Raw genomic sequence first — 62,570 nt, 5'->3', positions numbered from 1 at the left:
TAAAATACTGGTTACTAAGGGTTAGTGGAAATCAGAAATATTGAGGTAGTGAGTCCATGTATCCACCAGATGGCAGGAACCAGCTGAGGCCCAGGCCTCTGCCAGCTCTGTTAATGCAAAAATGTGGGACCACAGTGTTCACAAGGATGTGTATACTGTTTGCCAAAGAACTGGGAAACTCTACTGTCTAAAAGTCACCGTAAAAACATTTAAAGATTACTCTGATTTTGAAATTATCATTTTAGTAAAAGGAGAAGGTTTGATTGGGATGAATGAGGAAGAATAAAATACAATACTTGTTACCAGTGATTAATTTGATCTTTTGGTTTTCTGAACACCACTAAGCGTATATCCATTAAAAGCATATTTTAGAAAAATACCTGATTTAACTTAAAAAATAATATTTAACAGAGCTATTGAAGATAAAGGAGTAAGTAATTTCAAGTCTGCGTTTGAAAACCAGGCATCTTTTCAATGTCCTAGGGAACTAGGCACTTGCTAAGGCTTCCCAGTGCCATAGTTATTATCCAGACAAACCATTCTTGTTCTTACTCCTGAGTTCTCAGTGTAGCTGAATCGGCATGAGTTCCTTCCATGTTACTGTACAACATGCATGCTCATAAACCTCTGCCTCATGTTTCTTTTCCAGAGATCAAACATTTGTCCATTTTAAACCCTTCAGTTAAATGGAGGTAATGTTCACTCTATTACATGATATGCTAGCAAGCAGAGCAGTTATCACGAACATACAAGACAGGTTCAGTTCCCCTGCTGGAGGCAATTTGGGCCCATTGCTGTGAAAATATTGCCCAGAAGTAGCTACTCCTCTCAGAAGGTTCTTATAAACAGGCTCCTGACGTATGAAACTGTCATTAGATAAAAATCATCAATAACACTGCCCAAAAAATATTCTGGCTACTAGAAAACAAGAATGTGCCCCCTCTTTATAGTTGAAATAATCCTGAAAAATCTTTTCAGGTGCCAAATTTTTGTAGAAGAACACAGAACGTTCCCTACTACTCCACTCAAAACCCAGTGGTCATCTCCTAGGCTTAACCCTGCTTCCCTAAGTCTTGCAGCATTCCAAGGACCCTACCTGATCACCACTGACCACCGAACACTCTTCTCCAAATCCCTAGTTCCAGTGCTGCTTCAATGAAGGCACACTCATATTTCCTCTCTGGGAACATTAAAAAATGCGTCAGGGAATTAGGTAACTGGTAGGGCTTCTGAGTGCCACGCTGCTGAGTAGAGCTGTTTTTTGGTGACCATTCAAACCAGATCAAAGTCAAAGGCAAATAAAGGTATTTACACACAGCTCCCAAACCAGACAGTACTAGTAAACAGGCAACCACACTAAAAATATATGTACCCTAAGATAAAAGTGGAAAAGTTCCTTTTTTCCTCCAGCTGATTTGCTCTGGCCTTTTTATCAACTGTGACCATTGGGATTCTGTTTTCTGTCTGTATTACACTTGAAGTTGCATCTATTAGCATCTGTTATTCACTCGTCTCTCACTGAACTATGATAGCTTTTAACCTCTCCTTCGAAATCTTCGGATGAGACAAATCAGTTTCAGAGCGAAAGGCTACATTTATTTGAGAGACAGTCGTGCCATTTTTCTACACTGAAACATATAATGTTTTACATGATACTTATATAAATTCATAATTCTTTTTTTTTTTTTGGCTCAAGTTTTATATTCTGTACCTGCCTCCTTGCCGCAACAAGCAGTAATGTTCTCACTCTTTGGTGACTCAGTGTGTATGTTTGAGTAATGAAGAATCTCTTTAACCAACAATTCCATTTAATTTCACTCTGTACATGAACATACATACTTGGTACAAATGTCTAAATAGCATGAATATATGTAGGTTGCTGTGCACAATAATAATTAACCACTTCTGAATGACAAGAAGTTGGTGTTGATTAATGTCCAACAACTCTCATCCAAGTCTTTTAAAAGAGCTCCTATTATTAGAACACTTCAACATGATGCAGGAGATGTGATCTGCCTCCTCCAAGCAAAGGAAGGAATTGAACTTCAGCTTCATACATCCAGATGAATGCTTCAGCAATTTATTGAGTTTTTAAAAGTTTTAAAACCCTCCCTTGAAAACAAGATGCTAGAATGCATGTAAAAATGGGGGGAAATACACCTCTGTAGCTCTGAACAGCTAGATTTACAGCAGACCAGTGCTCTATTACTTTCCATTGATTATAAAATATTCCCCACTCAAGAGAGACAGACAAGGCTTTTCAGCATTACTTAACATGGGATTCCAGATTCACCTTAAACCTTAACTACTGCAATATCAGTTTTTAGGTTTTTACCTCCTGCTTTTGATCCAGTTCAAAACAACTCCTCTTGTCTAAATCTCATTTCTAAAGAGGGTTTTTAGCTGTGAAGACATTCAGCCACTTACTTTGATCAACTGGTACAATGAACTACCCAAGGTTATCGGAACTTTTTGACTCTGCTAACAAGAGAAAGCAAACTAAAGGAAGAAGAAATCAGTGCTGCAGAAGACTAGAAGTACTCCCATAACACGTGTGGCAATCTGATACAGCAGTGAAACAAGACCCTTTGTCATCAAAAGCCTCAGCTGTGAGTTCCCCACCACTAGCAAGCCCTGTTGTTATAACATCTCTATTATATGCACCCCAGAATAGAATAATCTGGATGCCTGCAGAATTTGTAGATCTTTTTTGAGTCATTTTTAAGGCAGACTAATGAAAAACTAATAAATGAAACATTTGGGAATGAGGAAATATTACATTGTCACTGTTACCTGTTACTCCCCTTCTCTCTGCCATCAGCCATTCCATTTCACCTTGAGTATCCACCCTAATCACATATTGGGTTCTAACTTGGTATGCCTGTGTAATGTTGCTGGTGACTCTAAAATTTACATGTGACTGTCAGCATTATATGAAGCCCGTGAGATATTGTAATTGTACCTTAGGATCTGATCTGGCTTGCAAAACCTGTGGCCACACACACACAAAAAGCCTGACACTGTATGGCCCTGAAGGGTTTGTGGTAAAAACCAATTAAAAAAAAAAAGACTGTAACTGATGAAAGAAGTAGTGAATATTATGAAGGAAGAAGCTCTGTTATATTACTATCAGCTTCCCAAGCTAGTTTTTCTATTAGAAGTTAATAGCTGGTTTAAGATCATGTTTTTGTCTATCTTCCTTTCATTCTTCATTGACTTTCCTCATCATGCTAAAACTTGCTGTTTCCCAAATGATTTATCCATATTGATTTCACCCAGGTCTATGTTACAAAACAGATGCCAGTGTAATTAGGACCATATCCTCATGAGTGCCAGCACCTAGCACAACTGCATTTAATTAAGGCAGAATGGGTTATTTGCTAAGCACTTTCATCAATTCACTTCAGCTTACCTATATAAGGGACTCATACTGCAGAAATTATGTCAGTTTTTAAATGAGTTAGGGTTACATGGGAAAAATAATGTATTTGTTTTAGTCTAACAGAGGGAGAAACTCTTTTATTTTCAGCTATGCTATTTGCTGTGTTAAAATGGGAAATATTCAGTGTTCATAGTATATATTACTAGTTAATTCAGTATGGAGTTATATTAACTTCTGTGTTATATGGAACTTGTGGTCTGTTTGAGAAGCTTAATAGTACACAGGAACCTTAAATATTAACAAGCAATTTTGAGAACTGCATTGAAACTTGCTGTAGAGATCCAGCTGTTTTGCACAGAAGAACATGAATGTGATAGGGGAAAGATAAAAAAGGGGAAATGGAAAGCAACGTTTATACCACAAAAACAAAATGTAGAGGTACACAAGTGGCAGTTTAACAGCTTTTCTCTCCCGAGTTTCAACCCACTTCCTACTACCAAAGTGTTCAGGGAGTTGCTAGAGGTCAGGAGCAGCTGTGATGACAGGTGGCACCAAGTAGGCCAGCCAGCTCTGCCCAGCTGCACCGGCCCAGAGCCAAGGCCGCACCTCATCCCCAACTCGCGGTTAGGAGCTCACCTACCGCAGCCTAGGAGAAGTAATAAATCTGCGGTCTAGGCCAAACTCAGCAGTCAGCTGAAGAGGTAGAGAATGTGAGAGGCAGAAAGTTCATGCTCTGGCCTGCCTGCCATGCCCTGCCCTGCTAAGGGGACGTTCGGAGAGGAGCGGTTTGGGAACGGCTCATACAGAAGATGGTAGGCTCCCTGCCCGCACAACCCGCTGGCCTAACCGCCCTGGGGCAGTCCCCACAGCCGCCATCCGGCTACGCAGCCAGGGCTGGGTCTTTGGCTGAGGAGAAGGGCGACTGTCTCCCCGCGGCAGTTGGTGAAACAGGCCTGAGCCAGCGCCGCCGCTCAGGGAACGGCAGCTCCTCGCGCGGCCTCCAGGCTGCGCCACGCCGCCGCGGGGGGGGACCGGGGGCGGGAATCCTTGGTGTTTTATGCTAAAGAAAAAGTACGTGCCTTCTACGCGTACGCGGCTGCTGAGGGACCTCTCCAGAGTGCGGGCTATACAGCGCCCGGAACCATTGCACTTTTCCACCCTGGGGGTTTTTACCTCGGGAGCGCTTGGAACCGCCCCGGGTACACCTCGGCCCTGCCTCAGCGCCAGGGGATACCATCTCACGGGGGGGGAGGAGTGAGGGGAGGTAGCCTCGTTCCTTTCTGGCGCAACGGCAGAAAGGGGGTTGCTGGAGGATGGTACGCTCCTTGTCAGACTAGGTGCCTAAGGACTCCGCCTCGTGTTTGTCCACTTCCTCTGCTTCCCCCCCGCTCCTCCGCGGTAAGTGGGAGAGGCGAGGCGCCACCCCAGCGCCTGCGCGCTGCGCGCGGACGATCAGTGTCAGAGGGGATGGAGGAGACGGCGGAGCCCGGCGCGGGCCGGGCTGATGCTGAGGCGGCAGCGATGGCGGAGGGCGACAGCGAGAGAAGTGACAGTGTCGCCGAAGGGGAGGCCGCCGCCCCTGCTGCATCGTCAGCGCCGTGCTCCCCTCTGGCAGCCACTGGGGGCGAGGGCGGCGGGGCGAAACCGCTGAGCGCGGCGGAGTACGCGCGGCGTGTACACCAATGGCTCTGGGACTCGTACTGCGGGTACCTCAGCTGGCAGGGCTGCCTGCCCGCCCTCCTCGCCGCCGCCTCCGCCGCGCCGCCCTGCGCCGCCGTCCCCCCTCGCGTCCCCGCGCCGCCGCCACCGGTCTCCCCACCGCCGGGGGCGGCCGCCGCTGCCGCCTACTACAACCCCTTTTACTTCTTCGCTCCGGCGCCGGCGCACACAGCCACCGCCGGGCCGGGGCCCCACGCCGCCGCAGCCGTCCCCACCCCGGCTTGGCCGGCAGCGGCGGGCAGGTTGGCCCCCGTGCCGAGGGCGGCCTCCGGCAGCCCCACCGGGACCAGCGGCAGCGGCGCCCCCAGGGAGACGGGGCGGCCGGCAGGTGAGTGGGGGCGGGCGGGGACTGGTCTCGGTCGCTTCGCGTGGGGACGGAAGGGGGCGGCCGGCCTGGCCCTTGTCACCCGTGGGGAGGCGAGTGGCGGCCGCGCGGGGTGCGCGGGGAGCGGGGGCGTCGCCCCCGCCGGATGCCCCCTTCGGCCTCCACGGGCCCCTCCAGCTCCGTTCTAGGCAACGCTATCGGGAGAAGGAAGTTTGGGAGAGGGGGTTGCGACGTTGGGGGTCGCTGCGCCTTTGTGGGCTGCAGAGCCGGGCGTGTAGCCGTGCGTTGTGAAAGCTGACAGCCCAAACACCAGTCTGTAAAACCAGAACTCTGATCCGTAAGCGGGTTTGAGAGGATTGACATGTACGTGCTTCTTACAAGTTTAGTGTTTGTGGCGTGTTTTCGTAGATATGAAGTTTATTTTTTTTGTTCCTGTGAGGCTTACTGTTCTGGTGACAGGCTTGTAATACATCTAGCTTTATAAGTAGCCTGTTTCAGTGGTGAAATATAAACTCATTTTGTCAGTTTTAGTGGACTCTTTGTGCTCAAATAAAATTATTTTATGAAACAGAAGTAGAGAAGTAAAAACATGCTTACATTCAACAAGCTGGTGGCAGGACCTGAAATAAACAGAAGTCTGATAGGGCTACAAATATTGAATAGTGTACATAGCAGTGCTTCTGTTTATGTTTGTTTGGAGATAAGACAGACTTGCTCTGATCACATCATAGAGAGAACCTGGAGCACAAACGTTTCTTGACAGGTTGAGGGGCACCTAGTTGAGATTCCCTGAAGGTAGGACCTTGGATAATGGTAGAAAACTGTTGAGCAAAACACTGATGCACTTCGGAGAAAAGCCAGATCTTCTTTCTTTCTGGAGGGCAGAGTACAGCGTTACTGATCTGTGATGTTATTTATAAGCTCAGTGGCTGGGTGTGAGGTGAGGATGTTTTTAGTTGCTTTTTCTTTCTTTAGAAGGGAATCTAGCTTCTGAACTCACTTCTTTCTTGTGTTTTTGAGCACATGCTGTTTAAATAAGGTTGTAACACAAAGCAGTATTTTCTTTAATTGTGCCCTGATTCTGGGTTACAGATTGGTTTTAAATAGATATTGCCAGTCATTGAAAAAGGGGATATGTACAAAGGCTAGACTGAAATTCTTAGAATATTACCTTTTTTAAACCTAGTTCTTCAGGAACTAATGCCCTGTGTTAAAGGTAATTTGGGGCAGGAATAGCATTTCGTGCTGCTGAACATAGTTCTGCTGAATGTTAAATACTGCTGCAACGCCAGGCCTTCTTAAGGGAACTCGGTGTGATATATGATACAATTACAAACAGAGACTGTCCTACTGGTGCTTTGGCTCCAGGTTGCACATGGATGTATGTGGAGTAGCTAAAGCAATTATGGCTCCTTTTCTGCTGCAGATTATTGCCCACGCAGCAGCCTTGATAGGGCGGGTCATGTGTCTGTTCCTGCGTCACTGCAGTTCATGGCCAGTGTGTTTACTTAAACTGAAATAAGTGACAGCTTGTGTTAATGTGACAGATTTTAAACTGGGATGTCAAAAAGTGGAATGGGTAACTGCCTCTTCCAGTTCAATCTGCCTGCAGGTGGGTGTCAAAGCACCAGAATTAACAGCACTCTGGGCAGTAGCAGGCTTTTTGTGGAAGATCATCGTGATTTAAGAACATCCTCCTTGCCTTACTGGAGGGGATTACTGCTCTTCTGCTGGAAACAGTGGAACAGAATGTGTGCTCAAGCCTCACCTGCTCTGCCTGGTGCGAACCCATCTTTATTGCTAGATTAATGCCTAGTCTTTGAGCTGAGATGGATGCATGTTGCATTTGGCTGTCCCTGCTATACACATAGTAGCTCGTGGCAAAATAATGGGTTTCTGATACAAGGAACATCTCAGATCACTGCAATGGAAATCTGCCAGTCTGAGGCTTACCAAGGGTTGTTGATGTAACGGAGTTTAATGTAGTTTTAATACTTATTTTCTTCCCCAGGTAGCTTCTTCCTTATTCAGTTGTTGAGTCTAATATATTCAAATGAAACTGGGCCACTAACTTCAGTGAATGTGTTCCTTTTAACAGAGCAAATTAATGGTTTCATCTGGTGCTGTATGCTCAAGTCAGGACTGGGGAAACTGGCTGTGTTCCCTTCTGCCTTAGTTGAAGAGTCTTTAATTAGAATTTAGTTGCCAACTTGGAAATACTTTGACAATGAGAATTTAATCCAGTTTGGTATTATTTACATAACAGTGACGCTACTCTATGGTATCAATGCAGAGTTATCAGTGAAACAGGTATGAAAGAAAGATCTATAAACTGAAGTATGTTAAATAAGAACTTGCTCTTGCCTAATCATTGCTCGATTATACTTAACCCATTTAAAAAGCACCCAAGTGCTGTGGGCTTTCAGCTTCACTTGCGTAACTTGTGAGGCTAGCGGCTGGCATTATCGGTCTCAGCAGTTGAACTCTGGAGGCTTATTCTGAGTGAAATTTGATGATTTTTTTGAGATTAGAGAGAGGAACTATTTTCTTTTCTTTCCTTTTCCCCTTTCCCTGTGCATAGGGGTTCATGTTCTGAGGAACACTAACAAACACGGTCACTACTCTACAAGTTACATTTAGTAGCACTTCGCTATTTCTTAATGAAATTTTCATGTGAGTCTTTGCTAGTTTGATATGAGTAGTCGTATTTGGGAAATACAGAGGAGTAGATGGGTTCAGATGAAAATTATTTTGCAAGACTATTCCTTGGAAACCTTCTAAGATACTCTTTAGTATTTTCATTGCTTTAATCAGTCTGAGTTAGCGTTAGCTTGTAACTGTGACTGCTTATTTTGCTCCCATTTGCACTTGGCCAATTAAATAGGAGAAATGTGTTAGATTTTTCTGGTTTGTGGTAGGGCAGCATGCTGCGCTTTATTATAATAAAATGTCTATAGGAATATTTATGCCAGGTATGACTAGTATTTTCATTCATTCCTGTTTGAGTTTGATTTGAGGCAAAATAGGCTGTGTGTTACTTTTAGAGAGCTGGTACTTGGTGCATACAGAAGCCTTTCTGCTAAGCAAGAGAAAGTTGTGCTAGATGTAAGATCTAATTTTCCTTTCTCTGAACTCTCAGATTTACTGAAATCTGTCTCTGTGAAAGCTGTTCTAAATGAAAGAACATAAACATTGATGCATTTGCAGTGTACTTTGGTTCTTTAGCGGGGTGGGATTTTGTCTGTGATCCTGATTGCGAGGAGACTCAGAGTTCTGAAAGAGTTTCATTTAATTGATGAAGGTTGTAAATGTAAATAATTCAGATCATTTTCTATTCATACACTTTTAGAAGTTTTCTCGAAGATGATGTGAGCTGAGATCAAGATCTTGATAACGTTCTTGCAGTGAGGTTAATGTGAAATGTTCTTTAGGTGATAGTGTTAACTTTGTGTAAGCGCAGTAAAATCTGAGTAATGTTAACTCTTCTGTTGCAGGTCGGGAGTTCATTATCCCTTCGCTGGCACACAGGTTCATAGCAGAGATGGTGGATTTTTTTATTCTCTTCTTTATAAAGGCAACCATTGTTTTAAGTATTATGCACCTCAGTGGAATAAAGTAAGTTGAACAGTTTAAAGCTTTATTATGTACAGATTTAAGCTCTTCATGCTCTTTGAAGTGTCATGATGTGCATATATGTATGGTATGCTTACACATATGGTGGCACTTAGTAGCTGTCAAAAGTGGAGGAAAAAGCACCCCTGGGTTAACCTCATTTTAAATGCTTTCTGATTTTGGGGTTAGGTGATAGAAACAACAAATTTGTACAGATGTCTTCGTAGGCTCACAAACTCCCTACTAAGGACAAATTAGACTTGCAGTCTTTATTTTTGGGAGGCAATTGCAAGATTTTTTTAAAGTCCTCTAAAAAATTCAAAGAAAAAGCATTGATTGATTGTTTTTTAAACAGCCTTTAAAAATGTACTAGGTCTGGCTGGGGTGGAGTTGATTTTCTTCATAGCATTTCCTGTGGTGCTGTGTTTTTGATTTGTGACCAAAGCAACACAAACAACAAAAAATTACTTCAGATTCTGCATGTCAGATATGTATGTACTTTTAAAATACAGCCAGATTGCTAGGAGTGCTACCATGCTGCAGCCTTTACTGGGCATAAGTTAGGTTTCTTACAAAGTACAATTAAGCATCATGTTTATCAGCTCTACACTAGATTGAAGGATTCTTCATTTCACATTTTATACTCAGATGTGATAGTTTACCTCAAAGACTGTTTTTTTATCTGCTTCTGTAACTGCATATATTTTAGTCTGTAGTTCATGTAGCTTTTCTGCTTTGGGTTGGTATAATCAAATACGTTGTTCTGATTAGCAGATAAGAACTTGGTACAGTCAGTAATTCTGTTACTGTACAAACACATTTCAGAATCGAAGTTTTCTGCCAAAGAACCTTCCAAATGTTGACTGACTGTAAACTGATACTGTACAGATAACATCTTTCAGACACCTTAAACTGCTGCTTGGAAGGTGTGTGGAAGAGGGTAAAATCCAAAACAATAAATATGTCGATGTAAATGATCAGTGTTTTTTGTTCAGATAAGCATTCAATTGAAATGCCAAACTCTCAGTTCTGTTTAGTCACCAAAGCCTCCAACTGTCGCCTGACAGTTTGTATTCCCATCTTGGTTTTAGTAGGCTGAGAAGAATAAAAATGAAGTACTGGAACAGTGGGGAAGAACTATGTGTATACTGCTTCTCTAAAGCAGTGAAGGTGATTGAAAGGGAATTCTTTTTCAATTCATTTACAGTATATTCAATATTACTGCTTTTGTAAGAGCCAATAAGTTGCTTACAAGTTGCTTCAGAGAAACATTCTGGGTTTTTTTTGCTCGTGAGGTGTGTTGTCCTTGGGGCTGGGATCAGGAGTTGTCCTGAAAAACAAACATCCTCACAGGCTCCAGATAGAGACTTCAGGCCAAGGCTGTATTGAAGAGAAATACAGGTTGTGCTACACTTTTTTTTTTTTTTCCTTAATTCCTAATATTTTTTGATCTTAAAGTCTGAATAAAGAGAAGGGCAAGTAGTACAAATATAGATGGACTGTTTTGAAGTTAGACTGCACATTTCTGTGAGTAGTAATTATTGCTTATGAGGTGAGTGAAAGGTCACTGCCTAAATTCATGTTACAGGTATGCCCATTCCAGCTATCAGATGAGAATGTTAAATCTGTAGTTTATCCTGTGGAAATACTCATTTGACCCCAAACTGATGCTTTGCTAACTTTATTAAGCCAAACAGCTGAAGGTTTCAGTTGTTTTAAGTTAAGTTTTAAGTTAAAAATTTCTTCCTGCACGCCAGGACATCTGCCTCTAGAAGAGTGTGGTGAGCAGTTAAGAGTATCGAGAATAAGGAGCCCTGGTCATGCAAAGGGAGGCTGAGTTGCGAGACTTACAACTTCTCCCTTGCTTTTATGGAGAGGAGTGCCACCTTCTCCTTGAGAGTTCCTGTAAGGAAGAGACTTGGATGCCTTCCATTTATACAGTTAGGTGATCACATGCAGAATCTCTTGATGATCTTTCAAGAAGTGTGAGAATTTTCAGAATGCTTCTGCAGCTCATTGCCCAGGGACACCATTGTGCAAAAGGGGTAATAAAGAATGTTTTGTTTCTTGATGAAAAAGACAAAACAAACTAGGCAGCAACTCAGAAGGAAATCCAGTGTTCTAAATTTTAATGGCTTATTTAGTGTCAGAGTAATCAAGAAGCTTTTGTTCTTTTACTAATAGCAGAACTGAAGGAGTGAATTCTAGTATTAAAGGGGTTACATTGGTATTGGGAGAAAGATGGTTTTAAAGTTCAATCTTATTTTGTACAGGGACATCTCTAAATTTGCCATGCATTACATCATAGAAGAAATAGATGAAGATACGTCCATGGAAGATTTGCAGAAAATGATGATAGTAGCTCTCATCTACAGGTTATTAGTCTGCTTCTATGAGGTACCTACTCATAAACATTAACATCTGTTGATACTTGTCAGTTGTTGAATAAATGTTTTTAAAAATCTATCACCATTGGCCTATAAAGTAAATCCTGTTTATATAGTATTTTGGATTATGTTGAAGCTTATGACATTCACATAGTTTTGAGGAAAACCAGGTTTGCTAGACCAGTCGAAAACATGGTGATGTGTGAAATTGAAATAACTTTTCTTTTACAGATAATCTGTATTTGGGGAGCAGGTGGAGCAACCCCAGGGAAGTTCTTGCTTGGGCTGCGAGTTGTGACATGTGATACATCTGTACTAATTGCACCCAGCCGTGTGTTAGTCATTCCATCCTCTAATGTCAGTATGACAACGTAAGTTCTCTTAGATCAGTCACATTGCTTGCAGGTTAGTAGTGTGGAAAGCATGTGGTTTGGAAGGAAATACACAATTTCTTTGTTATTGGCCTTTGCAATAATTGGATTGCAAGAGCTATTGTTAGATTCTCTGATCTACGAAAAAACCAGCAGTTATTCAGTCCTGTGAATATTTTTCAGGTTAGGCGGTAGAATCATCTGTGAACTCTGGAGATCGATTTTTGTGCTGTGCAAAACTGAGGCACTAAACTTGAAAGTACAACTACCTACTGATATAAGCAGAAAGGTGAAAATAAGGCACTGAATGTTTTACTCTCTTTTCAGGTCCACAATACGAGCTTTGATCAAGAATTTTTCTATTGCTTCATTTTTTCCTGCATTCATTACACTGCTGTTTTTCCAGCATAACAGAACAGCCTATGATATTGTAGCAGGAACTATTGTGGTAAGAAGAAATGCAGTGAGATGATACCAAAAGATGAGATTTCCAGACTGGTTTTTAACATCCCCTCCCACCCCCAGTGAACAAAGAACTACCCCAAAACTGAAATTGAGGTGTCTATCAGAATCTTTTACCCAAATGAAATGGGAACTGATTCAGAAGCTAATGTTCTGCTCCAGGATGATGCCAGCAGCTACCTTCGAAGTATTGGAGTTTTCATGAATGCCAAAGAAGTCTGGGAGAAACAATACATATTAAATCTGGAAGTATTAACCTCCAACTGATGAGAAGGAAAGTGACTGTATTAACTGCAGAAAGGAGCTGTTCCGTTCATCAGTCTGTGGAAAGCAGATACCTAGAAATACTCCACCTAAAAAGAAATGTCGCTCTTACAGTTTTGGATGTTGGCAGGTAACTAGAAAATCAAGTTGTTTTCCAGGCAGTTGCCCGAGTCATACAATAAACTCTGAGGAGAACTGCAGTATTAGAAAGTAAGGCAAATCATGTTAATTGCTATGTGTTTTAGAAGAGCTGAGCAGTGTTTATCATGTCCCTTATTACTGCTTCACAGATCATATTCCTTCACTTCTTTAAGTATTTTATCAGAACATTAATGTGAAGAGGTTTTTGCATGATTGTCTCAAGCATTATCACTTATTTCACATATCAAAGCTAATAAAAAAGGGGTGAAATAATACCTGCTTTTTCTCTGGGAAGGGTATGTTACACTGCAGTGTTAGTGAATTAGTGTGTGTAAATAATTTTGGAGCTGTGAACAGTACAGATCATGCTAATGAAAGGTAACTTTTGCATCTCTTTGGAGTGAAAGCACTTGTTTGTTCCTTGCATATGATAACAAGCAAAACAACTGAATGTGTTTCAGGAGCATGCAGAAAACACAGACTGTGTTTTGGGTGTAAATCTACAAAAGTACAAATACTGGTTATTTTCACTTTATAATTCTGGCTAATTGTTTGTATATTCAGAATAACTTAAATACTGAATAAAGAAGCTTAATATTTTGCATGACTACATAGCTTTGATAAATAATGTTTATTCTCATGTTGTTACTATCTTGAGAAAGGAATATAAGCAGTAATGGGAATGTTGTATTAAAATTTGAGTAAGAGTTTAGAATTCTTCTACAGCCCAGTTTTCCTCTGTTCCTCCCTTAGGTGTAACTTGCCAGTCAGTGGCTGAAGTTCTTACCCTACCTTCAGTTTTGGACAAGGGTTTGGCTGATTTTTTTTAAAAGTCTGGATAATCAGAAAGCATATCTATCAAAATACCTCATCATTTTGAGGGTTACTGTTGTTTTACACTAATAATTTATTCTTTGGCATCTTAAATGTACCATGTTACTGACATGCATCACCGAAATAAAAATGTCTAAGCAATAACTGATGATAAGCAGGCCTGAATAAAGCAGCCTTTTGAGTGAAGCTGCTTAGCTGCAACAGAACTTTGCTGAAGTGCGCTTTCAAATAATTACACTGTTGACTTAAGCGTTGAAGTATAAGTTCAGGCAGGGCAATCAGCCTGACAGAAGCTAAAGCCGCCAGAACTCACTGAAGTCACTTCTAGGGTGAGTCTTCCCTATTTACAATTTCAGTATGAATTAAAAAATTTTTGTTCTAGTTACTCTAGGAGTGATCTAGAAACTAGGATACAAGATAGGGGGAAGAAGGGAAAAGCAACAGCCTTGACTGAAACTTTGCTCCCCTTTCAGATAAGGGAAAGTGTTTCTTACCTTGTAGAAAAATACTACCCCTTATACAGCAGGTTAAAAAAAAATTATAATTCAGGGACAGAGATGATGTCCATGGAAATATGTATACATTATGCTGCTGTAAATGCTAAGTTTTAGTTTTATGCAAATTGCATTAAAAATGCACTTTTTTTTTTTTGTAAGATGAGTTACTTGGCAGGTGATAGAGCGAAGGGGACAAAAAGTGAAATTTGCGGCACTTTTCAGATTTAGACATCTGGAAATCATTATTGTGCATAATCTTTCCACAGCTAGAGTGGCAGGATGTGCCTGAACAGGAGTTTCCATGTGTCATTTGAAAGTCTAGTTGCTAAGTGTGTTTTATTTATGGAAATAATGGAAGTTTTCACATGTAGAGCTCCAATCACAAAACCAGAAGTTGGCCTTTGTCTTCCTGTCAAGTCTAATTTGTGGTGAAAAAAAGTATCTCATAATCCTGGCACGTGTAGGTGTACAAAGGCCAAGCAGCAGCGTGAGCAAAATACCCTGGCAACACCTCTGAAGACAAAGCTTACGCAGTTGTGCACATCTTTTCAGTTCTAGCTGTAGCAAGCACAGATCTCAAACATAAACTGAATGCTGTGGCTAAGCAAAAGTTAAGATGCGGTCTCCAGCCAAACAAAAAGCATTTCTTCTCATTTTACTAGAATGATGTCTGTTCTCTAAGAAGCTCCTCTAACTGGAACGGAACTGGAAAAAATCCCCAAATCACTCATTTGTTTGTAGGGTGGTGTGTTTTGTTTTGCTTTTTTTAAACAGCTCTATAAAAATAAGCTGCAGCCATTGCAGCCAAACATTTGACACACTGAGATGGCTCCACGCTTAAGTCTACAGAAAAACTCCCCTTCCTAACAAGGAACCTCTAACTAATTTAAGATGCTCTAAAATCAGCATCAGTGTCACTGGCAAAAAGCAGAGGTTGGAGAAAGCACGTGACATTGCTCAGGTTCAGTGGATCATCTTATATGGTCGCACCCTTCACGGAGAATTTAAAAAGCCAAATCGTATTTCGTAGGTTTTATTGATGGCATTTATCCCATGGTTTAACATGTTAATTATACTGTAATAAACATGGCTTTAATATTAAACTTTTCCTTATTATCCAAAGTCACCACAGTCCATTTCAGTAAATATAAAAATATATACTTAATACTTTGTACAATACTGGTTTTTGGTCCAAACAAAAATGGATCAGAAAAGCCAATAAACTTACTTTAAGAATTCCCAATTTTAAAGATTTTCTAAATGGATTTAGGCAACTTTGAATAATGGGATTTACATAAAATCTGAGACGATACTAAACAAAAATGGCCGTAACACACAAAATTAAAATTTCAATTTCACAGATTTGTTATGCCAAAAGTACAGAGAAACAAAATTGTATTTACACGTTTCATAATAAAATAACAAAGGCGAGACAGGTGATAAAGGGCTGTAAGAATGAAAATATAGAAATAGCGTATAATTATTAAATGAAGAACTACAGATCTAACAAGTCCTTAGCATGGATCATCCTTAAATCAGTCTTCCTCTATCAGAAAATTTTAGTGCACAATACACCCAAACTCACTCACTTCACACATACACCAGCACAAACTCAGCATAGAAATCATTCGGTATCAACATTCTCTACTCTATACAGCATCCCTCGCTGATATAATTACAATTTCGAGGCGTCAGTAAACGCAGACGAGCGCACATAGTGGTGCCGATGAAGAGGTATTGTACAAGCCATTCACTGCGCAGGCTCTACTCACGGCTACAGCCAGACCATGCCGAGTCAGTGAGAGGAGGAACTTGCTGGAGTTCTAAAATAGTTTTGCTTGAGAACGGCCCTGTTGCCAACTTTATTCATTACCAAAAAAAAAAAATCTAACTGGGGAGAGGGCAGGGAAGGAAAGGGCAGCAGAGTTTTATATTCCTTTAGGCAGATCTGACTTGAGCTAACCCAGCATGAGGTACGATCCCGACAACTGAACAATGCAGGGTAGCAGCTGCTTCGAAAGTTGCTTTACCAATCAGGCGGTTATTTTCTACGTCTAACTGCAGTCTTTATCTTCCGACCAGAAACTGAAGATCCAGAGGCAGAGAAAACATTTTTCCCATTAGTCCTATCAAAAGAAATTAGTAGTTCAGAGTTTAGGACAGTGTAGCTGAAAATTCAGTAGCAGCACTGAGCAGATACTCCAGAACAACCGTTTCATAGTCTTGTCTCACTAGTTACCAGCTGGCAACAAATGGCATATGATGAACAGGAGGAAGAGAGTTCCAGAAACCCAAAGAATTAAATCTCTCTTATTCAGAAGGGAAGCAGCAGCATAATGGCTAGATATGGATTTTATCTTTCGAGAACAAGACCATTTCACATCTGTTGATGTGTGGTATTTCTGACAACTAGGCTCCTTTCCAGATACCGCTGCTTAGTTAGCCAGTCAGGTTACTACACGGAAGGACACCGAATTTAGCGTCAAACTCCAAGGTTCATCTGAACATCTCATGATTTTAACAGCAGCAGAGGCTGAACACCGTCCACTGATACTACCCAAAGCTCAAGTGAAATTCTGATACAGTCTCTTACCCCACTGTAAATCCTGGAGGCTGGCTGAACGGAAATCCTGAAGAGCCAGAAGGCTGTGCCGATGCTGCAGGTGCAGGAAGATTTGCACCAAAAGTAAATACTCCAGGGTTATTTGGAAAGTTACTTCCAAACTGGAATACGGAACCTGGGAAGATGGGGTGGAAGCAAAAGGGATTAAGAAAGCTGAAATCTGATGTCATCCTTTCCAGCAAAATCCTCATGTTCTTCCCATTGTCTTTAATGAATTTTTTTCACAGGTCACTCAAGACAACAAAGTTGGCACCACAAGTGCCAGATTACAACAGCAACAGTACATAGAAAAATTCACTTCAGCAGAGAATCATAAAGGGATTCTTAGTATAATACTGCTGGCACACTGATAACGAATTGTTTGCTAACTTCTGTACCACCATTAAGTTTATACCTGTGCACATGGAAGTTTATTAGTAAAGTCTTAAATTATAGTATTGAATCATGTAGATTTGTATTTAGGTAAACTTTTTTGTGTTCACTCAGTCGACCTGGGGACTTGATTTCATTTAATGTGCTAACACAGCACCTCACCTTAAAAAAAAAATAAACCCTATCATCATAGTAACGGTTAAGCAACACAGACAACCCAGGGAGATTTTTATCTTTAAACTGCTGCCTGATTGGTGCAACACTGAGTAACGTGGTGTGCCAACTAATGTACTGATTGGTACAAAAATATCACGTACTTTTAATGGAGGCTAAACTTCTGGAGTTTAAACTTCTAAGGTGACAAGAGAACACCTCTCCCTTCATGTATTTGATGTGATGGTATCAAATACATACGTTCTGGCAGTGTGTTTCTTTTTTAATAATTACTAGTCTGGAACAGGTCTTTCTTATCCTTAAATAATAAGGATCCTTCCCTGCTCCCTTCCCCCAGTACTCATTAGTAAAAAGAACTTTTTTTAAGCATTTATGGGTTTAAGGCTTAAGTAGAATTCTGACCACATTCTTACACAGCAAAGCCCCCAATCCAAATAAATTGCTAAAGCCTGTTAATGAAGTCTGATAACTAAGAACTACTCTAACAAATCCAAAAATAAGCATTTTTCAGTGCTTCTCCCATCCTAGTTTGTACAGTCTTACCAGTGAATACTCCATGGGTTTCAACACTTCATCTCTAGATCTCTCAAGAAAACAAACCCCAGGATTTAGTGGTAGGGTTGCAACCTTGGTGTGTGCCAAGCCTCTTGTGGAGGAGGCTTACTGTGAGGCTGGCAGACCTCTGCCACATCCTCTACAGTCAGGAGTGAGACATGAATAATTTAACCCCGTAGCCATTATTTTTGTGGATGGTAATTCTTAAATATGTATGCAAGGCAGAAGGTCTTCTTTCTCCATATACTTCATGAAGAAGTCAAACAAAAATATAATCTGTGAGACCAAAAGGGAAGAAGTTGGTCGGCACTCACCAGTGCTGGGGGCACCGGAGCCAAAACCCGGCTGTTGGGTCGCTTGCTGTCCAAACAATGAGGGCTGAGTGCTGCTCGTCACTGAGCCGAAGGCAGGAGGAGCAGGCTGAGCGCTGGCTGAAAACAATGGCGTCGACAGTGATCCAAAACTCGGAGCGCTCGGCTGGCTGGACCCTTGGCTCTGGCCAAATGCTGGTGCCTGACTGGCGCCAAATGCCGGGCCGGCAGCCGGTGCTGAAGGCCCAGAGCCAAACAGAAACGAAGAAGATGACCCTTGGGGAACAGAAGAGAAATGTCAGGATACGCAGGATTTTTCCCCCCCACAAGGATGAATCCAGAAACAATGGCTCTAAAAACTTGCGTTTCCCAAGTCTGCTAGCTGAATACTCTCAATTTCAAACTAATAAATAATAATAATAAATAAATAATAATATAAAGCAAATACTATATCAACCACAACAGGAATTGTACCTTTTCTTGTAATTAACACGAGAAACACCAAGTTTATTAGAGTCAGACAGCATTAAATATCAGATACATCAGTTGTCTAGACTCATATTACTATGTTAACATTCATGTTCTAGAAACAGATTTCCACAAATAACACATTTTAATTTGTATTTACTAAAATCCGTTTATATCATGCACAGAATATTTATTCGAATTGTATTTTTCAAACATGCAAAATACAGCTTCAGATTTACTAGGAGGACACGAATCTTCCTTGTCAGCAACTGCACCCCTCTCTGCCCAAGTGTTTACCATTATCAACTTCTGGAGGCCTAATCACGCTTGCAGTGATCTCCCTGTACTGAAAAACTCTGTTTAGCAGAGTTATTTCTCTGTGTAACATCAACAAACAACCAGCTTGTTTGTTTAGCTGCTTCGGTTCTGCACAGCCAGCAGAAATAGTGAAACGAAAATACGTGACTGAACAGTGACTCTGGACATACACAGCAGATGTGCTGCGCAAAAGGGTACATCTTAAACACCAGTATTAATGCAATTTAAGCAGTCTTCATGCAACAGAAAATACCCTCTATTGCACCATAACTTGGAATGGCTGACTGCTTTTCTTGCCAAGAACAGAACAGATAACTGGTAAAAGTTAATCCAGACTTCCGCATTAAAAAAAAAGAAATCCTTTGGGAAGATGTTTGAAATATGGCGTTGCCTACTAACAAAATGACACTGAAAATTACTGATTTGTAAGGTTAAACTGATCTGCTGGTTGTTGTAATTCAGGACTGTTCTCTCTCTCTGATACACAAAAAGCTGTGCAAATTTAATTTCTGTGAATGACAAGGCTAAGCGATCACATCAAACTAGATGAAGTCTCTTCCTCACAGGTTCAATTTTATTTCCAACATACTGCGAGGCTAGCAGGGGAAACAGATGCTTTGGCAGATTTAGTCTTGTGTTGTACTGCTAAATTCATGCAGTGGGGTAGCAAACATAAAATGTGAGGAAACTTTAGATTCTTATCTCTGCCTTCTTGAAACTGCTAGAAAATTAACAAACACTGACCATAATGCTTATTAGAAACCAATCCTAAAGCAGCAGCAATTGCATGTAAGGTACTGTCTTCCTATATACTTGTGAAGGAAGGATTTTGCAAATCTTGACATTATTTACAACACTTGAGAGTTTTAGGTATGGGAGAGAAAAGGCAAGAAAGTTGTAATTCATTGACTTGTACCTGTAGGCACTGGACTGCCAGTGAGGAAAGGAACTATCGTTCTTATAAGGAAAAGTTCCTATTTGAACTGAAATCCAGGAAGGGGTTGTCCTTTGCATAAAACAACACTGCTGCCCGTTCATTGCTAAACTGTATTTCCCAGACTACGAAAAACTGAGCCCAAATTTATATTGTTGGATATAAATACTCAATATTTTTCTCTACTTCCATGCATTTGGCCTACACATTCTCCAAAGTAAAATACTCATGAAACAGTATGATCCACTATGTAATGGCAAAAACGAGAAGAGCATCTATTTTAAATGTACCTGTTGAACTTGATGTGGTTGTGGCTCCAAAGTTAAAGCCTGAATTTGCTGTATTGGTACTGCTGGCTCCCGAACCAAAGAGAAATGACCCTGTGCCGGTGCTGGAAGATGTTGTTGCTGGTTTGCTTTCTTGAGAGAAGCCAAATGACTGGGATGCTGCAGAGTCTGCAGAACTGCCAAAAACAGAGCTGCTCACAGTGTTGCTGGGTTGTCCAAACACGAAGGGAGCGGGAACAGGCTGAGGATTTGAGGAAGAGATGGCGCTGCCAAACACACTGCTGCTGTTGGCTGAAGTGGTGGGTACGACCGTGCTGGAGGAACTTGAGCTCAAGAAGCTGAAGGATGGCTTTGCTACTCCTTGATCTGAAAGGAAGAGCAGTACATCAACCACAACGGAAATGCCAAACAAAGCACAGCAAGTAGACTCCTGTTTCAATCACTGTACAAAGAGCAGTCCTGAATGACACCTCTGCTGCTATGCCAGCTACTGTCACTTATGTAAGATTCAGATTTACTGTGCTGATTGCTGCCATCTACAATTAAAGGAATGGAAGAACTGTGAAGAATGAGGACACCATTGCAGTCTATCTAGGCCTCAGTGCCTATAAGCACTAAGCATTGGCTGTCATTTCCTGAACCAGTCTTATCCGGTACTTCTGAACTTTGAACAAAAATGTTTCAGATGTTCTTAGAACAACATCAATCACCTGTAAGTTTTATGGCTTTGCTCAAGAGCAGTATTGAAAAACACAGCAATAGAGGTGCATTTGTAGGTTGTTCAATAATACAGCCCTGTGCATACAGCTTTAACTCACGCAAAGCTTACCATCCTCCTAACTCTTCCAAGCCTGAGATCATTGTACTTAAGCACCTGCAAGACCTGCTTTTAGGAGCAGAGAACAACCCTCCATTAAGACCATTTTTATAAAGTAACGAGTGCAGTTTTACAAGCTTAGAATAGAGCTGTCTGTAAAGTCATTCTTCAGCTTTCCCAAAGCTGCTGGTCTAATTCTCATTATTGATTTGTGATCTTGTTTCAAATTTCCTACTATCTTTTTTCCAGCAGTTATGACCCCTTTTCATCTATGCAATTTTTAAGGGACTATACCATTCTTCAGAACACTTGTTAAGATTTCCTTTTTGCACAAGGTGCTTCATCAAATTTCCGTTACTCAACCAAACCCCAGAACTTTACCTGGCAGGTAAAAACAAAACAAACCCAACCTCAACATCCCCTATCCATCCACCCACCCACCTATCTCCCCTCCCCACAGCCCACAATCGTCCAAAAACCTGCCTGTTCTGTAGCAGTTCAACCTAAGAATACTGATTAAACCCAGTATAAACCTATGTATCGCTTTTATTCAGGGTTACTTACTGCTGTCCTTTTCCATATCACTTCAGAAGTTAGGAACTAATTCCATTCTCTAAACCACAGTTGCTATCTCATACAAATGGAATTCAACAGCTACAATTTTTCCACACAGTGATCACCACAGAAGAACTCCAGAGTTTCAAGAAATTTAAGGAATACAGAACTGTGTAATATCTGTGAAGTGATTTTTATCCCTTTGTAGCAATGGAGAAACAGTGGGCCACCCTGCAGCACAGCTGCAAGTACATGGAAATAAGACAGTCCCTCTCTCATCCACTTTCCCTGTAGAAAACAGTGCCAGTGTGAAGCCTCTATACTCTCCATACTACAGCTGTGCTGCTACCACTGAGACAATAAACTTCTGCACTCATACAAGAAGCTATACAGGTTCCTTAAGGTGTGGCAGTTTTCTTGTATAAACCTAGTGTTAAAACTCACTGAAATCACCAAATGTCCTGAGTTGGAAGGGACCCACAAGGATCATGGAGTCCAACTCCTGTCCCTGCACTGGACAACCCCACAGTTCACACCATGTGTCTGAGGGCTTGTCCAGTCTCTTGTTGAACACTGTCAGGCTTGGGGCCGTGACACCTCCCTGGGGAGCCTGTTCCAGTGCTCCACCACCCTCTGGGGGAAGAGCCTTTTCTTATTAATAATATACATCCTAATCTCCCCAGAGGTAAAAAGGACTTGGTAGGTATTGTCTACACACCAACAATCAAAACTGAAGACAGGCTGCAGGCAGCAATTAAACCTTTTCTAAAGCTCTAATGCAGGAATAGATCAAATCCCACAGAATTTGTCCAATGTGGCTTCAAAAGTATTGTTTGATGGACATGAGCTGACAAGTGAAGACAAGAGATGTTTCATTTACCTGAATTACTGGTTTGTGCCCCAAATGCAAAGGTCGGCTTTGCCTGCTCACTTTCCTTCTCCGATGGTTTAGCGAAACTAAAATTGAAAATAGGTTTTGCTGTGCTCTCCTCTTTGGTATGCTCAGCCATCCCAGCTGAGAAGATCGGTTGTGCCTTTAGCTCTTCATTGTCGGCTTTCTTTCTGAATGCTAATGGAGCAGCAGAAGTGACAGAGTCCTGCTTCTCTTCTGTCCTTCCCAAAACAAACTGTGAGGCAGGTGCAGCCTCCACAATGCCAAAAGAGAAGCCTGCCTTTGTTGAAAGGGTTTCATCCTTTTTTTCATCCGACTTTTTAAACGCAAGAGCAGGCGATGCTACCTCCTTTTCTGCCACAGTTCCGAAAGTGAAGCCACCAGCTCCGGTTTTATTCTCATTGATAGCTATGGAAGAAGAAGTAGAACTCGTGCCAAAACCAAAGCCTCCCAAAACTGGTTCCTCTTTCTTTTCCTGCTGTCCCAGGCTCGCTGTCCCAAACTGAAATGTCGAAGGAGCCTGACTGCTTGTAGATGGAAGTCCAAAGGTAAAACTGTTACTTTTACCTTCTTTTTTACTGTCTTCTGATTTAGAGTCTGAGGAAGAAACTCCAAATTTGAAGTCCGCTGAACTAGCAGGAAACTTAAATCCCCCAGTGTTGGAGGATGCAGATTCAGATGCAATGCCGAACTTGAAGCTCCCATGATCTCCAAATTTAAAATTTCCTGTGCTACCTAATGTATGAGAAGATTCAGAGGAGGATGACTGGACACCAAATGCAAAGGTTGGCATTGTGGCATTAGTGGACACAGCAGCAGTACCAAAACCTGCAGAAATAAGTAATAATGTTAAATTTGTACTATATGATATAATACACGCAGGCTTTAGCTACACAGCTGGGATTCTAGTCCTGACCTTCTCACAGTCAAAACTGTTTAAAACAAACAAAAAAAACAACCAACCAAATAAGAAAACTACACTTCCTCTCTATATACACCTTTCTGCAATAGTATTCTTCTGTCCACCACCTGGCTTTGAAAAGTATGCTGCTAACTTATATGAAAGTCTAAATTCCAAATGAACAACGCATAAGGCTTGTAAAGAACAACTTAGCTCTTCTCTAAAAAGCATAACCTTTTTGTGGGCACAGGGTATGGAAACATAGGCATGTTACCTTTCCTAGAGGAAAACTGGACAATTTTGCCACATGGGAAGGGAAGGGAAGGGAAGGGAAGGGAAGGGAAGGGAAGGGAAGGGAAGGGAAGGGAAGGGAAGGGAAGGGAAGGGAAGGGAAGGGAAGGGAAGGGAAGGGAAGGGAAGGGAAGGGAAGGGAAGGGAAGGGAAGGGAAGGGAAGGGAAGGGAAGGGAAGGGAAGGGAAGGGAAGGGAAGGGAAGGGAAAGCTGCAGAATGCACACCCTTGCTTTTCCCATTAAGTATTACCTTTGAGCTCTGCTTTGGTGCCTGGCTTTGCACTTTCACAGGCTACACATTTTGTGGCTTCTGCTTTGTTTTGGACCACGCAGACCTCACAATCCCAGCTTCCTTCGGGCTTCTTGAATTTGTCTAAATCCAGGAATCCTCCAGAAGGAGCAGAAAACGCAGAAACACTGCTACTGGTCACAGGCACTGAACTCCCTGAGAAATAAGCAAGGTAGTTAATCATCCATCTGAAATGATAAAGTGAACATGAACTTTCTAAGAAATTCTTCAATTCTCACTAAATTACAAAGCGGACAAGTGCAACAGTAAAACAACATCAAACCACAAGTCCTACTCAATCTGAGAATATAAACAATATTCATCTTTATAATCTATATATGATTTGAAGGGCAAATTGAATGAATGACATTTAAACAGCAACTGCAGTTCATACAATACAGCAACATAGCCTACTTCAGATGTAAATGAAAGGTGGTGTATTCAATTAAAACTACAAAAATAATTTCTGGTGGCACGAGTAACTTAGTCAAAGTTAGCACCACACAGATTAATGATCACTGTCAAGTGATGCGAGGCTGGAATTCATCAGAATGATTCATCACCAAATCCCAAAGACAGACATGTTCAAAACTACGCCATGATAAAAACAAAACACCACCAACAACAAAAAACCACAGCAGAGAGGAACTCAGTTTCCAAACCCACAACTCTGTGTTCAGTACACAAGCTACACTGTCTTAAACAGCAGCAGAAACTTCTACAAAGAGGCCCAAAAGACGATTGCCTTCTGATTTTTCTACCCTGTAAAGGAAGAGATGTCATTTGATGCTGCACCCCAACAGAAAACTCCAGATTCCCTAAGCTTGCGGACTGAAATGGAGATCCAAAAGGCACAAGGTCATCACAAAATCATCATGTTCACCTACAGTTCTAAACCACTGAGGGTGGCTTTTGAAGGAGAGGCAGAAGATAATGTCTCAAATTCAAAACAAAGACAGGAACACATCTTCTCTTCCACAGCACATCTAGAGAATTTTTATCCTCTCATGTCACTTGCCTTACTCTTCCCTTTCACAGATGTAATGTAACTGTGCAATTCTCTGCATTATGATGGTCATGGCAAACTCCTCACATTTTCAAAACTGCCCCTTGCAATGGCTGGAGTCTCAGATAAACGTGCCAGCTGATCACTCTTAAGGCTGAAAGTCCATGAGAATAACCTCCCTCTGAAATGTACCATCTTATCTGAAGAAATTCCACTCTTACTGTAGAGCATGATTCCAAAAGCACAATCTAGCCCATCTTAGGTATTTTTTTCCCCATGATACATTTGCGAAGGTGGTTTTTGACCTAATAATATAATGACAGTTAATGCTAAAATAATTATTTGTGCTTTAAAAACAATAACACTCACCACACTCAGAATGGGAAACAACTCAGCCCTGCACTGAAGAAGGCACCCACTTCCCCAAGGTCTGGAAGGACCCTGACCTTCCAGAACAAGGTCACCCATGCTCTGGAAGGCTACAGAGCCATAGCTGAACATAGCTGAACTCCTCAGAGTCATAGCTGAACATACAGGTTTGTTTTAGCTTAAGATGACTAGTTAAAGATGATACTGTCTTGAAATCCAGCTTCACACCTCTGCTCAACAGCACACAATGCTGAGTGGAGACATTTTTGGCCATATTCTCCAAATACTGTTTCTACTTACGTTTCAAAACAGAAAAAACATAGTAATTTTTAACTCTTCACATTTTTCCACAATGAAAATAAGTAAATTGGTTTAAAGTTAATTAAGGCATCCAATTTAGTCATGTTTCCTCACCAGCTGCAAAGCAGGGTATATGTGCTTTAATGCCACTCTGCACTAATACATTTTACTATCAGTTTAATTCATGTGACAGGCTTGAATCTACGCTGAGACCTCAGAAGTGCCTGTAATCATTCCTGCAGACAGGCACTAATCCATCCTGTCTGGCATACAGCCATGCTGCTGAAAATATTTTTTATATGCAATGTATTTTATTCTGTAAAGAATGCACAGAGGCTTAGACTGAAAGAACAGAAAGGAGGAGAACATACCTGGTTTCTCAGACTGACAAGCTACACACTTGCTGTCTTCTGCCTTATTTAATAAAAGGCACACTGAACAGTCCCAAGAGCCTTTTGGCTTCTTAAATTTGTCTCCAAACCCCAGAGTGACTGTTGTGTCAGTGCTGCTGGAGGAGGATGTCACTGTCACCGAGTTTTCTGTGACCACTGGCAATGTCAGAGCAGGCATTACTCCTGTTCCAGGCTTTGGTGTCTCACACGCTATGCATTTTGTAGCTTCAGGTTTGTTCTGGACCAGACAGGTATCACAGTCCCATGTGTTGGGTGCTGGTTTGAATTTGTCATCAAAGCCCAACGTTCCTGCTGCGGGGACCGCTGCCTTAGAGGTGACACACGGACTCGAGCTTATCGTCTGCTTCGTACTCTCGACTGTTGACACTTTAACAGCTTGACATGTTACACACTTGTCATCTGTGGTTTCATTTTGCAGACACGGATCGTGTGTGTCAGACTGCCAAAACGAGGACGCTTGTTTAGAGGTGTCTTTACCTGCAGAAAAACTACTTATTGCAGGTCTTGTATAGACCTCTGTGCTTGTAACAGGCTGTGCAGGCGTAGGGGAGTGTGTTTTCACAGACGTAAAGCCTAGAAAAAAAAATAAACAGGAAGAGATCTCACTGATAAAGCAGTACCCTCACCACATGTAAGTTACTTATAATACTAGATGTCACAAATTTAAACCAAGTGCCAAAGGTTATAACTATACATTCCAACTAACTGCAAGAGGAAGTCCCTGGAAATCTTATCTAAGGGTATGAAATTTCATAGGCTGCACTGGGACACAACAGAACATTTATTTAAAGCTTGATTTAACTCTTCATTTCCAAGGAAGTTTTAGATACAAATCTTCACTGGTAAATACAAGTCTGAACAAACAGTACTGAAAGCTGACTGTCACAGACTAGAAATAATCCTATTCCTTTTTAACACATGATGCCCCATCAAATCAAATTCCTAAAGTTATTTCTGCCATAGTAGATGACTCATATTTACTTGGCGCAGCAATCCACATGGTATTTCCCAGCAGATACGAATATTAATTAAGTAATAAAGACAACGAAACAATTGTTATCCATAATATTTGTTCAAAATGCACTGAACACAGGCCTACTCCTTAATTAAAAGTGCCAAGTTTAACAGAAAACAAGAACTACAAATATGGAAACACTAAAGACAGTGGTATGACAATGCATCTTAAATCGCAGCTCAAATTACTTGCAAAGGTAAAATGAAGAGGGTTTTTTTGTTCTGTTGATTTGTTTGGGGTTTTTTGAGTGTTTTTTGTTTTGTTTCGTTTGGTATCAGAAGTGGAGTATTTGAACAGTGTGGATTTAGAACCTGCTTCTCATAAACTGATAAAGAAAATTAATGCCACTTCACTCATAGGTCTTTCCTTAAACAAAATGCAGTGTATTTTCTCTCCCTTAGCTCTTTCAAAAGTAAAAAGGCGCTGTCTCCTTAAGAAGTCCATAGATTTGTCACTTCATTTCAAAAAGTCCTGATGCAACTGAAGGCTTATGGGAAAAGATCAAATTCAATAAAGTCCTTTTTCTTAAAAGAAGAAAAAATCTACACATAGACACTTTATTAAACAGTTGAAAACAACTGCTTAAAAATAAAAATCAGAAAAGGGTTTTAAAGGGAAACAGCCCACCTCTGCTGAAAATTTAGCTTTGAATCCACAGTACCTATTTAAGGCCAAAAGACTTGCAGCTTTTGAAAACTCTTGAGAAATGAAACTGTCTTTACGATTCTTAATTTCCAGGGATGATGAAGGTAAAAGAGGAATGTTTGTAAAGCATTTATTTACTTAAAATTAAACACTGATTAATTGACTAATCCTCTTTATACTTCATTTACAATTACAGCTTAACGCATATAGTAGAAGCAACGCATCTGATTTGAAGTTGCAGTTTTTCTTGCAGCAATAAATGCCATTTAGAATAGAAAGGGAAATTCACCCTAACAGATGCAACATGTAACATAATGCTCTCCTATGTTTGTAGTATATTTATAGCTAACATTGCATTAATTGTGACAAAGTCGTTTTGTTGTGGTGGTGGTGCTGTTTTTTAAAAAAAAAATCAACAGGGTTATATGCTAGCATAATTTTTGCAGTATCTTTTAAAAGGAGTTTGGTATCTCACCAGGGCTTTTTAGAATGTCTAACACACTTCCTTCCTTTAAGACCTTTGCAGGTTTGGAGGGGCCATTGTATTCTTCTTTTTCTCCCTTCTTATTGCTGGTGCTGTTTACAGTGGTGGTATCTTTAAAAAACAAAAGAAAAAACATCCTTCACAAGGAGATCCACTTCAAATATATTTGCTAGAAGCAAGAATTTCCAACTTCTTATACAAGAATTTTCAAGATTCTACCTTGTTTACAACAGTTTATAATTACTATTTGGTTAAAAGGAGATCTGTCACTGAAAACACACCTTGCCTGGAATTGGTGATATGCTCAGAATGGACAGATTAACTATTTAATATACAAAAGAAGAAAATCAGTACTTCAGATTTGAAATGCTAAAATTTCTCTTACCTAGAGTGAGTAGGGATGTCACTGGTGTATCACCGGATCCAGAAAGCTCTGCTGATTTTACAACAGGAACACTAAATGTAAACCCCATCTGCTACAAAAAGGAGAGATTTTTCAGATTCGGAAGCTGAAGAAACTTTAATCAAATTTCACACACAAAATCTGAAATCCAGTCTTCAAACTTTTAGCATCCATGCTAGATGACAAACTATAAGCCAGAAATTCATATGCTTGTTTTTCCTGTTATCAGGACCAATTCTGCTTCATTGTTCTGCGATATTATACTAAAGGCTTGAGAAAATATTGAGTTTTATTTAATTTACTTACAGACAACGGAGGTAGCACTTCTGCCTCAGTAGACTTCACAATTGGAGATGAAAATCTGAACACAGGACTGCCAACATTACTTGCTGGTTGTACCTGTATTTTCAAAAGAATTAAGGTTTGTATCTAAAAGCAAAACACCCTGGTGAAACAACAGCATCTACCTGAATTCACTACCTAACAGATGTTCTCCAGTGAAGCTGGGAAATCTGATGTTTGACATTTATTTCTAATCCACAGAGAAGAGTTATAATAAAAGAAAATGAAGCTTGCAAGTAAGCATATACCACAATATCATCAAAACCAAATCTCATAAACCAAGAGAAAAAAAGCTGAGATGCTTCTTAGTTCTAAATATAATAAATATATGGAAAACCAGACCAGGCAGCTTGAGAACCTTAAACTAACTCAGCTCAATTGTAGTCAGAGCTCCAGCAAATACTTCAACATGCTAAAGCAGATACCTGCATCAAAACAGACAAAAATATTTCAAGTAATCTGGAACAGATGAATATTTATTTTATTGCAATAATATTCCAATTATTGCAACCTAGGCTCATATTCTACACTAAGCTTATATGACCATTAACGGTACCTCTAATTTAACAATTTAAATAGGTAGAAAATTCCAACAAAATTTTCATAGCATTTGAAACAGTTATACAATTATGCTAACCAGAATTTTGCACAGTATAAGATGGAGAGGCCCTATCAAAAACTTTATGCTTCCTTACACCTCCAAACTGAATACAACCCTAATTTATTCAACAGAATATAAACTAATAATGCTTAGTTTCATGGGCACCATGGAAAAAGTTAATGTGCAACAAAGCAAATGTATGCATGTCCTAAAAAAGTATTTACCATATACCACAAAGCTTTACCTTGTTTGTCACTGCTGTTGAAACAGTGCTTGGTGATGATGAGACAGAACTACTGGCAAGAAAACTAAAGTTGAACGAAGGCAGTGATGCAGTGCTGATGGGTAGGGGTACTTTCGGTAGCACTGGTTCCTCCACTTCCTAGATGTAAATTAATTGTTGTCCATTTTAATTTTTCTCTTTTACAAGACATACTGTTTTCCTACCCTGACCCACCCTTAATTTCATAACAAACTTAAATACAACAGAGAGATCTACAGCTTAAGACAAAGCAAGTTTTCAAAAGGAATCCTAACCTGCTCACCTCGGTCTGCCAGGTCATTTTAATTTATGGCAGACCTGTTTCCATGTGATACTACATTCACCACCTGCCCAGTAAGAACACTGAAAATTAGTTCTAAATTGTTACATGTGCAGAACAGAGAGTGGCACAGATCAGATTTATTTTTATTTTCTGTACTTCAGTTATTAGAGATGTTGATGTTTATTATTATCCTCTCATCCCTTCAATTAAGAGTACATTCTCAAGACAAATGAGAAAGTGTTCCTCTTGCAAAATTAGGCAGTACAGTTGTCAGAGTTTCTCAAGTCACTACTGCAGTGAACTTGGAAAAAGATAACATCTAAATAAGTACGTGGGTTTCAGAGAGCACCAAAACCCCCAAACCAAACCAAAGCACCAAAAGCCAACAAAGCAAGCCTGACAGAAGATCATACTCTGGTAAATATAGTCTACATCATGTATCAGGATGCAAATTTCTAATTTAGAAACCAGTGTATCTGAAAAACATCTGGTCTTATCAAAATTAGATTAGTTACAGTTTAAATGGGAATAGCCAATCTAATCACAATTTGCACAGTAGTACTCAGATGTACCCAGAAATGACTAAGCAGAGATGTAAGTTGGCACTACAGAAATTTAATATACCCTACAGCTTACATGTACTTCACAGTTTTGATTTGAAGAGTCTGCTAGACCTCAATGTTCAGACCATTTGTATTAATAGCAACGTTCTCCAGTATTTACTATTTCTTCATTTTGCCTCAGCCAGATGACTGATTTAAAACACCTTCATTTAAGATCCAGTAGTAGGCAGCTTACATAACATCCAATCGGGAAAATAATCTTCAAGATAGTCATGACCATAGTTTTATGAAATGGACTTTTACCATTAAAAGAAGAAAAAAACACGCTTCACAATCAGTTTATTAAGTGCCAAAAATTGTGAATGATCATTAGCAGACATGCAGAACACTGTCTTCTGCTCCAAACTCATGGCCTGTATTGTTCTACTTGACTTAAATATGAAATAACAAATTAAATAACTTTGTTTACTTACTTGTCAGTTGTTTCAAACATCATTCCTTTATAAAAACTACACAAACCTCCAACAAAATTCCTTACTCAACTGCTAATGAGAAACTTCACAGTACGAGGCATCTCCAAGACAGTATGACTAAATATAAAACTGAAGTTGAGGCACTTAAATAAATTGGAGCCTGCCCTGAAATCCACAGAAAAACCCCCACAAAACTGACGTGGTATTATTATAAATTACTATGAGGCAACACATCGGGCATACTCGGCCAGTTACGTCAGTAATCTCAGTGGGAGTAATTAACCTCAGTGTCCCTTACCTGTTCTTCTTGTCCGGGTTTTGATACATAGTGTACTCCTCTTTCCCTTCTCATCTTGCCGCCACCACCCACTCCTGCTCCTGAAGACAGACCGTTGGATGCAGGAGGACTGAACTTGGGGTATGTCAAATTGCTGGCACAGAGTAACAACACACAGGTTGAGGAAGAAGAAGAAAAAAAAAAAGAAAAAAAAAAAGGAAAAAAACCACTAATTGTTTCAAGCTATTATAGCCACTATTAGTCCTACAACTAACGTATTCTAATCAGAATAAACTGTTTTCACAAGTCACTAAATGCTGGCAAGTATCTGATGTTCTAAGCAGCAAAAGCTGCATTAATAAGAGCAGTAACGAGCAGGACATACATAAGGAACAGTCACAACATCCATAAAGGAATGATGACTAAGCCAGAAGCCCTGAAATAGAAGAACTGATTTAGACTGTTATTTTCTAATGTTTTCTTTTAATAGCCTAGACAGTGGAAATTTTGACTGCCAGTTCTGTGATTCTGCGATGAGCAAGTATCTTTGCAGGGACATAAAAGAACAACTAAAAATACATATGAAGAGAGAGAGAGAGAGAGAGAGAGTGCGCGCATGTGTGCGCGCCGCACATGAAATGCTGCCACCAGCTCTTACGGAACAGAGAGGCTTAAACTTGTGTGGCAAGATAATACAGCGAAAGCTTCCGAAGCAGCTCAGGCCTTCCTGGGGCCACCAGCAGAACCAGCAAAGGTGTTTGGGTGTTCCAACACTCCACAACTCTTTTCAGACATGAAGACAGATCCCTTTTGTAAGCCATACAAAGGCATTTCTCTGTTCATTACAGAAGCCGAGATCCAAACCAGAAAGATTCCCTAATCCAAGTGGGAAGGGAAATGAAAAAAGAAAAACCAACAAGAACCCCTCAAAACACATCAACCAGCCCCCAAAAAGTGACACCACACCCTAAACCATAAGTGAACTGTGGAATAACAACAATGAAAAGCAGGATGACATCAAAATGAAGCATCCCTAGAAAAAAATTACCGTATCAAAGCTTATCCTACAGCCAAGCAGTCAGTCATTACAAAAGGACATTTGACCACACTGGAAGACACCAGGTCAAGTTTCCAGAAGACTGAGGAAGAGAATTGGTCTAAACTTGTCACATACATGTGAACAGTCTCCTCAGCACTGTAACCACTGAGAGGAAGCCAGATCCTTAAGGCCATATGCTCAAATTTTTCTCTAATCCAAACTGACAATCAATTTGAATTCTGAAAAAATAAATAATGTCAAAATACAGCTTTATTCAGACAATTACAGACAGCCTATAATAGCCCATATTCCTCTTTTCTCTTAACACCTGTCAGCTTCTAAGGGGCAAAGACAGTCTTCTGTTTTCACGGAAGAAAGTCCAGTATACAATTCTGACCCAAGTTTAAAAACTAAATAGACCTTGGTAGGCTGAACAGAGATGTACCAAAGTACTACACATTAACTACACGAAGGGACTCTGGCCAGCTGCCCCTTCTCAGTGTTACGTTCCTGCTCCAGAACATGACACCCAACAGAGATTGGCTTTGTAAAAGAATTTTTAAAAAAGGACCATCTACTCTACAGACAAAAGAGGGAATTGAGTGTACTATCAGCAAGTTTGCTGATGACACTAAGCTGGGAGGAGTGGCTGACACGCCAGAAGGCTGTGCCGCCATCCAGCGGGACCTGGACAGGCTGGAGAGTTGGGCGGGGGATAATCTGATGGAATTTAACAAGGGAAAGTGTAGAGTCCTGCATCTGGGCAGGAACAATCCCAAGTTCCAGTATAGGTTGGGGCATGACCTATTAGAGAGCAGTGTAGGGGAAAGGGACCTGGGGGTCCTGGTGGACAACAGGATGACCATGAGCCAGCACTGTGCCCTTGTGGCCAGGAAGGCCAATGGCATCCTTGGGTGTATTACAAGGGGGGTGGTCAGTAGATCGAGAGAGGTCCTCCTTCCCCTCTACTCCGCCCTGGTGAGACCCCATCTGGAATATTGTGTCCAGTTCTGGGCCCCTCAGTTCAAGAAGGACAGGGAACTGCTGGAGAGGGTCCAGCGTAGGGCAACAAAGATGATTAAGGGAGTGGAGCATCTCCCTTATGAAGAAAGGCTGAGGGAGCTGGGGCTCTTTAGTTTGGAGAAGAGGAGACTGAGGGGTGACCTTATTAATGTTTATAAATATATAAAGGGTGAGTGCCATGAGGATGGAGTCAGGCTCTTCTCAGTGGCAAACAATGATAGGACAAGGGGCAATGGGATCAAGCTGGAACACAAGAGGTTCCACTTAAAATTGAGAAAGAACTTCTTCTCAGTGAGGGTAACAGAGCACTGGAACAGGTTACCCAGGGAGGTTGTGGAGTCTCCTTCCCTGGAGACATTCAAAGCCCGCCTGGACACATTCCTGTGCGACCTCACCTAGGCGTTCCTGCTCCAGCAGGGGGATTGGACTAGATGATCTTTTGAGGTCCCTTCCAATCCCAAACATACTGTGATACTGTGATACTGTGAAAAGTAGAACATAGCAGTAAAACTTGTGAACCAAATAAAGAGCAGTATCAGTTTTCTGGATCTCTCTTCTTCATGGAGAAGAAAGGAGTTCTATCAAAGAAAATACAGAGCAGTTTGAAAACCCACAATTAAAACCTAACATCTGTTTGCACCTATGCCAAAACCTTGGAGCCAATCTTTTACACTCCTGAAAAAGTGTTGCTATGAAGTCAAAATATTAGATGCCAAAACAAAAGGTTGGTTGTTTTTGTTTGTTTTTTTTTTGCAAGCCAAAGAATGCCCAAGGCAACGTAAGAATTGCTTGGAAGATGAACACAGAGACAACAAAATACGATCCCCTGCTGTTCTTGGAAAAGGACAAATTCTCTGAAAAAGGTATCTTTTGAATACAAAGTGTTTTAATTCATGCAATACCCAAAAGACTAGATGCCCAGAAGGGACAGCCATCAATATTATCTGGAGGTGAAGTCATTCTCCCTAAACCAAGCAAGCACTGTAACGCACTACAGACTCCTCAAGAAGTACAATTATTAACTCTCCTGGAATTTTGTGTTTTAGAGAGAAGTTGACATTTGGCCTGAGATGATTCTAAAGCGTGCCTGTTTCTCATGCAAACTCACAGAGCAGATAAGTGACTTATCCACGAAATGAACATTAAAAATACCCAACAATCTTCCTCCAAGTTTTTGCTTTTTTAAAAAAGAATTAAAAACTAAATATACTCCTGAAGTGTAAGTAAGCCACTTCACCTTATAAAGAATCTTTCAGAAAGAATTCCTTTAGGACAAAGCTTTCAGACTCCAAGGAATTAAATAAATAGCTGAAACTAATAGCTGTCACCTAATGAACATCAAGATGCACAAATGGCTAAACTTCCTCATAACACAAATTTTTCACTGTATTTTCAGCTCCCTTTACTGAGAACTATTACTGCCCTTCCAGAAGACGAAAGGCATGCAGACTGTAGTGACAAAAGATAGAGCTTTCTTCTTTCAAGTGTTTTAAATTAATAGATTTGTCATACCTTTCAGATGGCTTCACTTGCTGTTCTGCAGGAAAACTCTTCTCTCTCATGCCCTGAAAGTTAAGTTTGATTTATTTCAAGATTTATCTGAATGTATTTATATACTATACACAAAGCAAAGACAACTACTTGTAGTCTGTTGTTGTTTCGTTTTTTAATACCACTAAGTATAACTTGTCTACTTAAGCTTGTTCCCTAAGCAGTATGACTATCCACTCTGATCTCTGGCCTAAAATGCCAAAGAACTAACACCAGGTCATTTTTACATTCAGATTGATACTAGAAACACAGGTGCTTCTTTTCTGAAAGCGATGTCAATCTTTTTTTAAGTAAAGTTTATCAGGGACTTCATCTACAGCAAAGTGATCAGAACAGGTAATTAAGCTTATTGTCAGAAATCTCACTTGGAGCCTGTAGCTCACCTGAAAGAGTTTATAGACAACAGCAGCATGTTCCGTCATCGACACACAGCTTAGTGTATGAGAGCACACAAAAAGGAAAACGTTGTTTCTGTATTTTAACGTTCCTTCACTGAGAACAGTCTGACCCAACAGCACATCCTCATGTTCTGAAAATAACCACCAGCCACTTACTGTTCCAAAAATACAATTAAATCCATAAAACCTCGAAGTATCTCCGTCACAATGACTCCCACTGTCTTAACGCTTACCTCAAACATACCATTGGTACTCTTTGCCAAGAAAGAGCAACTTAGCAGAATAATTCGCTAGAGACATTCCAAACTTGTAAAAAGCAGATAAGGACCAGAAAATTTACTTACCTTGTGCTTTGTATCCACCCTCTGGTGAATTTTGCCAGAATCAGCAGCTGGAGACAGAGAAGGCTTAAAATACTGGGTCCGACTCACTGACAGAGAGATGGCCTTCGGGGTCACAAGCTTCTGGACAGGTGGATGCTGTGATTCCATCTTTGAAAAGGAAGCAGCAATCAATTTATCCTTGCACACCCACCCAAATTACCGCAGCATTTACTGATGAAAAAGTTACAGAATTATAAACCTCCCATCAGTTTCAGTACCCAGTGAAAATTATTTGGAAGTGTTGAAAGCATTTAGCTTGCAGAGGGAAATCACCAGAAAACCAGTTATGAAATCCAAAAAGCTACATAAGTAGCCAAAGTCTGACTGAATCCTATTTCAAAATTTGGCAGTTAACTTCACAGACAAAATAATTTGTGTTACTATAAACAAAATAACTCATGTTACTATAATATGCTCCCATCTTTTCCTCTCCTCTGCCCACATTGTGGTATTTTTTTCATTGGCTTAATCTATTAATTTAACATTCAAAGTGTTAAGCAGCTAATTATAGAGGCTTCTGGTTTTCATTTTTCCTACATATTCCTCCTTGAAAGCTACACTTTCCAAAAAATAAAAAAGTAAATGTTGTAAAACAATTTTAAAATAGTCTCATTCATTAAAATATGTTCCAATGTTTTAGATTTGTGTCAGATGCACTTAAAATACTGGTTTGACTTTCCTTGTCAAAGCATTTTCACAGACAGGAGTTGATTTTTAACAGAAAGCAATGCACATTCTGCAAAACTGACTTAACTGAATTGTGAAATAAGAAAGTCCCCAAAATCTGCAGTCTTAAGGATCAGAAGAATCAGAATGAGGATGCATGTTACTATTTAAACTAGTATAAATGGAAAACAGTGTTTACAATGCAGCTTTAATTTCCCAGTATCTTCCACCTCTTGGTAATAAAATTCATGCTGTACTACCTATGAAGTGAATAAAAGTACATACTTCTAATAATTATTATACTCACTTTGAAACCCTGAGTAAAACATGTTTTATTCAATTTCACAGCAAGTGAATGAGTAAAGGACGGTCCATTGCTGTTTCTAAATGTAAACAGAATTGGAACTGGAATAGTTGAGTTGGACAGGACCTACAACTAGTCCAACTGCCTGACCACTAGAGGGCTGAGCAGAGGTTAAAGCAAGGTATTAAGGGTGTTGTCCAGATACCTCTTAAACACTGACAGGCTTGGGGCATTAACCACCTATAAAGGAAGCCTGTTCCAGGGTTTGACCACCTTCTCAGTAAAGAAATGCTTCTGAATGTCAAGTTGGAACTTCCCCTGACTGATGCAGCTTTGAGCCATTCCCACACATCCTGGCACTGGATCCCAAGGAGCAGAGCCCAGTACCCCCCTCTCCACTTCTCTTCCTCAGGAAGCCGGAGAGAGAGCAATGAGATCATGCTTCAACCTCCTCTCCAAGCTGGACAAGCCCAGTGTCCTCAGCCACTCCTCAGAGGACATGCCTTCCAGCCCCTTCCCCAGCTCTGCTGCTCTCCTCTGGACACATTCAGCTACCTTCACATCCTTCTGAAATGGTGGGGCCCAGAACTGCACACAGTGCTCAAGGTGAGGCCGCACTAACGCTGAATCCAGCAGGACAATCACCTCTTTGCCCAGCTGGTGACGCTGTCTTTGATGCACCCCAGGATGGAGTTTGCCCGCCTGGCTGCCAGGGCGCACCTGCTGACTCACACTGTCCCTGCTATCACCCAGCACCCCCAGGTCCCCTTCTGCAGGGCTGTTCTCCAGCCACTCCTCTCCCAATTTATACTGGTGCACAGCGTTACTTCATCCCAGGTGCAGAATGTGGCATTTGTTCTGGTTCAGTTTCATGCCATTGATGACTGTCCAATGCTCCAATCTCTTTAGATCCCTCTGCAAGGCCTCTTATCCCTCAAAAGAGTCAACAGCACCTGCCAGTTTGGTATCATCAGCAAACTTGCTAATGGCGCATTCAACTTCTGCCCCCAGATCTTTGATGAAAATACTGAACAGATCTGGGCCTGGAACTGGGCCCTGAGGAACACCGCTGGTGATCGGTCACCAGCAAGATGTAGACCCATTCAATACAACACTTCGAGCTCTGCCCTTCAGCCAGTGCATTGTCTACCTGCTCATCCCACCACCGGACAACTTGCCCAGAAGGACGCTGTGAGGGATAGTATCAAAAGCCTCACTAAAATCCAGAAAAACTACATGTACCACCTTCCCTTCACCCGCTAGGCAGGTGATCTTATTGTAGAAGAATATCAAATTAGTTAGATTGAAATGTACAAATAAAAAAAATAAAAGTCACCCATTTAGACGTTTAGCACACTAAGAGCTATTATTTCTGGTGCAGATCCTCAAAATAACAAAAATATCATCAAAAATACCAGCAGAAGTTTCGCCTGAGTGCTGAAGCCTTCTGTCAACCATGCTTGCTTTAGAAGGAAAACACACAACCCTCTGCTTGGCACACACACCCCTCTCCTCCCCTTCCCAGCAAGGGCTACCCTTCCCCTGCCAAACTTTATGAATTCTAGTATTATGAACGGACAATTTCTCTACTTTTACCCAGTGACAGCTGCATGCAACATTCTCTTCTGACTGATGTCAGGCTCTCTGCTGCAAATCTGGTAGAACTTTCTTAATGCCTCATCACAGGTGTAGTTCCACAATTTAACTGAGAATCCATACCAGTTTTGTCCTCCATTATTTGGATAATATTTATGGTAAAAAAAAATAGATGCCCTCCTCTTCAAGATTCTTGTAATTTAGAATGTGTTAAAAGATGGTACAGGAAATTCAAGATGCTTGTAAACTCTGAAGTGACTATTAAATCAATTCTACTTCTAATCAATGCATTAGCATACAGACTTCTTGAGATATTCTCTCCACTTTTGCATTAAAACAGTAGAGGAAAAGTTTGCATGGAAGAAAAAACACACTTTTGTTCCTTTGGCTGCCTGGTCTTAAAGCAGTCTTTTATGGGTTTTACAATTTAATGAACTCAATGATACCCAAAATAAAACAGATTAAAAAACACTACTAGTTGTAATTTTTTTTAAATAAAAACAAAGGAAATCGTGATTTACCATAACATTATCACCAGTTCAGTGCTACCTCCAAGTTGCGATTTAGGAACATAATGTTACAGAAGTGACAACAGTTAACAATGTTCCTTCTCCTTTGAGCAGTAATAAAAAACATGAGTATCATTTTTTTTGCTCAAAATAAACATGGAAATCTGCACAAGATCAGTATGATAGCTCAATATTTCTATATTTCTGATCATTTATGCAAGAGAAAGCTTTCCTAAACAGAAAGATTATCATGCAACTTCACCCCAAGCTGCACAAGATAAAATTACTTTGTGTGTTCTAGAGAAGTTGTTCTTGACTGACTTATCAAGACACCACCACATAAAGATAACATAATCCTTAACCTGAGTAATCTTTACAGTACTTCATCCAGTGTGGGTAGAAAGACAGTTTTAGCAATTTTCACACAGCCCAGACAACTAGAATTCACATAATGCTAATATTAACTAGAATTCAGGTGTATGCTGTCATTGAGGCTTGTGACGTCTTCTAACAGCTATAAAGCATAGGAAGTTATCTGAGCTTAAGATGTTACTGGTTCTTACCTGGTTTCGTTTAGATTGGAAGCTAGTAATATCCAGTATACTTCTGTCCACAGGCTAAAGGAGGAAAAAAAAAAAAAGGCTAAATATTAGAGGACTTTTTTTTCCTAAGAGAGGGTTTCATCCAACAAAAACATGGGGGTTTTGTGATCAACTTACAGAAGATAGTGGACTAGAAACAGAAGATGGAATCCTTTTAGCATCCTGTTGAAAAAACAGTGTAATAAATTAAACTGGACACCACATAAGGAAGATCTTTGTCATCTACCAGCACCTTTACTATGCTTTTCAAACACATGAAACAAAACAGATTAAAAGGAGTGCCATTTACCGCCAAAGGGCTTGACATCTTCTCCAATGACTGCAAGATGCGCCGCGCTGTGGAACTTGTCACACCATAGGATTGCACGTTTGCTTGTTTAGCTTTCATTTGTCTTCTTACTGGTGGCTGAAAAATTAGCATTGCAGATGTTACGATGCTTCATTTTGATTTACACATGCATGTATTTTATGCCCTATGGTTATACTGATGATACAACCAATACCCTTGTGATGACAGGGAAAAATGCACTCCCTGGGCATTCAAGGCATGAAGAAAAAAATACACTCTCCTGATTTCATTTAAGTGAGGCCCCACACATACTGCACACAGGATAAGCAACAAAAGAATGATTTAAATGTAAAAGGTCCTAAAAGGGAAGATGTTAGGCCTGTAGGGCCTCTGAAGCAGTCATCAGGAAAACAGAACTGAAGCAAAGGCTTGTGCTACAGAAAATACTTTCAGTGACAAAACAGATCTCAGAGTTTCATTATGGTGTAAGCTTAAATCTTACATCTTAAAACCATATATACAATCATCATCAGGAATTTCTAGCTTTGCTTCTCTTGTTTCCTCCCTTCCCCCAAGATTACAGTTGACTGCAGATCTTTTAACTCTCTTTAAAAAGATAGAGATCTGATGTGAACAGTAACAGATCTAAACATTACACTGAAAAAGTAAACCATTGTATCTGCACCACATGACTTTGAATATAATTTTTAAAAACTTATTTCAGTGTGACTTTAAAAAAAAAGTACATTAAACCCCTCATGTAACCACATCATGCTTCCCATACTGCTATGTGAAGACAGGAAGCAGACCATACAGCGTGTGAAAAACACAAGCAAGACTCACTGTAATCCACAGCACGCAGCAACAAGCAAGCTAGTCCCTCCTTTAAAAGTCTAGTATTCTGATTCCTCATTTCAGCATAATCCACATTTGTTTTGTAAAATATCTAAACAGCTGACTAAAGAGGCCTCCTAGCTTACAGGAAGTTCTGAGTGTTCTGAAGTTTGATTTAACTCTAAGTCAGAACAAACCACAAGTTTTCAAGGTTTACCCTACATCAGGAACTTGTAGGTCCCCTTGTTTCATGGTAGAAACAGACTGTCAGAACAGGTCCAGCAAACTTTTATTTCCAGTTCCTTAAATAAAGCTCCTTTTGACTTTTGATTATTTTTTAAAAAATAAACGTAATTTTTATTTAAACACATTTCAACTGAGCCATGTTTTATTGACTTCCTTTCTAGATTCAACTCTAGCTATTGAGAGTTGTCAGCATTTTTAATTTGCTGGTTCATTTCAGAACGCAAAGAACTCTCAGGAGCAAATAACTTTTCAAGAGCTATCTGAAGGATATTAAAATAGAAAGCATTTCATTGTTTATCTTGAGACCGCATTTAGGATTGTGTGCCCCCCTCTAGGTAACAGAAGAGCCAAGGATCAGCACAGTTGCCTCTTAGACACTATTATAGTAAAGAGTGGACCATTTTATACACTATATTCATATCATCAGTGTGGGCATGCTTGTGGATGACCTGCAGACAAGTATCAGGCAGGTATCTTTTGCTACTAAAACCACAAGTTTTCAAAGTTATACCATAATTGGTTTTAATTACATGTTATTTTCACATAATACAGTCAGAGGTAGATGATGGCAGAAAACCGAATTTTTTTAAAGACTTAACAACAGAGGAAATCCTGACTACAAACAACTAGCCAGAACCTAAGAAGCTAGTGTCATTCTTGTGCATTATGACAATTATTTCTATGTAAACCGTTAAAAAAGAATTTCAACACAAATTGTTATTGTCTACATTTGTAGGCTGAGAAGGAAAAATAGGAACTGTGGCCACATTTTCAGCTCCCTCTTCCCAGCTCTTTTGGCAGTGCTACCCATTCTGTATTTCAATTATATTCTCCCTCACACCGCACTACTATTCTCATACCTGATAAGGAGCAATTCGGGCTTTTGTCTCCCTTGCTGCTGCAGCCGCACCACCATAAGTGGTCTTTCCAGGGTAAAATGGAGAATCCCCAAGCTGGCTTGTCTTAAAGAGAGAAGTGTTTCCAAGTGACTACAGAAAGGTATTATGATAAGTGGTTAGGAAAATGGCTACACATTCAAACTGATTAAAATTAAGACTGTGCAGTACTTACAGGAGAAGGAGATCCAAAAGCAGATAAATTGAATGCAGGTTTTTTAGAGCTGGCTGCATGATGCTGTGAGAGGGAATGAGATCTTTCAGCCTCTGTGGACCAGAGCAGCGGTGCTGAAGTATTTTTTGAAACTGTGATATCTGCCAAAATGAGACATACTGTATGTAAATGCCTTATGCACACAGAGAACTTTAATATTAAAGATCACAATAACTCTGGAGTCCTTCAATACAGAAAAATAAATCTTACAGAATGAAAAAGTCCCGCAACACTCATTTCTCCAGAATTCTTAACCTTCAGAGTTCTTCAAACAGATCAATTTCACATATGGTAGGAAAACCAAGTATCAACTCTGAGCATGAAATCTGCTCACAGAACTGCAAATACATTACCTTTGAGTAATTTCTCAAAAGCCTGCACAATAAGTTAATATTATTGTATGCTTCCAGTGCAGAGCCATTTTATTTTCTCTTCTTCTGTAGCAAAATAAAAAGGAATGCATAAAACACTGGTGCCTCTATAATGATACAAAGTTTTTCTATGTTGGTAAAGGGTCAGACGCCAGCACAGGTCAGAATTTTAGAGATTTTGAGCCTGAAAAATTCCCCAAAGGCTGAACTAACAGACTTAACGACATATTTTCCATGTATGTTTTAAGGAGACACACCAGAAAGCTCTAGTAAACTCAGGTTTTATTGCTAAAGCCTGGCAACATCTACTCTGAATTGTAAAAATATGTCCTCCAGAGAAATTGCTAAGCATGCCTCAATTCCTGTTTATATGGAAGACTACCAAAAGCTGCAGACCTGCTGGTTGCCCTTTCTCAGTGAGATCACCTATGGTGTGCATTCCTTACTGAATTCAGCAAAAGACATGGCAGTACTAACAACTGATACCTTCTACCAAGAAAAGCCAAAAGAGAAGCCCAAAACTTGTCCAGGCAGAATAGCTTGTTGATTGACTTCTGGTGGAAACACAGGAGGACATCTTGCATTTCTATTTGTCACTTTCATATTTAGCCAGCTGTCAGTTAAGACATCCTGTGTCACTCTTCCTTCCAGGCAATCAACCTAGCTGCCAAACTACTGCGAATCATCTTCTGTTCCTTCTATCCCAGTTCAAGATTTAAAGATCACCTAACTAAACGTGTGTTTTTATCAGCACCAACTATTTGCAACAGGTTTATATTAAAAAGGTGACAGGATTATATACTTCTAAAATACAAAAAATTTAATTCTAACATCCAAAGCTGACATTCACCTATTTTATTTACTAAGGTGATGTGCAGTTTTAAAGAAGGCAAAGTACCACATGTTACCAAAAAAAAACATTTAGAGAACATGAAAATTATTACCTTTATCAGACGCTCTAGAGGAGAAGCCACTCGTCGTTGAGATGTTATCATCATCATGCTGAGAGGTAGAATCTTTTATTTCTTTTACAAGAGACAGTCCAGGACTGCCAATGCCAAATGAAGAAGATGTAGAGGGCTGACAGTGTGGTACTGTGGAATCCAACATGGTGCAGTTCAAATGGCTCCGATGAAGAGAGGGCCTTGTTAACACGTCTGAGAAGTTCAATGCAGATCTACTTGTGGATGGTTCTAAACAAGAACAGGGAGACAATTAGCTTTCCTGTAGGCAAGCTCACAGAAGCCAAAACCTGTTTTCGATCAACAGTCATACTATTGCCAAGTCCTAAGCACAAAAATAGAGAAGCCGAATTTAACTTGCTCCTCATCCAGATAGGGTTTCATCTAAATGTCTGATTACAACAGCAACACTGCTTGCAATACTAAGTATTAATGTCACACTGAGAAGTAGTTACTGATGAGGTTTTACAACACCAAATTCTGACCGCATGCTCAAGAGTTTTAACACCGGGTCTTTCACTCTATCAAACATGTATGAATTCCTTCCTCTGACAGATAAAGCTTGCAATAAGCTTTAAAAACTTTGGGATGACATGGTAAGTTACAGACAATGCTGTAGTTTATACAATCTTGTAACACAGGTGTTAATCTGAACACATAACATTAAGTTGTATTTGCAGAGGTTTTTGGGGAGTTTTGTTTGTTTTGGTGCCCACCTCCACAATTCTATCACATCAGGTCATGCTACAAGGTAAAAACAGAATCATAGAATCGTTTAGGTTGGAAAAGACCTTTAAGATCATTGAGTCCAACCACTAACCTAACACTGCCAAATCCACCGTAAAACCATGTCCCTAAGCGCCACATCTATACGTCTTTGAGATGACTCAGCCACTTCCCTGAGCAGCCTTTTCCAGTGCTTGATAACTCTTTCGGTGAATAAATTTTTCCTAATAACCAGTTGAAACTTGAGGCCATTTCCTCTCATCCTATCACTTGTTATTTGAGAGAAGAGACTGGCACCCACCTCACTACAGCCTCCTTTCAGGTAGCTGTAGACAGGGATCAGGTCTCCCCTCAGCGTCCTCTCCTCCAGGCTAGACAGCCCCAGTTTCCTCAGCTGCTCCTCATCAGACTTGTGCTCCAGACCCCTCACCAGCTTTGTTGCCCTTCTCTGCACTCTCTCAAGTACCTCAATGTCTTTCTTGTAGTGAGGGGCCCAAAACTGAACACAGGATTCAAGGTGCAGCCTCACCAGTGCCGAGATAAAACACCATCTCTTATCTACTAACTTTTGAGATTTTTCCACAATGGACAAGTAAGCATCTTGGCCTCAGTGATGAGTATTTTTTCCCCACAAACCAAATGGTCTGTAAACACTGCCAGTGTCCTGCACAAGGTGGTCTCACAGCTACGACTCGCTAAGTAAACAGAAGAGCTATTAATGGATATCTTGCCTGATATCCACCTAAGTCCACAATCTCTCTCAGGAATTCTGGGAATGAACATGATTTTGAGTCACTATCCTCTTGATATTTGCACTGAAGCTTAAACGAGCTAGTTCAACCTTCATAACCACCACAGTCTCTGTCTCCAGAGCACTGACAGATTTTTAAGACTGTTCTGCTTGAGATAGAGAGTTATCAGGCTGAAGGCTGACCAAGCAAAGGAATACAGGCTCTAGCACATTGGTATCTCAGAGCTGATGAAACAGGCTTTTTACAATTTTAATAGTAATAATAATTATAAAATCTTATTTTTAACTATAGCAAGAAAGATTGGTCTTCAACATCCACAGACTGCAATACAAGCTACTAAAGACTCTAGGCAGTCCATCTGCTCCTGATTTCTTGGAGCTAGAAAGTTTGCCGTGCAGCTGTTCTTACTGAAAGGTCCTTTCACACAGTTCTTCAGGAAAGCCAACACGTGTTCCTCATTCATGAAGACCTTCTCTATTCCTTTATCCAAACTTACTCTCAAGCCACAGCTACACAGAAAGCAACAGAACTCCTTACATTGGCAACAAAGATTTCCTCATTGTTTTTCCTTCTTCCAACAACAGAAGCAACTGACTTTCTACACAGATGGTTATGTATGTGTGCTTAGATAAAGCTTCTCTCCTTATTAAAAATTAAGTTCCACAAACCTGCTACTTTAAGAAAAAATCAAATGAGAGTATATGCAAATTTACAGAGGAAAACTACAGAAAGAGTGAGTCAGAGGGACTGGATTTAAAACATGATCTTTCATATGGTAAAGGATTGCAGACTTCTTTGCCAAGGGCCCAAATAGGTTTTCAAAGACCCCATGCTAGCCATGCATGCACCTTAATGTTATTGAATATTTTAAAAAATAATAATAATGTCATAAACCAAGCTCCCCAGTTATCCATTAAGCTAACAAGGAACTTTACTAAATTGATTGAAGAAGCCAAAGGAGAAAAAAAAAAATCAGGACATGAAAAGGAATTTTCCCCTGGCATTCTAGAATGGGGCCTTTTGTTTTAAGGACAACAAAACAAATTAATGTTTTATTACTTCAGGCAGTAAGACAGACTTCCATTCCAGATGTTTTAAAAAGAAAATGTAACCCAGAACAGTTGCAAATGAATATCATCAATGTTTTGCACCTGGTTAGTTGACTATCTGAAGTTAACTGATGACTTTGATGACTTCTAAGAGATGTAAGACATCCTCCAGTATGTTTCATAATTATGTTCAGAGTTTAAAGCTACGACAGTTTCACAAACAGTTGCTGGGGTCTTTTTGTTTACTTGGGGAGGTGTTGTTATTTTTTTTTTAATTTTGTCGAAATGGTCCTTCCAGCTTCCTTTAGAAATTTAGATTCAAAACCAGAAATATGTGAATAAATACAGATGGCCAGAATACTAAATGATTTTTCGCATACCTTCTAAATTAATTCTTGCTGATTCAGGCGTGACTCGCCCATCAATCATTATGGTATCTTCATTTGCATAATCATGGTGATAGTTTACTGGATTCTCTTCCTGGTTTGTAGATTCATTTGTGTCTACACATTCATCCTCACTTTTATTGAAATACTTCTGTAACCATCCTGGTACAATGCTTTTCACTGATTCTGTCACTCTGCTAATGATTCCCTGCTTGAAGGAAAAAACACTTGTTAATTACACAAACACAGTCAACAGCATAGGCTGGCATGAAAGCCTGCACAGACCTTGAAGACAGACATTCAAATAGCAAATATTCAGAACAAGAATTAGGTAGAGCGAGTTGATACTTGACATAGCATCTCTAGAACTCTGGGACATGCAGGACAAAAATTCACCTAAGATGGATTTACTAACTTATTAGTTTCTACACTTCCCAGTGACCTCAGCAATGTTTAAAATTCTGAAATTTCAGCCAAAGTTCACCATAGGCTTGTCAAGTCACAAGGCCATCAGGAAATTCTATTTCTAAATAACTCCTGATGTACAAACTTTTTTGAGGACTCCTCCACTTCACATCCTCACTTGAAAAACCACCAAAACCAGAAGCTCAGCAGCTATCTACAGTGATAGTGATGACCACAATAGCTGAGATCATCAGTGAACTTAGATATTTCCAATGTTTCTAATGCTAAACTGCAGTAGCAACGTGTATTAAAAAAAACCCACCGTTATGCTCTGAACAGTTAGGGTATCCTGAAAGAAATCCTGGAAGAAACACAGCTATAGTTGAATAAGATGCTTCACTACAGGACTGTTAAACAGATCAGTTTTGATTGAATTTCATTTCATGGTATGTTCAAGTTTTGGATCTCCAAACATTAACATTTTGCAGTCACTGAACACACAAAAGCCATTTCCATGTTGACGTTTACCAACTATTTGCAATGCTTACATTCTACATTTACGAAATATTTATTTACCCTTTTGTTTTAGGCAGTCACTTGGTTCCCCATCATGCCCTCAAAATTTCAACACACTTTCCTGTCAAATCTCAACCCGCACAGCAGAACGCTTGCAGCACGGAGCTCCCTCCTCCTTACACTGCCTGCAGCCACAGAACCAGCTGCTAAACTCTGCAAGCTGCAAACAAACGTGACAGCTAGCTCAGCAATTTCAACACTTCGAAAACTGAAAAGCAGCAAGAGTTAAACAGATTTTTGTTGAACTCCATTGTCAGCTGCCAACACACGTATCAAAGGCTCTGCCAAGGTGCTTAAAATATTTTTCTGAGCTTAGGAAACAGAATTTTCTAGTCAAAATTGTTATTCACGTGTAGAATATTGAAAATATTCTTTGAGCATGTAACAGATACAGTCTAATAATCTATTCTGAAACAAGAAGAACTCTGCTGTATTCAACTTCCTTTAAAAATGTAGCACACAAATTAAAATAGGAGCCCAAATCACTTACTGAAGTCTTTTGTACATGATAATGCAAACACAAACTCACACAATTCATGAACAAATTAGACAACTTTGAATTTGGAGTTAAGAGGGGGTGGGGAAAAGAGCGAGGAAGGGAAGGTAGGAAACAAAAAGTCTTTTTACAGAAAGCCATATTAATTTACAATTTGACATTTTTCATAATGATCTCTGATTTAATCTTGTACTTGCGCAAAGACAGAATAAATATCCAGGGAGAGTTTAAACCTGACAGAATACAGCATAATAAACACATCCATCACAATTACTACACTAAGATGCATGCAAGTATACCACGGTCAGCATCTTGCCTCAGCTTTCCAACAAAAACTAACTACCTGTAATACCAAAGTTCACAAACAGTTCGGTGCACAGTACCAGCAATGAAGCATCTCACCTTACCCTATCCCCAGCCCCTCTTTCCCTGTGACACCCTCTCCCCCTTTTTGGGGGTTAAGTATTTTGCTGCTATGAATAAAAGCTTATCAGGAACTTACAGGAATTAAAATTTGCCAAAACAAGCAAATGTTTGGGTCACAAACCGCATCCAAGGCAATGCTCTTTCCAAAAAGCTAAACTGAATTCAGTATTGCTAGAGAGTCTCTCCATCAGAAAATAGATATTATTTGCCATAGAACAGACCTGTATGATTCTCTTGCTGAAGAAATCCCAGGACTGAAAGCTACCTGAGACTCAGGATGGAAGACGTAGGCATCCAGAAGAGAGAACACACAATCATTAGTGATCCAAGTAAGTAACTGGAGAATCTAAGTACACCAATAATTAACCAAGATGACATTTTACCATCTATATCTAAAACCAGAATGGTTTGACCCTTTCTGGCCTATGGCAGCCTTGCTGGCAATCTCCACATCATCAGCACTTTAAGACTAAGCTGGGTATCACAGAGTAACTTCCCAAATCAATTCAGGAGCTGGAACTTGCTCAGTGCAGCCATACTGTGGCAAGTACTAATAGCCTGCTCCATCTGGCTGAGGTACAGTGGAAGACAAGAAGCATAGTTTTACGCTCCAGAATACTGCTGGCTTAGTGACAAAGCAAGGAAAAGCAAAATATATGGAAATGCACCTCCATTTTCTGACTGCAAAGTGAAAAAGTTGATTGAAGGCACTGTGAAAAAAATAGGCAGGCCATTATAAACAAGCCACCATCAAATACAGATCTTGCTAAAAAAAACCAAAAAACAAAACCCTCCCCCTAAAAATAACACATGCACCCCAGGTATACACATTCACAAAAAAAAAAAAAAAAAAAAAAAGAAGAATAATTCCTTATGGTATTTCCTACCAGCCCATCACAGCTGAAAATTGATCAATAAAGGACCATGGCTGGATTCCTGTCCAAGTCAGGCAGCTAAGGTGCAACTGACCAGCTACACTTTTAAACATGCACACTCCATACCCTTGCTATGACATTTCTATGCCTTATATCGTCTTTAAAGCTGGCATTTTAGTTTTACTCCAACTTTTCATTTTCTAGTTCTTCTGTTTCAGCACATGGGTTTGAACACTCTCTCTGCCTACACATGCAAGACAAGCCAACCCTGTCAGCAGCAGAGCACCCTCCCTCTACTGCTCCTGCACCACCACCTCTGTATTTTGTCCATCCCACTGACGCAAACAGATCTTTAGAGGTGAAATACCGAACACTCAACACAGGACGACTCTAACATGCTTATTCCTCTAGCAAAATCTGAGCAGACTGCTCAGATTGCAAGCCCCTGCTGTCACAATTTTGTACCAGTCCCTTCCTGAACAGCTTCATTCACTACAGCTACACCAAACACGCTACTGCACAAAAACTCTTCAGTTCCCAGGGCCAGGTTGGGAGTGGAAGCAGCGGTGCTGGCACATGGCTTTAACGCTCATAACTCCTCATTTCTACAGGCCAGACAGGCATCAAACTTAGTATCGTGGAAGGGCAGAAGATGCCACAGGGCAATCCTGACTGCACATAGCAGCGTTTTAGTCAGTGAATGTGTTTTGGTCCTTAAGTGACTGACTTCAGCAGTCTGAGAGCTGCTGTCAGTACCCACGGCTGTCAGCTCATCCCAAATGCATTCATACTCTATTCTCATCATAAAATATCAGCAGGAAAGCAGAACAAAACAACAAAAAACCTGAAAAGAGGCAGCAGCTTAGGAACAGATATTTACAACGGCTTTTCAAATCCTGTGCATCAACCTGTCTGCAGCTCCGCTCAATATATTCTACGTATACAAATGCCACAGCAACTACAGTCACAGTTACTCAAGGCATATTGCTTTAAGATGCAACTCTAAGCAAAAGATCTGTAGATACAAATACTAAGCAGTAAACAAACAAGTGTCCTAATTTACTACTTTAAAATATAATCTTTTCAAATGATCTCTATAAGGAAAGAAATATACCTAAGTTATGGTCACAGTTTAACGACCAAACTTAAAAGCAGGCAATTTCCTGGCCAAAAATATTTATGGAATAGGATGCTTTTCCCACTCATGTCTTTCACATAGCAATGGAGGAGGACAGTGCTGGCAAGAGTACTCAGCAATGATGTATTACTGGAAAACACCTATTTTTGTAAATGAGTGGATCAGTTTGAAAGGTTTAAGTAAATCCCACTATATAACACAGGAAATACTAAAAAAATTATAAAGGTCATGCACTAATATGAATTTGTCAAGAGGTGCAAAATACACAACCAGATAAAAGACCCAATTTCCACTTCACTATATGCACAGCTTCCAGAGTATCAAGATTTTCCTCCAGGCCTCTCAGATTTTTTGTTCCCCATCTCAAGCTTCAAGTTATTAAAACATACGAATTAGTAAGTCCTCAAAAAGAAAACATGCACCTAATGAAGAAGTTCACTGAGACAGAGCAGATCAATCTAACCTCTTCCAGCCATCAGAAAGGAACTATCGTGCTCTGTCCATCCTTCACAGTTACCTCATGCCAGCTCCGGTGCATCGCAGGATACTCTAGAAACTAGCAGAATTCATTAATCTGGCAAAAAGTACATATTTCTCTGCTGGACTAATGAGTTCAACTGGCTCAGTGCACCAGAGCTGGCCCATAGAGAGAGGAAGATTGGGCAGCCAGGACAAGAGGAAGAAGAAACTAAACTTCCTCCGTTCTGTGTCCAGACTGCTGTTAAAGAGACCATCCCTTTCTCTTCTTCCACTCACCCTTCCCTGGTGCTGCATTGGCACATACACGCAGCCAAGTGACAAACTGTATGAGGGCTCTCTCAAATAGATCTAGACAAAAAAAATCTGTCGATAGACTGTGGCAGTGAGGACTGCCCTTCAGGGGCAGCAGGTCATGCTGTGGCTGCAGGGGTGCTCATGCAGGAATAGAAATGGTAACATGACGTGATCGCCTCTTGGAGTCGCACAGACTCAGACTGGCTTAAACTAACCCTGCTTTTGCTATTCCGTGAGTGGTTTCAATTTCGATGTAGGACAGCAGAGTTTGATATTTCATTTAGAAAAAAGACAATAAAAACTTATGACTTAATATGAACAATATGCTACAGGAATGCAATTAATTATGTAACATTTGAAAAACAACAATTTTAAGGCAAGTGGACTAGTGCAGATTCATTTCTAAAAGTCATGAAAAGAAGATTATGATTCCAGGCACCAATGTATTTCCTTCTTATTGCTTGAAGTGATCCTTATTTTCCTCAGTCCAGTTAGCTTTAGAATAAACACCCCAGGGAAATTCAGGTGCTTTTTTCATTTTGGCAGTGGTTGCACATCTTTACCCCACGATTATCACTTCCATCTGAGTGCAAAAAGCCAGTGTATGCTCTGATAGATAAGTTGGTGTCTACCCCACTAGATTAAATCCTTGTGACACTGAATGGTTTCCTCTCCAGATTTAGCAGAGTATGATAACACACGTTTTATATTTAGGATTTAAACACACAGTTTAGTCATAAAATTGTCTATCTTATTTATAGGTATTCTCTATACAGTAAGACCCAATTCATTACAATATTTCAACATCACCAAACATAACTGATAACAGAAACACCAAACTCTTCCTCTTTCCCACATTTATGGTAAGTTTATACATACAAAGGCTTTCAAGGCATCAAACCCCATAGTAGTTTTTCCACCTCCTGTAATATACTAGACTTCCAGCAATGAATTAAACATTTTCAGAGCCACTTCTCCTAAAAGCACTCACAAACATGGTATCACAGGCTAATGTTCAGTACGTAGTAGCGAGCACACGCTATGTATGTAAAACACTAGCAAGGGCAGGCCAAATTCTTCAGCAACTCCTGAAATAATGGTGAAATACCATTCCAGGGCGACTCACAGCTTGGTGATGTCCATCCCCTTGTTGTGTGCAGACAAGGTTTTTTAGATAACTTAAGTATACCTCACAAAATTAAGTACTTACTGCTACAAAATTTCACTCCTGCCACTTTAGAGTGGCACTCGAAAGTAAATCACAGTCTTCAAAGAAGACCATAATTAAATTTTTAAGTTAAATGTAGTGTGAGCAAGACAGTGAAGTACTCTCATGCTCCCTCTGAAATATCTTTCCTATCCATGCCGATCTACAAACTGACCTGACAATACAATGTGCAAATGGTTTTGCAAAATGTAATACGTCAATCCTGTTGCACATTCAGTATGTTATCTTATTCAAAACATCAACCACGTAAGTCAAAATGAAGAAAACCAAAGAACCATCTTAATTATCTTCTGTGATCACCTGATACTTTAGCAAAACTCAAAGTCTTCCTACTTCTCAAGTATTGTACATAGGCATTGTCTAGAATATAGAAGTTAAGCCTCACAAATTCTAAATCAGCAGAACCTGCAATCACTTTAAATAGGACACATGTAACCCTGCCACATATACTTCTTGACTAGATTTTAGAATGTAAGAACTAGTGCCTAGGAGAAACTAAAACATTGACTCTCAGGCATGACTGCTTTAGCGAAAGCGGCAGCTATAGTTATATCCTTTGAACATTTGAAAGTAGGATTCTGAAACTGTAAAGCCAAGGTAGGCTCACCTCTGCTGCAGGGCAGTAATCTTCGGTCATAAGGGGCAGCAGTGTCTTTCTGGCCATATTTTTTCATCACAGCCCAGCTGACAGAACCAAGAGCATCTCACAAACAGATAACCAGTACCTCCAAACACTGTTCTCTTATCAGTAACATGAAAAATTGCCATTACACACACAGATTATTTTAGCGCTTGTAAGCAATTGCATCTACAAGTCTGTATATATTCTACCACTCTGTAAATTTAATAACAAATACTGAGGACTGACACTAGAAGAGGTGCACTGTCACAGCTCATTTTACCACGTACCTAGTTGCACCACAGTAATTCCTTAATACAGCTACATTCAAACCATTTTAAACCTTGTTTAGATACGCTTAGCTTGGCGTGACTTAAGCTACAAATGTACCTATATTACAGGCTTGCACATACTACTACAGCTTTTCCTCATCAATTTAATATTTTGTCACTGTAAATCTTTCAGTGTTTCACTAGATCTGTAATCCAGTCTCAAAGAAAATGCCAGTTGAACAGTTCAACTCTTCGCTTGGTTTACTTCAGTCTTGGAGGTCACCAGACCTTGAGCTCTAATAGGGGAAGGAGTCGTGAGACACACCTGCTTCCAAAAAGGCAGATGATTCAAAATACAGTCATAACTAAAAGCAAAGTCAGCCAGCTTTCCAGGACAGTCTTTTTCCAACACCAGAGCAATGGAAACAATAATAAATATGGAGAAACAAAATTTTCTACTGGCACAGGTATTCACAAAGCTCACATGTGCTAAAACTGTAGGTAAGATTTCAGTGCATGTTGGTGTCCACAATTTTCCCCAGCAAAGGTGAATGTAAACATGAACTTAAGCTTTCTTTAAAAAACATGGTGGTCACAATCAAGCCAAACACACACAAAGGCACTGTAATTAAATGCAACATGCAATTATGAGATGACTTATAGAAACTCAAAGGGAACTCCTCCCTCAGAACTATTAGTACTGCTACCCCGATACAGAAGCTTTAGTGCTATCGCATTTCTTACACAAAGGGGAGAAAAAATATTTAAAGTCTTCTCTTGTCAAAAGAAGGGGAATGTGTTCGTGAACTCTCCAACAAAAACAAAGAAAAGCAAATCTCGTAGTTAAGAGAAGATCTTTTAATTGTTTTTGTACAGTAATCTAGGATACCACAATGACAAATAGTGTATCAGCAAATTGCAAAAGTACTTATGCTTCAGGCAAAGTTAAACAAGCTAGTTCATACTTGCCTTCACTCAATTTTAAGATGGTCCAACTGACTTGGCTTCAAAGGTTTAGAGTACTCACCCTGTCCCTTCCACCAACAAGGTTAGGGGTATAACAATCTGTCACCAGATGTGGTGATAAATAGCAGCAAATAACACTACCTTCAAGTGGCTCAACTGTTAGCGAAATTAACACCTCTCTGGCTTAAATGGTGCATTTAAATTGTACCTTCAACTAAGCAGTTGTAACGGGCAAATAAGACCTATATGTAGTGTTTAGGTGTGAGGAGAAAGTCAAGACTTTCATGCAGCACTATAAATAAAAATAAAATAAAATATGGAATGTAGTGGCAAGAAGGGAAGACACCTGGCACAAGAGATCTGTACAAGCAAAAATAAGAAATATGTCCAAATTTAGTGCAATTGTTCATGAAATTGCATAAATAAGTAACTTAATACCCTAACAAGTAATAAAAAACTTACATAGTGGTTAGAATTCTTCATTAGAAAAATATTGTGGGCACTTAGTAATTATTCAGCATTGAAGACTTATACCGTACATTACAAAAAGCACAGAGTAGTTTTCATTACAATGTCTTAGTAGTACATACCAAGAAACATATACTGAGGAAGATCTCCTCCCTCTTTTTTTATGACTGTTCCAGTATGACTATTAGACATACCATAGATGTACAATAGCTACACAATTAAATACTGGGTTGATTATACCTAATATTAAAAAGCAAAAATCTCACAGAGTTTTTGAAATTTAACAGCAGAAAATTTGAAAAGTGTATCTATCACATGACTTAACACTAAAATCTAGAAGACAAAAAAAAAATCTGGAAAACAGTAATCATAGAGAAAAGCCTCTTAGCTATTCTCTTCTTGAGGGCAACCTTGCAATTTTCTCTAGATAAAATGCAACAGTGAGATAGAGGCATTATTGCTTCCCTGAAAGAGCATCATAGCCCTGAAGACAGAATTAGAGGACAGATCAACAAAAGGATTACTGACCCACCCAAAGTAACACTGACATTTATGCTGAAGCCACAATGCCTGTGCGTGCTCCGTGGTCCAACAGCAGCAACGGCAGAACCGTGTACACACAAATGCTGTAGGGCACCCCAGAGGTCACCTACTCAGAGAAGGGCCAAGAACAGCAGGTTGCCCGCAGCTGTGTCCATCTGGGTTTTGAACATCTCCAGGGACTAAGACCTCTAGGCAGTTCTTCCAACACACTGGCTATCCTCATAGTTAGAAGATTTCCCTAATATGAAATCAGAACTTCTCATTTTGCAACTTGAGTCCATTGTCTCTTTTCCTGTTGCTATGAACCTCCTAAAAGAGCCTTGCTCCACCTTCTCTACACCCTTGTCAGGTATTTGCTCTTCTTAAGCTGAACAAACACAGCTCTCACGTGCCTCAGCCCCCTAATCACCTTGGTGGCCCTCGACATCTTTTTTTTTTTTTTTTTTTGTACTGGAGAGGCAAAAATTGGACATAAAACTCCAGATGCAGTCCCAGAAGTGCTGAAAAACCACCTCCCTCAACATCCTTCCCACATTCTTACTAATACCGCCAAGAATGCAGTTGGCCCTGTTCATCTCAAGGGCATGCTACTGATTCAAGGTTCAACTTGCTGTCCAGCAGGTAGATGGGGTTGTTTTGTCCCAGATGAAAGACTTGGCATTTGCCTTTATCAAACCCTATGAGGTTCCTGGTAGACCACTTCGGTTGAGATCCCTCAATGGCAGCCCTGTCCATCATACAATAGGGCTGACGTTCCCCCAGGTTTGGTATCATTTGGGAACCTATTGAGGATGCATGACATTTCTTCATCTCAGGTTATTAATAAAGACGTATAACAGTGCCAGCCCCACTATCAACCCCTGAGAGCCTATATTAGCAGTCAGCTGCCACTGGAACTTTGTACTGCTGATCATCACCCTTTGAGGCCAATGGTCCCACTAATTTTCCAGCTGCTTTACGGTCCACCTGACAAATCCGTATTTCACCAGCTGGACTACAGGGATAACACGGGAGACCATGTTGAGGGCTCTGCTAAAGTCCAGGTAAACAACATCCACTACTTGCCCCATGTCCACTAAGCCAGCCATCCCACCACGTTACGAATTTGTTACAGGATGATACGGTAGCCCATACCTACACTAATTCGAAATAGCTCTGCTCAAACATTTTTAGGCAGGCAGAAGTTCTGAACTCAGTCCCCTCACAGTCCTTAGAATCATCAGCAGCACAGTTCCTCCGCAGCAGGGGAGCAAGAACCGGTTCTAATTACTGACTGGAGGAATAAATAACTCAGAGGAAGTGATGTGCTGCCAGCATCCAAAGGCAATTTGCAGTGTCCCAGCTAACACAGTCAATTATTTCATCTGTTTTTTTTTTCTTCTCCTAAGATACCGCACACTAATATTGTTTTTCTCCAATACTTCACAGTCTCCAAGGCTGTCATGACAACACTTCAAAAGACAAAACCCAAAGTATTAATAAAATGCTATAGCAATCATCGTCTACAATTTGTTGTACCACTGACAGCACTGTTAGCCTAAACGAGAGAAAACTCTCAATATCTCAGTTTAAAAAGTTCTTCACAACCAAGATACATTTTTGTTTACGGTAGCAGTAGAAAGCCAAGTACCACATTTAAACATCTGGTTTCCTAATACAATTTGATATTGTTGGGACAGAGACAAAAGCTGTGATGTTAACTACTAGACCATTCTTTTAAAACAAATCTTTAAATACACATTAAACATTTCTTCAAATCTATTCACTTTAGCTCAATGTGCTAACGTATTACTGAACCAAAACAAGCAGAGAGAAGCATACAAATATAAATACAACCACCTAAGCAAGCTTCAAGGTGCAATCCTATCGATAGGACTTAAACCAACACAATTCTACTTGTGGAGGTCCGCATAAACATTCTTAATAAAGATTTTTTTAATTAATATTTTCCTGCTTCAGGTTCATGAAACATTAGTTATTATACATCACTCAATATGATACCCTAGGAAATCTTTAGCATGAGTTTCAAAATTTCCTCCCAAAATAAACCAGGTGGTTTATAAGATTCCTTCTGCCTGATGTCACCATCCACCAAGAAAATCCCATGCGTACATCAAACAATAATTTACAATTGGTCTACCTTCAAGACAGTAGCAGGTGATAATGGAATCATTTAGACATTGCTGCATCTAGTTTAAATTCCCAATCCTGTACCTATTCCATTCGGGAAGAATGTTACATGAAGTTTCAAGTGACTTTGTGAAACTCACCCATCCAGAAAGGTTTTCACAACCAGGATCAGTGAACGCACCTTTCAGTGGCCTTCTGGTTCCCCCTTTCAAGCAACATCCTAACTATACCAGGACAAGACCAACTAAAGGCATGCTGAAGCTTATGCTGGTTTCACCAAGGAAAACATCCTTGGACTGTTCTCTTGTATATCGGTGTAGCACATCTACATGTTCCTGCTCCGACAGGGGGATTGGACTAGATAATCTTTTGAGGTCCCTTCCAATCCCCAACATTCTGTGATTCTGTGATCTACATTATAAATATGCACTGGCACATACACACATAAGAAAAACCAAAAATTTATCACTCCCCAGCAAAATTTTCAATCTACAAATATTATCCCTAGTATCAAACAGCTCTAAGCTGAAGCTTAACATAAACGTACAGGTTTATTGGAAGGTTATAAAGCCTTTTCAGATAATTGTTTTTTCGCATGCTTCAATCTGCTTCCATGAAAGCCCAGGAGAGCCAAAGTTCTCTACATTTTCATTTGATTAACTATTAAATAAAAAAATAACCAAGAAAGTTATTTGATTCTCTTCTCCTATAAGTCACATCTTGAATCTTTGAAATGTGTATGTTACCTGGATGAGAATGGCACCGTTCCAGGCTAAACCAGCGCCCATGCACAAAAGTGCAAAACTAAACATAAAATTATCAGGAACATAGACATGCTATACTAGAAGCTGTGTAATAAGTCAACAATGTAAACACTCATCCCATTAACACACCCACACTAGTAATTCCAATCATCAGCCTACCTAAATGGCTCAGACAAACCAACATTTAGAAGCACTGAGGCCACATCCAGAGGATGAAACCCAGATATTGAGTGCAACAGCTCCCTCACACGTGCTTAGCTCTGAAAGAAGCCGTAATTTTAACCCAAGTGCCTAAGCTCCTTACACAGTACAGAAGGAGGCTGGATATTTCAGCACGAGATGGCTGAGTAAACAGGTAGCATGCTAACCACAACATAATCTAAAGTCAATGCATTCAGTGTGGACCTGTCAGCATTTAGCCACCAGGAAGGCACAGTCAATGGGGAGGGACTCCTCAGTTCTACTCCCAGAATGCTCAACACAGAGACACAAAAAGGCTCTCCTCTTTCCAAGATGTGATTCCCACCCCACAAACCTTCGCAGTGGGCAAGTCTATACCATATTTAATCAGCAGTGCTGCTGCTTTTTGTTTGTTGGTTTGTTTAATAATATAGCTGCTGACAGTGCACTTTTTGTAAGGCTGGATGGTAACTCAGAAGGGAAAATACCACAGTTTAGTTCCTTCACTAGTAAGGGAATTTGTGCCCATTGTCTGCAACCTCCAGAAGATTACACAAGCTGCAAGTCAGAGTCCTTTCTTCCAGGCAGCATCTATTAACTGCTCCTGTTTGAGTCTGGTTTAAAAAAAAACAAAACACACACACACAAACATAATGAAACACGGTTCTAAAGTTTAATGATCAGGCACCTTTGGAGAAAAGGCCAGGAAGTATTAGGCTTTGCATGTTTGCTCCAAGGAACATCTAACATAAAAGAAATTAAATTCTGAAATCAAGGATCAGAGCCTGCACATCTCCAGTCTTAGAAGGCAATGTCTTCTTATACATCCTCCTTCTGGCTCAGTGAATCACGCATTCTTTTTCTGGATAGTAACACAGCTTCAGCCAGGAGAACTGAAGACAACACACAGCTTAGCAACTGGGATATTCACCCGGAAAGTGGAAGATGTAGGTTGACCCCTCCAGGCAAAAGGGAAATCTGAAGCAGGGTCTAACACATTCTGAACAAATGCTTTAGCTAATAGTCATTAAAAGGCAGCAGCAGCACATCCTCTTCCAACTGTCTTCTAAAGCTGTCGCTGTACTTTATAGAAGACTGACTCTGCAGCACACGGTGGGCGTGACCGGAGAATTCTCACCTGACTGAACTCCCCAGGAGACTATGGCAAAATAACAACATCCAGAAAGCAGACAATCATGAGCCAGGCATCATGCTAATCATCTCCCATTTAAGTAAAAAAAAAAAATCATATCCTAGGAGCTTTAAAGCTATTATACTGCGTACAGTACGTAGGCACCTTTGGAGATTAGTGATACGGGACCGAGGGCTTCCAGGACCACAGTCTTGACTGCAAGCACCAAGAACAGTTCTATTAAAGTATTTCTATGAACCTCCTTATTGATAATAGTTAGGGGAGAGGGGGAGGAGAATCAGGAGGTATAACCTCATGTCAAGATTGCACTGGGCACTTTCATGTCTTCCCAAACTCATTACTGAGAAGCAATTAACATTAAACCACAGAATGCTTCTGCAAAGTGGATATCATATTGAAAATAGGAACACTTGTCAATTAATTCCAGTTTAAGCTCACTCGCTACACAGAGCTCATCTTTTTCTGTAATGCAAGCTAGCGAGCTGCATAGGGTTTAAAAGTTACCCATTATAATAAATGCACATCTGACATCTATCAGTTTGCCTATTTAATCATTACAAGTTTTTGCTCCCTATATTAATTTCCCCACTATGTTAATTTGAACTATGTATTTGCAGCATCCATTCTCTGGGCAGAATCCCACAGATATCCCCAAGCACGTGTTTGCTTTGGCACATTGTTTAAATAAACCTACTGGAAAACACACAAAGATAACAATATAAGAGTCAGAAAACCATCTACACTTATTAAGTTCCTCTGTAAGCTTTATCACATATCTACGTAGTAGTCAACACATGCAAGATATGGCAATTTCAACATTATCATTCACAGAGGAGCTTTCAGTATTTGCCCTGTAAGTGCAGCGATCCTTTGTATTACAGGTCACCATCCTATCTTTACAAGGACAACACTGCTGATCAGTAGACTATATAAAAGACAAAGTATAGTACTTCCCGAACAATAAAAACTAATTGAGCAACAACTCGTGCATAACACACCCTCAATTTGGCATATAATATTCAATTCCTTATGTTACTGATTAAATAATGTAAAGGTTTCGGTTGAACAGGCAAATTCAGGTTCCTAAATACACGTGCAAAAGCATTTCCAGAGCACTGTCTCTGGGCATCTTCAAATTTCTTGGTTAAACAGCAATTGGGAAGGATCTCTGTTTCTCCCCCCTCCAGCCACTCCAAATGGCATGAGACTTTTGTGCTGTAATTTACAAACTGTTTTTGTAAAAAAAAAAAAAATCTACTCTGCCCTACAATACAAAGGAGACCAAATGCCTTATGAATGACATTTCACTTGCACTGCATCAGCACATTTAGGCACAGACAAGTGACTGAAGAAACTACCAGATGCAGACCTCAGGGTTCTGCATGCAGCATCCTATCAAAAAAAAAAAAAAAAAAAAAAAAAAGAAATCGAAGATGCCGAACTGAATAGCACCCCCACAAACTCGTTCGCAATTTGAAACTTGTCAAGAAAGGCAAATATTAGAAAGGATGGTAACCCTGCATCAACTTAAGCAGGGGAGCTCACTCTGAGACGGGTGCATGCAAACAGCAAGCACAGATGGTTCTTCCTGGTGCTCGCTCCGAGGTCCTTAAGGAATCAGACGGCCCGGAGTCAAAACGATCACTCGGCAAAAGGGGAGCCAGCCCACCCCGGCCGCATGGCAGGCGAAGGAGCACCTTGAGCCGCCTCCTCCTCCCGCCGAGCGGGGCCATGCCCCCCGGCCCAGCAGGAGACAAAAGGGAGGTGAGTATCCCCCACCCCCGCGGGCCGGGGCGACCGCCCCAACTCCCACAATCCCCGCGGCCCCGGCGGGAAACCCTTCCCCAGCCGCCGCCCCCCCGAGCCCGCTCCGCCGGGAAACCCCGGCCCGCAGCCTCGCACGTGGGGAGGGGGAGGGAAGGGGCGGGGCCGCCTCCCGGGGCGCCAAGGGAATGAGGGGGGCACGGGGAAAGGGGCCTCCCGCCCGCCCGGGGTGACCCGCAGCCTCTCGCCGCGCCTCACCTGCTTGCTCCGCGCATAGGGTGGCTTCGCAGCGCCCAGGTGGTACCGGCGGGTCCGGATCTTGCCGCCGCCGACCCCGCCGCCGCCACCCGAGGCCATGATGGGATTCGGCCCCTGCTCCGTCCCCTTCTCTCCCCACCGCTCCTCCGGCGCCGCCGCGCGCGCGCCGGACCCGGCCCCCGCCGGCCGCCTCGTGCGGCCGCGCTCCTCCGCCGCGGCCCGGCCGCGCTCGCCTCGCTGCGCTGTCACCGTCTCCACGGGGACGCGCCCGGCCCGGTCTCCTGCGCCGCTCCCGCCCGCCACGCGCCGCGCGGCCTGGCGCGGGGACTCCGCGGCCTGCCCCTCCCCGCCGCGCCAAACCCCGCGCGCGTTCGCCCGGCTCGTTCTCTCTCACGGGCGGGAGCGCGCGCGCGCGAGGGCGCGCGCCGCCTCGAACGTTCCTCTGCGCTCCCGCGCGCGCCCTCCGGCTCGCTCACTCTCTCTCTCTCTCGCGTTCCCCCGGCGCCGGCCGGCCCCGCGCTGCCCGCCCGCCCGCTCGCGGCCGAGCCGCTGCACCCCTCCCCCCCTCCGGCCGACCAACCACACAGCGCCCGCCCGGGCGGGGCTGCGTCACTGCGCCGCGCGGGCTGCGTCACACGAGCGGGACCGCCCGGCAGCCCTCGCGCGCTTGGGCACGGCCCGCCCGAGGGAAACGGGCGGGGCCGGGCACGGGGCGCGACGCGACGGCGGCCTCAAGCCCCCGCGGGCGGGGCCGGCTGCGCGGGAAAAAGCCTCGAGGGGCTGCCGAGACCCGCGAGGGGAAGCGGGAAAAATTCCAGCCCCGGGCCGCAAACGAAGGCTGGGAGCGAAGGATCGTCACGGGGGTAGGCCGCGCCGGTGTGAGCCCCGAAAGAGGTGGCGCTGGCGGCGCTCCGCCTGTCCTGGCGGTGTGACCTCCCAGGGGACACAACTCACCGTAACGACAGCTTCCCCAGGGGACGGGGCTTTCCTTCTCCCTGCCGGGGAGCCGGCGAGGGTAGCGTCCGAAAGGCGTCTGGGAAGCAGGGGGAGGTAGGCGGCATGACCTCGGGATGCCACTGCACAATTATTGGGTTTGCGCAAGCAATAGAGATGACAACCTGCAGGTTTATTGTCGCTCATTTTGGCAGATAGGAAGCAGGTGGAAAAAAGTTGCAACGTAGCTGCTTCTTTCTCCATTCTATAAATGTAAAATACTTGGATTTTTAAAAAATTCTACTAGAAGCAGAGAAAAATCTATAGCTCCAGATCAGTATAAATGTAGTAGTAGTTACACAGGCCTAAAATTACATGTGTCCCTTTGAAAGGTAACTGCGAGGCTGATGTGGCCCCCAGTGAAGAATGCGTTTGACACTTCTGCTCTAGATCTTACAGAGCATTGATCTGCCCTGAGAATGGAGCAGAAAATTACAAACACGTTCCCTATTTAGAAGACAATAAAAATATTCAGCCTAGAAAAAACAATGTACTAAAAAAACTACTGTCGGAGAATGAGACACGGGTA

At 41.0% G+C, this 62,570-nt stretch overlaps 2 protein-coding genes across 8 annotated transcripts; one reads left to right on the top strand and one right to left on the bottom strand.

Annotated features, from left to right (window-relative positions):
• The first annotated feature begins 4,796 nt into the window (after positions 1-4,796).
• FAM8A1 (family with sequence similarity 8 member A1) lies at positions 4,797-13,273 on the top strand. The gene is made up of 5 exons (XM_065832947.2): positions 4,797-5,429; positions 8,921-9,041; positions 11,312-11,435; positions 11,657-11,796; positions 12,124-13,273. Exons 1-5 carry the CDS (start codon positions 4,850-4,852, stop codon positions 12,266-12,268), a joined length of 1,110 nt encoding a protein of 369 aa, XP_065689019.1. The 5' UTR covers positions 4,797-4,849; the 3' UTR covers positions 12,269-13,273.
• A 1,738-nt stretch (positions 13,274-15,011) lies between these two features.
• Positions 15,012-61,587, bottom strand: NUP153 (nucleoporin 153). 7 transcript variants are annotated; one of them, XM_071804581.1, is made up of 22 exons: positions 61,049-61,587; positions 46,008-46,224; positions 43,083-43,331; positions 41,729-41,868; positions 41,518-41,646; positions 39,578-39,694; positions 39,406-39,450; positions 39,250-39,303; positions 35,573-35,719; positions 34,792-34,844; positions 31,239-31,371; positions 29,604-29,741; positions 28,723-28,815; positions 28,399-28,486; positions 28,005-28,124; positions 25,828-26,442; positions 23,743-23,937; positions 22,289-23,128; positions 20,040-20,402; positions 18,033-18,305; positions 16,588-16,732; positions 15,012-16,120 (listed from the first exon to the last, which is right to left on the bottom strand). In XM_071804581.1, exons 1-22 carry the CDS (start codon positions 61,145-61,147, stop codon positions 16,036-16,038), a joined length of 4,338 nt encoding a protein of 1,445 aa, XP_071660682.1. In that variant the 5' UTR covers positions 61,148-61,587; the 3' UTR covers positions 15,012-16,035. The 7 variants fall into 7 exon arrangements, with proteins under 7 accessions (XP_071660682.1, XP_071660683.1, XP_065689017.1 ...); XM_071804582.1 differs by having other exon boundaries at positions 28,399-28,489; positions 41,518-41,619; XM_065832945.2 differs by having other exon boundaries at positions 28,399-28,489; positions 61,049-61,586.
• Positions 61,588-62,570: the final 983 nt, after the last annotated feature.

The sequence above is a fragment of the Patagioenas fasciata genome, chromosome 2, assembly GCF_037038585.1.
Source record: "Patagioenas fasciata isolate bPatFas1 chromosome 2, bPatFas1.hap1, whole genome shotgun sequence".
Classification (NCBI taxonomy): domain Eukaryota; kingdom Metazoa; phylum Chordata; class Aves; order Columbiformes; family Columbidae; genus Patagioenas; species Patagioenas fasciata.
The sequence above is the reverse complement of the archived record's forward strand: the minus strand, read 5'-3'. Positions and strand labels throughout refer to the sequence as shown.

Coding starts and splice junctions, on each gene's coding strand:
- FAM8A1 (XM_065832947.2), top strand. CDS start 4,850: ATGGAGGAGACGGCGGAGCCCGGCGCGGGCCGGGCTGATGCTGAGGCG. Junction 5,430..8,920: donor GGAGACGGGGCGGCCGGCAG/GTGAGTGGGGGC, acceptor CTTCTGTTGCAG/GTCGGGAGTTCATTATCCCT. Junction 9,042..11,311: donor ATGCACCTCAGTGGAATAAA/GTAAGTTGAACA, acceptor TATTTTGTACAG/GGACATCTCTAAATTTGCCA.
- NUP153 (XM_065832945.2), bottom strand. CDS start 61,147: ATGGCCTCGGGTGGCGGCGGCGGGGTCGGCGGCGGCAAGATCCGGACC. Junction 41,647..41,728: donor CTTTTGGATCTCCTTCTCCT/GTAAGTACTGCA, acceptor ACCTTTCTGTAG/TCACTTGGAAACACTTCTCT. Junction 39,695..41,517: donor CCCGAATTGCTCCTTATCAG/GTATGAGAATAG, acceptor CTAATTTTTCAG/CCACCAGTAAGAAGACAAAT.